The 72089-nt window shown below is 41.3% G+C and overlaps 2 protein-coding genes across 2 annotated transcripts; one reads left to right on the plus strand and one right to left on the minus strand.

Annotated features, from left to right (window-relative positions):
* Nucleotides 1–701: 701 nt before the first annotated feature.
* Ado (2-aminoethanethiol dioxygenase) lies at nt 702–5069 on the plus strand. Its single transcript, XM_026393724.2, has one exon. It carries the CDS (start codon nt 723–725, stop codon nt 1923–1925), a length of 1203 nt encoding a protein of 400 aa, XP_026249509.1. The 5' UTR covers nt 702–722; the 3' UTR covers nt 1926–5069.
* Nucleotides 5070–9147: 4078 nt separating this feature from the next.
* Nucleotides 9148–14577, minus strand: Egr2 (early growth response 2). Its single transcript, XM_077799183.1, has 3 exons — nt 14479–14577; nt 11787–11895; nt 9148–10400 (listed from the first exon to the last, which is right to left on the minus strand). Exons 1-3 carry the CDS (start codon nt 14575–14577, stop codon nt 9148–9150), a joined length of 1461 nt encoding a protein of 486 aa, XP_077655309.1.
* Between the last annotated feature and the right edge of the window lie 57512 nt (nt 14578–72089).

Consider the following 72089-nt stretch of genomic DNA (forward strand, 5'->3'; position numbering starts at 1 on the left):
CCTAGGATGCCTCAAATCACTTAGTGAATCCATCTCTCGGTGACGGCAGGGCATCTGCATTTAAAAAAAGGCTCTTTCCCTAAACAGGTGCTTCTCAGGCAAACCAAGGTGTGATAACCAGTGGTATACAGAATTCATGGCTGCGGACAAATGACCTCTCAAATTTTCTCAGCAAGAAACTATCGTGCTCTGTAACCAGAAGAGCAGCGTCATCAGGCTCTGATGCAAACAACAGCTGGGCCCGGCTGTGCTGAGTAACTGTGGTGGTCACCAGGGACAGACTCGACCCCCTGACCTCCTAAGAAACTTAGAAAATTTACCAATGCACCGACCCGCAATGCCCGTGATGGATGCACAGTGCCGCCTAGGCGATTCTGAGGAGCTAAGGTTGACTCAACAGCCTCCTTTTCGGGGGCCAGAGCAAAGCAAGGCGACTTTGGATAGCTGGCCAGGCCCGAGCGACGCCAGAAGGTTAACGACCCTCTTGCCGTGTTCCTTCCAGTGGCCAAGAGCCTCCACTACTGCCCTGGCCAGCTGCCGGAAGTGAGTCACCCAGCCTGCTGCGGATGCCGGGAGTTGTAGTTAAGGGTCTACTTCTTTTGCATCCCAATCAACTTTTTTCAAACAGGAAAACACCTTAAAACCATGAAAAAGTCGCTTTATTCCCACCAGGTGTAATAGTCCTGCCCTTTTCCAGTCGACAAAACAAATGCGGAGCGTAGATGGAACGGCGGACTACAAATCCCGGCATGCTCTGCAGGACTCCCGGAGCACCGGGCCGCCTTTGTAGGTGCGGGCCGCGTGAATGGAGCGCCCGGCGTAAAGCAAAGCCTGGCCCCGTCGCGCGGCCGGTACCTGCTCCCGAGCGTGAGTGCTGGCTGTCCGCCCTGCGCGTGCGCGCTGGGAGGGAGTGCGAGGCGAGCGCGCTGGGCCGTTGCGGGCGCGTGACTGCTGAGGTTGGCGGCGGCCGGCGCGCCGCGCGCCCGACGGGCCGATCGTTGCGGGGCCTCCCGCCTCGCCTAGGGCTGCTAGCCACCGTGGCGGCCGCCGCGGACCGCAAAGGTCGGAGGAAAGGAGGGAGCCGGTCCCGGCACACGGAAGAACAGCCGAGCATGCCCCGAGACAACATGGCTTCCCTGATCCAACGGATCGCCCGCCAGGCGTGCCTCACCTTCCGGGGCAGCGGGGGTGGCCGCAGCGCTTCCGACCTTGGCTCGGCGTCTGGTCCAGAGGCGCCGATGCCTCCTGGCTTCCCTGAAAACCTGAGCAAGCTGAAGAGCCTGCTGACCCAGGTCCGCGCCGAGGACCTCAACATCGCCCCGCGTAAGGCCACGCTGCAACCGCTGTCGCCCAACCTACCGCCGGTCACCTACATGCATATATACGAGACAGACGGCTTCAGCCTTGGCGTGTTCCTGCTCAAGAGCGGCACGTCCATCCCGCTCCACGACCACCCTGGCATGCACGGTATGCTCAAGGTCCTCTACGGCACCGTGCGCATCAGCTGCATGGACAAGTTGGAGGCGGGCAGCGGGCAACGACCACGGGCCCTGCCGCCAGAGCAGCAGTTCGAGCCGCCGCTGCAGGCCCGAGAGCGGGAAGCTGCGCGGCCCGGAGTTTTGCGCTCTCGGGCTGAGTACACCGAAGCCAGCGGCCCCTGCGTCCTCACCCCTCACCGGGACAACCTGCACCAGATCGACGCGGTGGACGGACCCGCTGCCTTTCTGGACATCCTGGCCCCACCCTACGACCCGGACGATGGCCGTGACTGCCACTATTACCGGGTGCTGGAACCTGTCAGGCCCAAGGAGGCCTCTGGCTCGGCCAGTGACCTGCCCCGAGAGGTGTGGCTCCTGGAAACCCCGCAGGCTGATGACTTCTGGTGCGAGGGAGAGCCCTATCCAGGTCCCAAGGTCTTCCCATGAAGCAAACGGCGCCACGGAGCGTTGGGCAGAAGACATGCCGTACCCTTATCAGCCTGGCTGGCTGTGACCCACCACAAGGGCTCCCTCTCTCTGCCCACTATGCCGGGTGTTGGATGTACTGGAGTGAGCAACAGCCGGTTCCTCTGCAGCTTGGGAAGCAGGGGCGACTGGACCACAGCCACCCGGCACGGTTATGGGGGCGGGGTGGGCGGGAGGCTAGGTTTCCTTGTAGTCATTGCCACTGGGGCTTTGATCTGTGGGAGTGGGCTGGGGACTCTGAAGCGCTTCCATCCTAGAGCCATAATGAAAATATGCTTCCTCGGTAAACCATTCTGTACAGAATACACTAAATGATTTTCTTAATCCCACTCCTTTGGTAAATAGGATTTGGTTTTCACTGCTGCCCTTATGACCTTTTGATCCTTATAGTTTTAACTTATTGACTGAGCATGACCCAGTGGTTTGAATTGTTTGTAGTTCAAGGATTGGTACAAACCAAGTTCTAAGAGTTGAGCTACTTTGAAAGTGAGTTGTCTTGCCTAATTAATTCCCTGTAAAAACTAAATCGTCTTTTCAGAATTTGGGTATCACTGTCAAAACAACTATGCATGTCAAGGACAAGATGTATTCTCTTTCTTCCGCTTGCCCAGTAGCCACATCTGGTTTACTGGGGCAGCATCTACTAAGAAATTCACCTGCATATCTCAGAGAGCTGGTCACTTAGGGCTCATCTCCCCTCCCCCCCAAGAATCTCCAGATCTCTGTGAGTTGAGCAGATTTCTTGTTGCAGATTCACCTTAAATGCAAGGACCATGTTATCCTCAAGTGATGTTTTTTCTTGTCTCAATGAGTTGATAGTGTAATCCTGTTTTCTAACCAGAAGATTCAGAGAACCTGAATCAGTTATGCTTCCAAAAAACTGAATGTAAAACACCTCTAGACAATGTTAAAATCCATACCCCTGTTTATTTCCAGTATCTTCTTGTAAAAGTAGATAAATATTGTTTCACATTCTCCCAGGAACTCTACTGTTTCAGAGGGCTGAGGTTCTTGCTGGCAGTGTTGTCTCAGCCCTCATCCTCAAATAATAGAGTGCTGTGAATTTGTTTCATCTGATGTCGATTTCTGTAGGAAGAAGCAGAAACAAGAGGTGGAAGGCATAGATGATTTAGCCTGGAGAAATAATAAATAACTATATTACTAGCCATTTAGAGCATCAAAACTTGGGATGAAATATTTTCTGCTCCCAACTCTTGATAGGAACAGTTGTGCTATCTCTAGTTTTATTTTTGTCCTTTTTGTAGGCAGAGCAACTTTACCTTATGTACAAATGTATTAACACCATTTACTTAAGGCCATAGAGCACTATTTGCCTCTTTTTACTATTTATAGGATTCCTTTTTTCACATAACTTTTCATAAAAACAAACTATAGAAATAAACACATTAAAATTTGCCCAGCTGTCGTCTAAGTCCTCTTGATTGACTTGGCCATGTGGCAATAGAATTCTAATATCTGTAATAAAGGGATTTACTGCTATTGGTGAAAAATGTGTGTTGCCCCTATTGGGGAACAATATGTGCCTTTCCCTCTTGATGCATACTAGATTACAGAGACCCAGAGTAAAGAAGTATTTGTTCCCAATTTTTAAAATAGTATGAAAAAAAGCAAATTCTTAATGAGTGATTTTTTTTTTCCTTAAACAGAAAAGATGCAACACCACAAGCCACTGAAAACCTGTTGTAAAACCTGATACAGGTGTAATACCATGCACTTCCTCCAGGGCTGCTGAAATTACCTTATTGTAGATCTCCTGGTAATGTGGGTTAAAATGCCTTGAGGGCACTCTGAAGCCCCTCTTCAGGACTTTCAATTTGAAATAAATTCTAGGTATGATGATTTTCTTAGAAAACTTCACTAAATAAAATGTGTTCATAATTGTGTGATTATCAGTCACATACTCTTGTGAATTACATTGTAGCAAAAAGTTGATTAATATACAAGGATTGTTGATAGTAATGAATGTGTTACAATGCAATTTGGAGTACATTAACCTACAGAAACACATCCTGGAAATAGAACAGTAATAAAGAATTATGAAAGACTTAAGTACCAAAAAAAAAAAAAAAGTGTTAACATTCTCAATTATGAGCAATTTGTATGAAAAAAGTTTAAGGTGCTTTTCAAAGGAATAAATCATTCCAGGCCAAAATGGCAATATGATCTCTTTCTGGTGTAGTTCATTGAGAATAGAGAAACTTCTGGTTCACTAATAAATTCTGAGTAAATTAATGGTGAAAAAAATGTAACATTTTAATGAGCCACTACAGACAGAATATGCTCATTACAAAGTAAATGTGCAGAAAAATTCTTGCACCTCTATGCATAAACTGTTAGTCAAGACTGACTTGGTGTGCTGCTACTGTATTTCCATATAATTCTGCAACATAGATTGTTTTAGTAGCAATTGTGGTATAAAAATGATCTTCCCCCTAGGAAAAAATTAGTGAGCAAATAATATTAATTAACTTTTTTTCTGTTGAATAATAAATGCAATAATTACTACTTATGGATGAGAGTGTTCTAAATACTTCTGAAGATTTAAAATTCCCTAATTATGGCAGTGACTGGTTATATGAATGCAGAATATTACGTACCTACCTAGGATTTTGAGATTTTTTTTTTTACTATAATTTGATGGTTTGAATTTACACTTGCTGCTATTCATTAATGAAAATGATAGTAGTATGTTTTATCAACAGGAGTTTTCTGAGCTTATCAACAGTATCCCTTAACTGCTCTCAGAATGCACACTTTTTATTTGCTTTGTCTCTTTGTAGTTGCCTTAGTCTTGACATCTCAGGAGAACATTATCATCACTCCTCTATGATTCTGAATCCTGTGCTCTAGCTCTATCCAAGGAAAAAGCAATATATCTATAATTCAGACCTCTACCCATTGCTGTTGCCTGAGAGCAGTGCTACTCCTATAACTGTAGGTGTAAATTCAGAATGTAAGGTTACATATTGACATTGAGCACTGGAAATCATTTGCTAATGATGTGGAATCTTCAAATCCAAGCATATTTTTATTTCCAGATTAAAATCAGTGTATTTATAGAAAATAAAGGCATGTTTTAAATTTTTAGAGGCAAATCTTGATTATTACAAAATAGACAAGGAAAACATTAGATCAATGTTTTGATTACAATTAAAGATTCACTGTCTATAAGTTATGTTGTACTAAAAACTGGTGGTCTACAGATTTCAAAAGTCCAATTAATAGTAGAAACTTTAAAAATTAGTTAATTTCCTTGAGAATAATCTTTGAAACAGTATGGCTGAAAATACATCTGAAACAATGGCTGTTATAGCAAAATAGTATATTTCATACTATTTGGTATAACAGAAAAGAGCTTCTTTTGTATTTTACCCAAAGAAAATAAGCCAGTACCAAAAAACAAACAACAACAAAAACCAATTACTGGGCTGGGGATGTGGCTCAAGCGGTAGCGCGCTCGCCTGGCATGCGTGCGGCCCGGGTTCGATCCTCAGCACCACATACAAACAAAGATGTTGTGTCTGCCAAGAACTAAAAAATAAATATTAAAAATTCTCTCTCTCTCTCTCTCTCTCTCTCTCTCTCTCTCTCTCTCTCTCTCTCTCTCTCTCCTCTCTCACTCTCTCTTTAAAAAAGAAAAAAAAAAAAAACAATTACTTTCATCCTAAAAGGAAAGAATCTTAGGACTTTAGTATTTTCTTCTCTCGATTTTTCCCCCTGTGGAATTTGTATAGCTGCAGTTTAGACTGGCAACATTTTAGGTACTTGTGTTGATGGTGACCATTTCCTCCCCTCCAGAAAAAAAGGATAACTTATTTAACCATTAAATATTACTATAGCAGTTTTTTAAATAATATATGAAACCATTTGCCTTAATCTTAGTAACTGTTAGGCTGTTGAAATTAAATAACCTGGCTCATGAACACTTGAGAACTTTATTTAAGTTAAATGGATCTATTCGTGACATGAAGTGAAACATCTCAAAAGCATTACAAATCTTAAGGAGTTTCTCTCCAGAAGATATTGGTTTTTTAATAAAAACCAATAGAAACAGCTTAAACATCAATAATATTCCAGAAAGCTGATATGAAAGAGTAAAAGGAGCTGACTTATCTTTTCATGCCTAATTTCTTGAACAAAGTTAGTAAATGAGATGACTTCTTCGAAAAGTGCCCTGAATGTTTTAAGCAGTGGGCCAAACAAACCTAAGTAAAGATATTAGCCGAACATGTTGAAATCTAGGAATAAAAGCCAGAAGATTGACCTGAGTAAGCACTGAATTGTGGTGTTCTTATGGTATGTGTGTTACTACTACCTCACAAAGTCCAAGTCAAGGTGAAAGTGATTATGTGACCAATTTAGCTACCATCAAAATGTCTTCAGTCTTTAAATGTTTAGTCTATTGCTTTGTAAACAATAGTTATCTTGATAGAAGATGGTTTGCAATTAAAATTTGGCAAGATGATTAGCTATTGTACAAAACTTGGTTGTACCATGTTTTAATATAATGAAATCTTAATAGGAAATATTTTTTTAAAATGATTATCAAAATGTGGCAGTTTTTATATTATCAAAATTGGATAAACAAGGATGGTAATATATAGTTAGCTGGGAAATATACATTGAATGGGAAATCACCAGTCACTAGAAAAAAATCTGACACTCATATTTTGAAATCCCTATTTAGTAGTACTAGGAAGAGATTTTACTTCCTTGAAATAGGGATAGAAAAAGAAGATACAGAAGGAAAGGGTTAATTACCTTCATAAATTGAATTTCACATTCAAGTGCTGTTGAGGGCAAAAGGTGGTTTCCAGGAGTGGCTGTGGCTGTCTGCTACTCTGAAATATAGGCCATCAATTTTCAACCAAGTCTCAGAGAATCTAATGGTAGCAAAGGACAAGCAGATGAAGGGATTGTCAAATGCAGCAGAACAGTGGATACTCCCAACATATTACATTTGTGTACCAAACATGGGTGAACTTAAATGATATTGAGACCCACATTTTAGAGTAAAGATGATGACTTCTCAATCTGTTTGCTTTGTATGAAAGGTGGATAGAATAACAATTTTTTAGAGAATGTGTTTTAAAACCACTACAAAAGGCCTCCAGTAAAATGAACCCTGTAATATATTATTTTGTGAAAAATCATCCAGTATCATAGAAAACTATATTTGTTAATTTAGATTGACATTCTTTGAAAATTTTTAAGGCTAATGTTACCTGTCTCATCTAACAAGCCAGATATTTTGATGGTCACTTTTAAACCTGCTAAACCTATGGCAGATGAATGATCCTTCCAAATAAAGGCAAACAACTGGGAAATGAAGACTGGAGAGAAATGAGTCCTGGGGTAATTCCTTTGGCAACCTATTAGTGCTGTCATCAGCAGTGTCTGACAGCATTTTTGATCTGAAGAGGCGATAGTGCTTTCAAAAAGTTTTCTGTGGTCATGAGACTAATCCTGGAACCTGAAAGTCATTTCCAGCTTGACCACGCCACCACACTTTCCACAAAGCCACATCTAGTCTGAGTTCCAGGGCCTGGTCAGAGTTCTGAAAGCAATTGCAAATGTGTAGTCTCCGAGTGGGCACTTGTTTGTAAGTATTTATTTTCCGGAGCCCACTCAGGAGCAGAAAGAAGCTATAGGCTGTTAAAGAGGACGGAACAATGAGTCAAAACAACGCCTCCCCACTTTTACACTAATGCATGGGGGAAATCCCCACAACACTAGTGTTTGATTATGAATGGAGATTGCTTTGGAGTGAGAGGACTGGTGTCCATCATAGGCAAGCAAAGAAAACTTGCAGGTCTCGTCTTAATCTAAACACATTAACCCGCAGGTGCTTTGTGCTGTGTTTTAGTAGTTTCACAGATATTGAATGTTTAATTCCCACCCAGTAAATATTTCATAAATGATTCCTGCAGCAAAAATATTGTTGAAAAGTATTTATTTACACTATAGTCATAAACCATTCTTTATCTGAACTTCAGTTAGTGGTTTGGTGTTAGAATAGGTGATTTATTTTTCCACAACTATTAAGAGCTAATAACCAAACGAATGGGCTCCAGTAACATTATGTACATTCTTATCTGAAATCTGACTACAAACATAACACTTTTAAGTCACAAAACAGAGCATACAAAAATATACTTTCTAAAAAAAATTCCAAATATTAATAGGCAGAAATATACAGCCATACTTAACCCAGGGAGTGATTTTATTTTCTATAGTAAGGCAACCCATTTACATGCAGACCCTGTAACATTGTCTACATCACACAAGGCACCAAGGACACTTCCAACACAATTGCATGCATCCTAGTTTCAGAGAATATATGTACATCCCCCTTTAAATAAATTAACCTCTGACTCATTTCAAGAGATCATAAATGCTTTTTACATTTTTTTCCCGAAGGTTCAGAACTTGGAGAACAGTGCACATCAAAAATACACAAAATCTGAGTGGATATACACTGAAAATATAGTCTCTTCATTTCTCAACTCAAAAAGGAGCAGATATTGCTATGTCCCTCCCATCACATTGCACTTCTGTTCTCTGAGTTTATAATACATATTGCTTAAAGGGTTGAGACAACTAAATAAGCTTTGATTCACTGTTCTAGGGCCACAGAACGTGGCATGAAGGCCATGCTTTACTCATTGTACAGTGTCCCCCAAATCAGTCCCAAGCCATAAAGTGCACATCAGTTTTGCTTGTCTTTTTGCTGTCCCCACTTGAAGGGATCAGCATCTCCCAACCTACTGTAGAAAAAGTCTCATATCAACTCTGACATCCAAGGTCAAAAACCTGTAATGGATCAAAATAAAGGGAAGGGGGAACAAAACCTAGTCAAACAACCCTTTACAGCAGGGTCAGACCTCAGCCCTCTAGGCTAGGGACCCTCACCCAACCCTCTTCTGAGTTTCCCCATTGCCTTGGGGTGATAGTCAACTCACCTAAGAGAGACTAAAATAGGTAAATTTTAGGAAAGACTTGCTTCTAAGAGAAAAGAGGGGCAGGGCAGGATTCCACCAAGGCCCTCTGCTCAAGGAGGAGAGGGAGAAGCAGGGAAGAGTGGTAGTGTTTATCGTGCAGTTCAAATGGACAAAGAGCCTCCTGGGCCTTGAGCAACTACTGTGTCAGCCTGAGTCTCATCTTAAGGTGTCCGGGTTCGTGAGGAGCAAGGGGCAAGTGGCCCTCCACCAATACTGCTGTTGTTGCTGCTGCACAGGCTGCCCCCAGCCTGTGAGCCCCCAGGGCAGGAAGCTGAGGAGGGGGCTGCCACGGAGGAGGAGGGGGCACTGCTTTTCCGCTCCTTCTGTCTCAGATGGATCTTGGTGTGGCGCTTCCTTTCATCACTCCTGGCAAACTTGCGGCCACAGTAGTCACAGGCGAAGGGCTTCTCACCCGTGTGGGTGCGGATGTGTGTGGTGAGGTGGTCACTCCGGCTGAAGTTGCGCATACAAATCCGACACTGGAAGGGCTTATGTCCAGTATGGATACGGATATGCCGTGTCAGCTCATCAGAGCGGGAGAATCGTCGGTCACAGCCTTCTGCTGGGCATGGGTAGGGTCTCTCATGCACGGGTGTCTTGCTAGGTCTGTTGGGGTACTTGCGAGGCCTCAGAATGGGCCGCAGTGGCAGGTGGTGTGGGTTATAGGCGGCAGCAGCAGCTGCTGCTGAGCCACTACCAGGCAGCCGGGGTCCCTCATTACCTCCACTGGCCCCTGGTCCTGTGACCCCTGCACTGGGGCCGGCCAAAGTAAAGTTACGGATGGTAGAGAGTGGAGTGAGTGGAGGGGGTACCCGCAGGGAGTCCAGAGGACAGGGAAAGGGCTTGCGGTCTGGGCCAGCTGTACCATGTAGGTCTCTCTGGCACTGAGATGGAAAAAATCCAGGATAGTCTGGAATCATGGGGAAGAGACCTGGGTCCGTGGCTGGCTTGGGGGATGGGTAGGAAGGAGGTGGTGGGTAGGCCAGAGAGGAGGAGGTGGAGGTTGTGGATGCAGATAAGAACGCAGAAGGGTCTTGGTAGAGGTCTCCTGCACAGCCAGAATAAGGAGGAGGAGGCGGTGGTGGAGAGTAGAGGTGATCCAGCTCAGGCTGAGTCTGGGACATGGTGCATACACCCAGGGGTCCTGTGGCCAGTGGGTTGGGGGAAGCAGATGTGACGCTGGATGAGGCTGTGGTTGAAGCTGGGGAGGTGACCCCTTGCAGGATGCCTGCACTCACAATATTGATGATGCCTTCTGGATAGCAGCTGGCACCAGGGTACTGAGGGTCAATGGAGAACTTGCCCATGTAAGTGAAGGTCTGGTTTCTGGGCGTAGAGACAGGAGCAAAGCTGCTGGGATATGGGAGATCCAAGGACCTCTTCTCTCCAGTCATGTCAATGTTGATCATGCCATCTGGGAAGGGAAAAAGCAGAATGGAGGTGGAACAATGAGAATGCAGCCAAGAATCCCCTTCTCACCCTCTCTCTCATGGGTCCATTCCTAAGGGCCTGGATCTCAGCACTGTAGAGTTGTGGCAAAGCCCAACAGGTGGGGAAACAGACCTAGAGACACTACGAAGAGACTAGCTCTAATCTGGGACTCAAGAACTACCTCTAGGAAAGCAGGATGAGCTCCTTCCAACGCCCCCCTCCCAACCATCTGTAGCTCTAGTCTCTAATAAAAACACCCAATAATAGCAAACAACAACATTAACATTTTCCCATCTGCCTGGAACTTCTCTCCTTTTCCTTTGCCTAGGGGTCCTACAGCTGGGTTACTAGAACAGACACCAGCCAAGAACGGACCAATCCCAGCTAAAGCCAAGAAGGTGCCAGCGAGAGAGAGGAGCCTGAGAACCGCGCGGGGATGGGAGGGAGAATATTTGGTTGCTCCTTATCCCCAATGCCTTCTCTCCCTCCTTCTCCCGCTGCGCTTTCGCTGAAGGCTGCTGGAGGAAATGGGAGGCTAAGGAGGAAGGATCTTATACGTTTTCCCTCTCCTCCCGGTATCCTCAGGCTTGCCGGACACTCTTGCGTCCCCCGCCCCAGCCCAAAACCCAAGACCAGTGACCACGCTCCGTGGAAGGCGCGGGGGCCGAGGAAGACGACTTCCTACAGCATCGCCAAGGAAACCCGCGGTGCCGGTGCCCCCGCGGGCCTCCCTCCACAGTCCGGGGGCTGCTTGCCGCTGTTGCCCGCCCTCCTCTACCACCTCCTCCCAGCCTCCCCCGACCGGAGCGCCAGCCTTGCTAACCCCCTCCACTTCGCGGGCGGCGCACAGGTGGGGGTGCGCCTTGAAGGCTGCGCGAGGAGCGCGCTCCAACCAGAGAGTCCACTGCCCGGGAGGGAGCTGTAGACGCTCTTCTTTTGCACTTTGCAGCCCGACCGTTCAGATGCGCAATTCTTGCTGGGAGCCCCGAACTTTATCATCACTTTGTCCCTACCCCAGGAGGGGAAAGGCCGAATGCGGCGGGACGAAGGGCCTGCGCAAGCCCCGAAGCCCTGAAAGGCGTCTCTCGCATCCTCATCACTGAGTCCGCCAGGGGACCGGTGCGCCACGGCACACGCACGCGGGTTAGCTGACAACCTGGTACATTTGCCAGTGCTCCCATCCTCAATGTCCTGATCCCCTTCTCTTGGGCTCCTCCTGCATTCACTTTCAGTCTTCAAAGCCAGGGCAGTCAGAGCCGTCCACCCAGATCCCCAATCCTCTCCTCCGAGTCCCGAAACACCCACAGCTCTCCACCCACTACCTCCAAGCCCTGCGAGTTCTAGCCTGCGGCGAGAACACGCGGCTTACCTCCGACCACTCCGTTCATCTGGTCAAAGGGACCTCCCAGTTCGGCATTGGGGAAGATGGTCACCGACGTGGCGGCGAGGTCTTCCACCGGATAGATGTTGTCAGACAGCTGGTGCACAAAACCACTGAGAGTTACTGGGATTTTGTCTACGGCCTTGGCGGTCATCATTTGCTCCTCGCACAACCTGGAGACCCAACTCCCTCGCTACCTGGACTGTCACAGAAGCCGTTTTGGAGAGGAATTGGACTGAGCCTGAGTTGGTATCTCCTTTTGCCCTCCACACTTAGAAACAACCACCACCAATAACAACAAAAAAAAAAATCCAACAGAAATAAAACTAGCAAACAAGTTGCTGGCTTTTAAAGAAAGAAGAAAAAAATGGCTATTTGCCACTGACTCTCTCCTGTCTGTGTTCCGGCAGTTGGGAAGCCAGGAGTTGCTGGTGTAGTGTTATTATAACAGTCAGTGTGTCCCCTCGCCGAGCTATTAATCAATTGCTGCTCTCTCAGTTCGGCGGAAAGTGTTGCTGTAAGTATTTATGGGCAGGTTTCAAAGCCCGTGACGTCGCTGCCCATATATGGACTGAGGAACAGGGCTGGGCCAGGCGGCTTTTGCCGTCACATGGCTGATTTGCATACGGGCTCGGCCGCGCGGGCTCCGCTGGGCTCGCCACTACCGGTTCGCAGCCCGAGGAAACCCTCAGGGGTCCGAGGTGCACGGCCCGGCTGGAGCCTGGGTCCCGGGAGCAGGGCTCGGCAGGGATGAGGGCGCTCAGTGGACTCCGCTGCGGCCACGGCGGGAGCTGGAGCGATTAGGGACTGCAGCTCAGCCTCCCCGGCGGGGAGGAATTCCGGTTCTCCGAGACTTTCCAAAAAAGGCGAAGATCCGGTGCTGGCGGCTCCGCCTCCCCAGCCCTTGTTTGGGAGCCATTCCGGAAAATTAAACTTCGGAAAGAAACCGAGCATAGCCGAGACACTACAGTCAAACCCCTACTCACTTTCTTGGCAGCTCAAAACCGCAAGCAAAAGGAGGCAGCGAAGAAAAAAAAGAAAGAAAAAAAAAAAAGCTACATGCATTCACGGAAGCTGACTGCTTTTTTCTGAATTACTTGGTGGAAAGAAGTGGCTGGTGATAAGAGTGAATGCGGTATTGCTTTTTTGGAAAGTCTGTTCTATTTATACAGGAGCGAAAACGGAACAGGTTTGGGTTGTTTGTTTGTTTAAGTATTTTGGGCACCGTGAGGCTGAGGGGAGGGGGTAGACCCTAGGAAGAGCAGAATTACTGAGGGAGCTTCGAGAGAAATCCTCAGCCGGAGACACCCTCTTCCTCTGCCCGCGCTCTCCCCGCCCCCCTTCAGCTGCTGAGCGGATCGGGCTCCCTTCCCAGCGCGTCTGGGCGGTCGGCTGCGTGGGGGCGTCCAGATGGAGGCTTGGACACTCACCCTGCCCCGTCACATACACACACACACACACACACACACACACACACACACACACACACCACTTCCGCTACACACACTCCCTCCTCCGCTGCCCTCTTCACACACCCACTCATACACCTTATGCTACACACCTCCCTGTTGACACAGCGCGCCAGCGTGTCCGGCTAGCCAACAGGGTCTCGGGGCGGCACAACAGACGCCAAAGCTCTCCAGAGTGTATTTTCTGCAAAGACTGTCCTCACCTTTACCATCTCTCCCTGTCACCACAAACCCCCCTGAGCCCCGCGAACACACTCCCAGGGTGAGTGAGCCCTGTCCGCACCCAAGCCTTACTCCAGAACGCACACTAGGAGAAACATTCTCCCCCTGCCTCTCCAAGAACCACCTCGGTGTCCTCGGCACGGTCCTGAGTGAAGCAAACAGTGTCCCCAACGCGTCTCGAGCCGCCATCATCCCACACGTGTTTCTCTTTGCTAGTTAAAAAGAAAACTGACCCAAAGTAACCTTCTCTGGTTCCTAAAGCAATTTTCAAAAACTTCTCGGCGGTGTGTTCTAGTTCGCTGGACACACAGCTCCTACCTCCCAGCTTGCCCCAGCCTGCACCAGAAGCGCTCCGGGCCTGGCCAGGGCCCTCCGGGAGGCTGGTCCTAGATTTCCCCAAGCCCCGCAAGCCGGCGCCTGCCTAGCCTGTGGCAGTTTGTGCCTTCGCCCTTTCCTGCTCCAAAGTCGTGGAAGCCGAGGAAAAAGCGCAGGGGCTAGCTTCGCGAACCCGGCTCGTCCCTTTCCTGTTCCCGACCCTGAGCCGCCCCAGTCTGAAGGGGACCCAAGCGGGCAAGAGCCACGGCGCCACGCCGTGGAGGGAGCGTGGCGCTGCAGGCGCTCTCCAGGCGCTCACCTGCCACGGCCGCGGACGCAGCGCGCCAGCTCCCGCCTGGGCTCTAGCTCAAGACGGTCAGGGGCGCGGGACAGCCAGAAACAGCCTCTGGTCGTCTGTCCGAGCACCGCTTCTTTCACTGCCCGCCTCAACAGCTGGTCTCCAGGAACCCGCCACCTCTCTGACTTAAAACGCCCTGAGCTAATTTGGGAAAGTTTCTTGCTTACGCTGCGCGCTCTTTTCCAATTGGGGATGAAAAATAAAAGGGAAAAGAAAAGAAATCGCATCAAGGTTAGCACATCTGTAGGTACCCCAGCCCCAGGAAAAACGTGTAAAGTCGCGTTTCTAAGAAAAGAAAAGAAAGCTGCGCTCTTACCACGTGCGCCAGCCCGCTCCGCCTGCGCTCCGGCCGGTCCCGCGGCCCCCGCGCTGACCACCGGCAAGACGACGCCTCGAAGGGGAACCCGACTCGCATCTCCAGCCTGAGTCCGAAAGAAAGGGGGGTAGCCGAATTATGCAAATGTAGCTCCGGGCAGAGGGGCTCGGGTTACGGCCCCCGCCAGCGCCAGAGGTGAGGCACCACCGGTGGCAAGCGCCGGCCTGGCAACTGCTCTGGCTTCGCTCCTTTCGGTACACGTGGGCGGGCGCGCGGGCGGGCAAGCGAATTGCCGCGGCCTCTTCACAGCGGGAGCTGCTGACAACCCGGCGGGCTGCAGCAGTGCGCCGCCCCGAGGGGGAGCTCCCGGACGCCCAAGTGCCAGGCGAACTAGGCTCTGAGGGCAGGACGTCTGCTGCGGGTGACCAGGCGAGGGGGAACCGCGCGGTCTGCCGCTGCCACCTTTCGCGGAGGAGGAGGCCAGTGCGGTTAAAGAGGGGGGAGGAGGCCTCACCGAAGAGTGTTGAAAGCATGTTAGAGTAAATGGGAGTAACTGAGCCTCTGGAATTCTGAACTTTCCAAGGACTCACACATCAGGTAGGAGCGCCGGAGGTGGGGTGGGATCCCCCCGCAACCAAGAACTGCTGGTAGGTGGTTCAGTCTCCTGGAAGGGTGCCTGGGGCCAATCCTAGGAAGCCTTCCCTCATCCTCCGCTGAAAACTGGTCAGTAGATACTTCCTGTAACTTTTTTTCAAAGAGGGTCTCTTTAATATAGATAAAGCAGATAATGGAACAAAATCAAGAAGCACTCATTTCAAGCTAGTCATCCTGTGGATTATTTCAGAGAGCTAAAGTGACTTGCTTAAACTTATGCAGCTGGCGAGTGGTCGAGTTCAAACTTGCCACCGGGTCTTCTGAATCCAGGTACAGTGCATTGGTTGCTACATCATGCACCCAGGAAAACCCAATGCCAGAAAGTGAACAGTTCTTTAAGGGTTGGGAGCCTGGCTCAGCCCACTAGGGAAGAAACGGGTCACCTTCCACAATTTCATCTCCTTTCTTTGACATTTCTGAGGAAAAGGAAACTGAGGTCAGGACTTTCTTAGGAGAAGAGGTTGTAATGGACATGTTCCTGCAATGTAAAGGGAGAATTTGAGTTTGGGGATTCTCCAGATCTATGTTGTGGATGAAATGACCAGATTGGTGCAAAACCAGAATTAACAGTGCTGTCATAAAAAAAAGCCAACCCCACAGTATTCTTCCTGGAGGCAAGAAGAGGTGAAGCAAGATAGAGGGATAAATAAGAACTCCAAAGGTGATTACTGAGCAAGATATAGGGTGAAAAGGGAGAGGAGAGAAAGGAAGGAAATGTGAGAATTGAATACAAAGATGAACTATAGTTTCTCCTTTTAAGCATTTGAATATTTTTGTTTTGATTAAAAAATTACTTTTTAAAAAATAGTGTTGTCAAAATTACTCAAGTAAATAGTTGTATCAGGGTTATTAAGAGTAGCAAATTGCTGCCAGATTCCAATTTGGTCTGTATGGATTCCAGATTCAGGAAGCAAAATAAGAAGGAAGCAGGGAAGCCCTTTAGTAGGCTTGGTCCTGGGGTTGGGAATGAGATGGGAGATGAGCAGGGGAGGCAGCCTGCGGATCCTGGTGCACCCCCCAATGGATTTCACATTTCTCCCTCCCTCCAGTTTCAAATTACTTTTTTACAATGTGATGACAGGATCACAACCAGTCCCGAGGCCTGTTACAAATAACTCAGTGTTTGCATTTTGATTTAATAAGAAACGTGTTTGAGCATCATTATGGATTATTGTAATGACATTTTCATTTACTTTCATTCTAATATTGCTTCCAGAAGATGGGGCAAAAGGAGTGTCAGAATTTCCCTTAATGATGGAGATACACAAGGGTGTGGATTTCCAACTCAAATGGCATAGGACATGTGCACTTCAGTGAAAATCAGGTCATTTGCCAACTTTGCCATCCACACAAGCCTTTCTTACAGGTCCCCCCATGTGCTGAGAAAATTGGTAAAATGATTCCCTACACTCAGCATCTCAGTGCTACCCTAATGATCTCAGGGGCTATAAACCTAGCCTGGGTTATGCCAATCAAAATTGTGAAGGCTGGGAAAAACATAGCTTTGCACCAGACTAGAGTGCAATTGAATTATGTGTCATTCACATAAATAATGGGGACAAGAAGCAACAAAACCCTTCAGATCTTATTTTGTAGAAGCGGTAGCACTGGTCCAAGTGGCAGATGGTCAGGGTTCCTTTAGATATTTCTTGAGCATCTACCATATGTCTAGCACTACATCAAATCCTGTAGATATAGTGGTGCTTAAAACCAAGTCTGACTCCTGCCTCCATGAAGCTTGCATGTTACATCACACAAATATTACAATGACTACTTTTGATCTCCACAAAAGGAAAGGACAAAAGGACCAATTGAGTCTAGGAAGCTGAGGAAGGCTTCTTAAAACAGAAATCTGAAAGATGTGCAAGGATCCGTAGAAGATCTGTGGAAAGAGCATTCCAGAAAGAAAACACTGGGGTGGAAAGTCCCCAAGGTGGGAAAAAGCCCGGTACATTTGTGGGATAGAGAAAGTCCAGTGTAGCTGGAAACCTTCAGCTCACCTTCCATACCTAGTGTGTTGAGGCTACAGGTAGCCAGTACAGGGAGACTTCTTAGGAGTCCTTCTAGAGAGATTTTAGTCTCTATAAGTTTTCCATTCCTCTGCTATTTTTTTTTCTGGCTAGTGACAATGGCATAAATATTAAAGTTGAGGGTTTTATTTTTGCTACTCAGCTTCTGCAAATGAATAAGAATATGCCAACAAGGTTTCATCCAGGAGAATATATACAGAAGTCCTTATTGGCATCGGCATTGTGTCTCAGAGACAGTCTTAATGAAATACATTCTTTAGTTGTCTGTTTCTCAATAAAGAAATGACAAAGTGAATTTTGTCCCATTTAAAATGAATAAAGTGTGTAAGTACAATGTTTCTAGTAGAGACACATGTCAAATATACAGATCACTGTGCCATCACTGGCAAAATATATAAGGTGAGCCAATGCATCATTGGTCATAATTGTCTAAAACAAGTCCAGGTTAATAAGTGATTGTTTTCTGATCATAAAAACTCAAAGATAAACCTCCATTACAAACCAGCTGTTTATGCCTTTATATTTTTAATCTTTTCAACTCATACATTTGTTATCTATAATTGTATGAAAAATGAAGTTCACTTCAATGAGGGAACCAATGGATTTATGACAGATGTACAAGCCTGCTAGTTTTTATTATCAAATAAAATCAGACTTATAGAAGCTTTGTTTTTTTACATAGAAAAAGGATGAAGCAAACCAGTACATCCGTTGTCAGAGGAATTGTATATAGCACTTACACAAAAACACAAATATTTTTCTATTTCAACTGAATAATCTCAATAAGAATGGTTATCATTCCTTATAGTTAAAATGATGAGTTCTGGAGGCCTGGGTTCAAATTCCATGGTACTTGGTTCAAATCCTAACTCTGCCACTCCCTTCTCTGTGCCTCAGTTTTCTCATCTGTAAAGAAGAGAAATGACTACATAGTTGTTTTGAGGGTTAAATATAATGGCACATGAAACGTGTAGCAGGTTATCAGTACATAGTAAGTGTTCAATAATTGTTATTTATCAAATTATTACTATGAGTGAAAGCCTGCTTTACATTGTTCTAAGTTATTTTTTTATTCCTCATAACTAAATTGAAAAACAGAGCTGTCCCCCTCCCCCAAGTTTTATGGACAGAGAGCTAAGACTCACAATACATAGCTTGCCCAATTTTACATAGTAAGTTGTAGAACCAGAATATGGACTCTACTCTCTCAGTCATTAAACTCATGTTTCAGGTACACCATGTGATACATAACCCACAGCATATAAAAGCAGAGGAATGGCTCTTCTTCAATTATTGATTGACATATGAATTATTTGTGACAATTTTTTCCAAAAATTATGAGTTTCAGCAGGTATAATAATCATAGCATTACTTGGAAGTTTCAGGTTTGGGATGTGAGGAGAAAAGAGAACACATAAGGCAGAAGTTATTGGCATATAATTTAAAACAAGCTATATCTTTTTTTTTAAGAGAGAGTGAGAGAGAGAATTTTTTTTTAATATTTATTTTTTAGTTCTCGGCGGACACAACATCTTTGTTGGTATGTGGTGCTGAGGATCGAACCCTGGCCAAGCGCGCTACCGCTTGAGCCACATCCCCAGCCCCAAGCTATATCTTTGTGGATAATATAATTGAAAGTTGGAAAGCCAAGTTCCACATTAAAATAAACCTAATTTACACATTTTGCCCTAGAAAGCTCAAAATGCATAACAATAGTATTGTTCTTCCAGGGAAGTTTGGGAATGTGGAACAGTAATTTGAAATGTAAGAAGCGTGGGTCAGAGCGGGGTGACCTGTAAAATCTGGAGACCATGCACCCATAAGGGGCATTCTTTGCCTCAGTGTGGCTATGGAGGAGACCTGTCTTGTGTGTTCTTCTCACATATTTTCTATATTGTCACTTTTTTTAAACTCCATGAATTCTCTGACCTCAGAAGTGTGTTCCATTTATATTCCAGCCAGCTGAGTTCTGGACAGGAACCCAGTATACACCTGCCCAGCAGTAAGAACGGAAGAGGCCAAGCCTTCAGCAGATTATTCCCAATTAATTTTACCTGTCCCACTTCCGGCTATGTCCAACAGTGAAGGTGTATTTCACATGTATTTTTGCATTCTATGAAAGGGTTCTCAGATAGCCCCTTTGGCAGTGATTTAAATCATTTTATTCTGAGCTGGTCCCTCTGCATTCAGCAGAGCCAATGGTACTGCTGGGATGGCAGCCTGCAGAGAGGACCACTGAGCAGAGGGCTGCCTGGGAGCCACATTTAGGCTGCCTCCCTCTTGCCGTCCTTTCTCCCACCTAGTACTGGATGATGCAGGCAGCCTGGAGAAAGCAAAGGACAGAGGGCAAGGAGCCCTGATACCCCCTTCCTCTTACTCCTCTGCCATGACTGATGGTATTATTTGACATTGATGGTTGCTGCTGGGAGGAACAAACTGTGCTTACTGCAGTCACATCACTCAAGCCTTTGGTGGCAGCCTTGAGAGACAGGCTTTTCTTTCCCTGTATCTGATGATACTTCTGAACATATGCTGCAAAGATGTAGAGACATCACATCTCTTTGTGCCTGCCAGAACACTCACTACACACCAGCCAAAAAGTCCACAATGTTTAGAAAGAGAGTTTGAGTCTTCATTATTTTGAGTGAGAGAGATGATGAGGGCAAGGGAAAAGGATGGCGTGGAGGGAGAATGCAAGAATCTGGTGCTGGATGCAGAACTAGGTAGTGGGAAAAGTACTAGAGTAAGAATTGGGCTCCATGTTGGCCTCTCTTTTAATAATAAATTTTTTGAGCATTTAAGTGTACTAAGCACTTTGCTGATTGTGAAGCCTTGTCTCTTAAGCCACTAATCCTTCCATGAAGCATATATCATTATTCTTTCTACTTTAAAATGAGGAAACAGAACCACCAAAGCCCAAGTCCCTGAACTAATTAAGTGGAAGTGTCATGATGGGAACCCAAGCAGTCTGACTCCATCACTTGTGCTCCCAGTTGCTCCCCTCCCTAGCCTGTGTAACTAGACAAGCCACTTAACTTCTCTAGCCTCTTTCTTCATCTTTAAGATAGGGCTGGGCTTACCTGTCTTAACTGCCCTTGGCCAGAGCATTGTGGGGGATCAAAAAAAAGGGGGGGGCTAAAGAACACATTCTGGAAAGCAGGACACATGCTGCTAATCTAGTTGTCTCCTAGGAGGGTTGTTGGGTTGCAGGGGTGAATATAGATGGTGTAGGGAAGGAGCCTAAGGTTTTGATTCCAGGACAAGAACAAGGCTTCAACAATTGAGTTGACCTTGTTTGCTTGCTGACCAGTACTGAAGCCCTTTCGGAGTGGTCTCTTTCCCCATGCTCATATTGGAAGGTGTACAAATTTGCATAGTCCTTTTCATCTGGAGCTGGGGATCGGGGCAGCATCACCCAGAAGCCTGGGGCCTTTGGAACTAATCCTTGGCAGCTCTGCTTCTCCTGATGCTAATAACAGGCTAGACACATAGCCACGTTCCTTCTTGAATCCTAACAATTAACTAGAATGCATGTTTCTGCTCAAGGGCTGCTGTGCCTGAGAGACTGTTGTGGTTCCAGTGTGCTCACCACTGAGTCACAGAACAATTTCAATCAATGGCCTTGAAAGCACACAATCAGTGTCTCCCCAGAGACCTGGCAACTTTCAGGCTTTTTAAAATTAGAGAGTTTGTTTTTTTTTTTTTTTTAAATATGATTCTTCAGGCAACAGCCCATGAAAACTTCAAAAAGAGGAAAACTGGAACAGTTTGGATCTCCCCCCCCCACCCCCCTTTTTGTCTCTCTGGATTTCATGAAGAAGAGACACTGGAGACATGTTCAAAATGCCATTTTAGTTCCTTTTTCTGCTACTCAGCAGTCCTAAGGATGGAAGTTGCCATAACAGGGAACTTAGTTCCTGCCTTTTCCGGTTTCAGGCATTTTGTTACAAAGTAGTTTGTATAATGGCAAATCAAGTGAACTGCTACCAAAGAAATGGAAAATGATATTAGAAAGCCCAATATTTGTAAATATCAGGACAAAGCTCCGTGGCTCCAGTTGAACCTGAGTAGACTTGACCCCCTCTACCCATGCAAATCCTGATGGAAAGAAATAAGACACCTGTCCAATTCTCCTGGGGTCTTGAAGCTACTGCCGTAACAGGCTCAGCCTATAGGTTGCTGAGGTAGAGGCAACAGATAAGCAAAGTGGGTGAGCCAGAGAATGAGTGAGTACAGGAGGATGGGCTTTTATCAACTTCCGAACACCCAGACAGGCGCACGGTGTTCCTTAAACAGTCAGCAAATATTTACTAAGCACCTGCTATATGCAGGTAGCATGTTCAGTGCTTGGGAAACACCAGTGAATGAAATCCTGTATTCATGGAGCTCACAGCCAGAAATTCTTGTGAATTTATTCTGGGAACCAAGAAAGGGCACACTCAGCCTGTTGTGTCTTTCCCTGTCTTCAGCGGGAATCACATTGAAACCACCGGTGGGTGCAAATCCCTCCAAAGGCCGTGAAAAGAGGAAGGACAGACTTGCTTTAGCAACTCATCCTGCTGCTAATACTCTCACAAGGTGTTCTTCAGAAGTAGAATCCACCCCCTTTTATTATGCATTTTATTTTGTTTTCTCCTTAGGAAACCTGAAAGAACTTAGTCACAATGCTGTGAGTAAGAGCTAGTCATAGGCTGGAAGATAGCCCTCAGCCTTTTCTGTTTAACATGGACAAAATCTCAATTCCTGGATCCTGTCCCCCAGGATTTCTGCCTTTTGATCCTTTCACTATCCACCCCAGCTCTCTAATGGACTTCCAAATTCCCATGCTTCCCAGTGGCTGTAAAGCCTAACAGGACCCTTTAGGTGATACTCTCCCCTTTCCAGGTCCCTTTGGTTCACATGACCTCCCTTGAGATTTGCAATGTAACCTTGTGATGTTGGCAAGGCCACACTCAACCTTTCCCACTCTCCAGAAAAGCCAAGTGAGCCTCAGAGAGGCCAGATGACTTACCTAAGGTCATACAGCTGGAGAGGAGGCAGAGGCGCATTCTGGGCCAGGTCTCTGGGTGCTGAACTTGAGCTCTCTTTCTGTTAGTGGGAGCCTCAAGTGCTGGTTGGGAAGGCCTGAGCATGTGAATGCTTATGCAATGCCTGAGCCACTTGGATGGCTGGTGGCCAGTTATCATTTAGGTCATGTGTTTTCTTCTCCAGGAGTGTGCTGACCCTGTTCTACATCCTGTGTTATGTTACCACCGGCACTTCCCCTCCCCATAAGAGCTGGTAGCTTAAGTACAGCAGCTGAAGCTACCAGCCAGCCAGATCCTAGAATTCTAGGTCATTGAAGGTGATTTGGGGTCCCATTAGCCCCAAGTCCATCCCCTGTAACCTTCACTTGCCCCATTTCTATGAGGTTGGCACTGACTCACTGATTGCCACCCTCTGCGTTATCAGTCTGTGGTGCAATCAGAAGAGATTCTCATCTGTGTGGGGTGGCTTAAGTGTGGTTGGGTCTCAACTGGGGTGACCAGCCTGACCAGGGGGAGGAGACAAATTCATCAGCTTCATCAACAGAAGGTCTTAATGGTTTTGTTTTTACCACCCTTAGTTACCTTATGTCATGGCGTGCTCAAAGAGGATCACAATATTATTTTTGATTGAAATCATTTGTGTTTGTAGCTAAAAATCTGACCATACCATAACTTGTTTGTCGAATGGGAAATGCCACTGCCTTTTTCATTCTTGCCCAGAGGGTTGAAGAAGAGTCATTCATAAATGGAAGGAGCTGGTTTGCTGTCACAGGAACTAGCTGGTATCTGTGCTGGACCATCTCTGACTCTATCAGAATCCTAGTCTCCATAATCTCCATTAGAACAATAACAACAAAGAAAATGCCCTTGTAAGAACTCATTTTGATGATGAAAGTGATTATCCATTACTTTTCCCTCAATACTTCTTACCATGACCTAAAAGTCTTTACACGAACTGGCCTTGTCCTATCCCTCCAATCACATTTCTTTCCTCTTTTCCTGCTGCTCACCATGCTAGGACTGGAATATTCTAAGTAAGGCAGCATCTCAAGTCCTGATCAAGGCAAATATGTTAGGCCCTTGGAAGAGACCACCCCCTTTCTGCAGAGGAGTCAGGCTATGCTTTTCCCTAGGAAGTATTTATGTGATCCTGATACTATTTGATTTTGATAAAATCTTTTTTATTTGATTCCCATTCGTTGTCTTGCTCATGCCCAAGCTTCGCAATGGATGAAGCAAATCAATTTTAAATACATGCATGAGTTATGCTTAGAAGCAAGACTTAACTGAGTCTGCAACCACTGTGACCTCTTTTTACATTTATCAGTAAAGGTGATTTATCCTTTTTTCAATCTTCAGGTAAGTCCCAGGAGTCTGTTAATTCTTTCAAATGGATATTCTGCTTAAAGTGACAGAAAATAATGGAAAGGAGATAGTTAATAAGAAGCAAAGCCATTGGTTTTTCTACCTAATTAGAGTGCAGAACCTCAAAGTAACTTGTATTATTCCATCTAAGGCAGTTAGGGCTACATGTTGGTTTTGAATGAATACTGCTAAATTTCAGTAAGTAAATACCATTATTATCAACATTTGGCTTTGAACATGCTAATGGCACTCCTGTGGGCTTACTTTCACTTCAACGATGTGTTTTAATTTGAGCTATAGAAAAGAAACAACAATTTATATAATTTTTAGAAAGTCAAGAATAAGTTGATCAAGAATAGCTTGCTTAATTAGAACGTGTTTACTTAAAACACACACATACCAATCGATAAATGATGTAAAGAGAAAACAGGCTTGCAAAGAAAGGAGTCAAATTTTTATTGTCATGGCCAAAAGGTTTCCAAATTGTCAGGTATAAACTGTCACTGACAGTTATACGAATGTCATCTGTTAGAATTGGTGGGCTAGTGCTGGCAAAATAATTGAGAAAGTACTTTGAGCCCTATAGGATACTAGGATCTCTCAGAGGTTTTAGGGAATGAAAGATGAATTAGATTCCCCTGTCTCTCAGAACATGAATTCTGCGACAGAGGCAAATGCACAAATAAGATCGCATGGAAGACGTGGATATCTTCCAAGGTATTATCTGACACATTCCCAGTGACATTATAGGCCTGTGGAAGGGAAACAGGTGTGTGGTGGATGTAGTGGATAAAGCAAGGCAAAGCACATGAAGGTCATGTCTTCCATTGCTCAGTACACCTCTCTACCTGACACAGTGGAATGACTATGGGAGATGATCAATATACATTGACCAGTCCATCAATTGATTGATTGACACTTAATAAAAGACACAGGGAATGTATTCCAAATGTGTTATGGCAACCAGTTGGTAGAGTTAATGAATCCTGGGGACTTACTTGAAGACTGACCAAGAGATTGGCTACTGTTGTTGCAGATCCAAAAATCATACATTCTATATGTATTTCTCATCTTTAGTTTTCTGGGCAAAGATTACTGAATCCAATCAAGGGAAGAGATCATGTGCATTTGTACAGTCTCCTCAATGAAGGAGGCTGCATCTAGCAGCAGCTTAACTTTATTTTTCCATCAGATTGTTTGGAGCATCACTCCACAGACATCTTACCCAACAGTGACTACATGGCTCTGTGAGGGGAGCAAGTGGCCCTCAATTGTGCCAGCTTGGTTTGACCTAATAAATGGACAAAAAATAAAAGTTCAGCCTTGAAAAGTTCACAGGCTGGCAGTAAAGAGGAGCCCCCATGATGTGGCAGGCCCCTGAAGGGTTTCCTCAGGCACCTGGAGTCCTGGTCACTTGTCTCTCCACAATTGTTCCCCCCATTGAATGACCAGCTTCAGTCTGCAGATTCTGTGCAGATAGCTCCCCTAGGGTCCCAGCCCTGCAGAAATGAGCCATGGAAGAACAAACAACCTGACCACTTTGGTTTGCACCTATCTTTCACCTCCACAAGGCTCCTGAATGCAGCTGCAGCTGCTGACTATAGGGAGCTGGGGCAGCGCGGTGGGGATTCCTTTTCATAGCAGGGCAGCCCTTTGCTTTAAGCTAAAGGACCAGAAAAATAGGGAACCTGGGAGATGCAGGGACATAGCATCCCACTCTGCCCTGCCTCTTGTGCGGACTCTGTCTCAATTAGCTCATGGCAGATATAGATAGCAATAGAAATCTGATGACAGGGGTAATATCTGTTTCTGCCCCTGGCTCTCAGAAATCTCCATTTGAAGTAAATTTTCAGAATGAAAATTGATTATTTAAACATAAATGAATATTAAAAAAAAGAAAGAATGGACTTTTGTTGGTTCTGTCTCAGTGGTTTTAATTAATTTTCAGAGGTCTGCAGCAATAACTGTTACCTATGATGCTCTTCTAGATAAAATGTGATGGGCACAGATAGAATTAACTGTTAATTGGCATAATTACCTAGTTAATATTTTAAGATTTATTAACTGCATTTGCCTTATTGTGCTTTGCAGCTCAATATGAAGCTTTAACAAAAAAACTTTCTCTTCATCTCCCACAGAGTTATTTTTTCACTTTAGGTTTGCTAGTTATTAGTCAGAGATGATAATAATAATTTTTCTTAAAGTGCAGGCTGCAGCTGAGAATTTCCAAAGTGCAGTGAGTCACATCTGGAGTAGTCATTTATCCCCAAACCTCAGAGTCAGATGTTGTGCCAGGAAAGGGTCCAGGATTTCCCGTCCTTGATACCAAGCATCAGTGTCATGACCTCCTTACCACTTGGGATGGATGTCTTTGGCCAGTCAGCCTGAGCTGTGACAGTCCTCACAAGTGGACCCATGAGAAGGTCTCTAATCTTCATGTCCCTCAAACCAGTAGCTTTCCTGTTCACCCTGCATCAGCACCCCTAGAAACATGAGCTCCCAAACCTATGTGTCTCATTGCCAAACAATGACAATGATTCATTAGTTGCACAGGACAATCTGTACAGGTTACTCTGCAGAAAGGAAACCAGTGTAAGGACCTGGAGGAGATCGAGCTTCTAGTCCTGCCTGTGTTCTGCCCAAAACACTCAAACCATGGAACCTCAGTGTGGCTCAGTGCTAGGTCTCTCAAACTTCAGTCATTTTAATTTTATTTGTATTAGTGTTTTCTTTGCACCTTTCTTTAATTATTTTAATTATTTCTTTAATTATTTTAATAAATAAAAAAATAAGAGAAAAACTTATATTACTACTGTGAAATGAAAACCTTATCATTTGATGCAACTGAAAGGAAAGCATAATAATAAAACATATTTTGGAGTTTTCAATACAGTACAGTGCCTGCTGAAGTTCAGCTCCTGGAAATAAAAAGGATTAAATATGGAAAACAGGAACTGGCTTATTACTTATAATCACAGGAAGGTTCTTCACTACCACTTTATATAATAATTATGAGGGATAAAAAAAACCAGTTTCTGACCTGTAGTGTGAGCTTATGGTTTACAGAAATGTACAAAGATAGACCCAGCCTTAAGACTAGGACCTTGACAAAGCCACCAGCTGACTCGTTGATCTCATCTGTGTGTGAAATAACAACAGAAAGGGTGAAAAGACAACTGATTGCAAATCTTGAAATGAAAAATATACTCGTTAAAATAAGTTTTGAAACATAATAAAATAATAATCTTGGTTTGAGATAGAGATAATATTATTTAATGGGAATATAACAATGAGGAATTCACCAGAACACAGCAAAGGCAAAAATATGAAGAGGAAGTAGAAAAGGAGGGAAGAAAGAACAAAAGCAAAAAAGGAATCTCATTTATGAGGCATGATGGATAAGTTGAGATTCAACTAACTTTTGTGAGTTCCAGAAGAAAAGAGTAGAGAGAATGATGGAGAAGCATTATATAAAGATATATTTTCAAAGTTTAGCAAGACAACCTTAACCAGAAGTGCACTGCAGAGCACCCCCAGCATCCAGATCTTGGTTTTCAATACCATTCCCCATCGGGAAGAACCAGGGCTCCTTCGAGAAATAGCTGATTCTATGGGGCTGGGGTTGTGGCTCAGTGGTAGAGCACTCACCTCACACATGCGAGACCCTGGGTTTGATCCTCAGCACCACATAAAAATAAATAAATTAATTAAAGGTATTGTGTCCAACTATAACTAAAAAATAAATATTAAAAAAAAAGAACTAGCTGTTTCTAGGATTGGGGCCGGAAGTACACAGATGACCCTGGAGTATTTTGTAGTCCCAGAAAGTAAGAAAATATATATTTTTTAAAACGTAATGATGGAGGTATGTCAAAAGGATGTAGAAGCCAACTAAAAAAGCTCCTGAGGGCAAAAGCTAGAACATATAAACAAGAAAATAAAATAGTATTAGATTATAAGTCGAAGTATAAAAATATCTATAATTCATATAAATAAATGATTGACTAGATACAGAAGCAGGGGAGAATAGACATATCTTCTGTGCAGAAATTTCATATAATTAATGTAGGCACATTGCCCTTGTGTGGCACTAACTGTGGAGAGCACATAGTGACTTTCTTCTAAAGAGTTCCATATGGATAGAGAAGGAAAAAACTAGGAGTAATTTCATAGTACAGAACCCTGGCAAACATTACCTCAAGTCATTTAATCATGGTTAATGTCAACAGTGATAGTATATACCCCTGATGTAATGAGAATGGAACTTCACCTGGTTGATTGTCCTCCACGAAACACATTACCTTGCTCTAGTCATGAGAAAAACATCAGAAAATCCTTACTGAGGTATAGTCTATAAAACATCTGACCAGTAGTCTTCAAAACTGTTGATGTCATCTCAAATCAAAGAGATTGATTTCTGTCACAATCAAAAGAAACCTAAGGAGACCTGATGACTAACTGGCATATGGTGTCCCAGATGGGATCTCAGAAGAGAATGAATGACAGTAGGGGAAAAATTGAAAAAATCTGGCTAAAGTTTGGACTTCAGTTAATAATTATGTATTCATATCGGTTCATTATCTGGGACAAATGTACCCTACTAATATAAGATGTTAAAAATAGAGACACCGGGATATGAGATAAATAGAATTCTCTCTGAACTATTTTGCAATAATTTTGTGAATCTAGATGTGTTCTAAAATTAAAAGTTTATTTTTCAAAAAGTGCCCGTAAAGTGACCGAGCAGGTTAAGTAAACTCACTGTAACAAAACTAGAGAACATCAAGGATAACAAGAACATCCTAAAATCTGTGGGAGTGAAAAAAAATGCAGAAACAAATTATCTAAAACTGTGAGTTATAGTTGACCTTATGTCAATCAGCAATAATAGAAACCAGACAACTGTGGAGATAAATCTGAAAAATGCTGATGGAAAATCAAATAACTTACAATTTTACACATAAATAAATTATTACTACAGAAGACAAAATTAGCCATTCTCAATGTACTATTTACCATCCACATGTCTTAATTAAAAGATGTATGTCAAGGAAAATAATTTACAGAATCACCAAGACTTATTGTAAAGCTGCATTATGTTTAACCATGATATTGGTGCAAGGATAGGCAAATAAACTAATGGATCAGATTAGGACTTCCGTATATTCATGTAGTATAGTCACCTGAATTACAACAGAGGTTCCATTGCAATATTATGGGAAAATGACAATAGTCAGTCAGTGGTGCTGTAGCAATTAGCTAGCTACACTTCAAAATAGAATCTTTTGTGTGTGTGTGTGTGTGTGGTGCTGGGGATTGAACCCAGGGCCTTTGTGCATGCAAGGCAAGCACTCTACCAACTAAGCTATATTCCCAGGCCCAGAAGCTTAATTATACCTTGCACCATATACAAAAATCAATTCAAATTTGATCTTGAAAGGCAAAACAAAGGTAATGTGAGCAAATGTTTTTATAATCTCAAGGTGGGTGCAGAATCTATACAGCACCTAAAACCACATAGCACACTAGAAAACATTGATGATTTAGACTCCATTGAAAAAGTACAAAAGATACTTTTAAAGCATAGGTTTGTCAAAATGTATATTTAGAGAATGAAAAATGAGGCCACAGAAGGGAAGAAGACATTTGTCATACATATATCCAACAAAAGACTTCTATCTAAAAATACATATTTTTAAAATACCTACAAATCAATATTTAGAGAGCAGGAAATATGATTCAAAATAGGCGAATACTTGATCAGATACTTCACAAAATAATTGTGTTTCTAGCCAATAAAAATTTTAAAAAATAGTATCAGAAATCATAGATAGTAATTAAAATCACAATAAGATACCACTATACAGCCACCAGAAAAACTACCATTTTTCAGAAAAAAATTTAATGAAACAGGAAATGTTCATGAAAATATCTAAAAATTCCCATTTTTAGAGACTGAAGATACCAGCTATTAGTGAAAATATTATTTACTCTAGGTTTGAGGTTAAAGTTGTAAAACCACTTTGGAATACTACTTGGTGATTATTTTCTAAAGTAGAAGGTGTGACTACCTCTCTCTTTCCTTTCTTGTGGTGCTGGGGATTGAACAGGGCCTTGTGCATGCAAGGCAAGCACTCTACCCTCCCCCTCCACGTGTGTGTGTATGTGTGTGTGTGTGTGTGTGTGTGTGTATAACATATATTTTTGAATATATATATATATAAATATAAGAAGATCTGGACTAGGATGAACACAACAGAATTTTTCTCTAGCCACAAAACTAGAAGCAATCGAAATCCCATCAAAAGAAGACTAAATAAATAAATTATAGTGCAAGCAATTAATAAATAGCAATAAAAAGACAATTGCAACAAAGCAAATAAATCTCACAGTCATAATGACCAGTGAAAGAAGACAGACACATACGAGTGTATGCATGGTTCCAATTATATAAGTTTCAAAAACAACCTTAACTCATTTATGGTGAATCCTGATGTGAATCCTGATTCGACCACATAGTAAATGACCCTCCATGCCTGTTTCCTTATTTACAAAACATGGACAATAATGTTGCCCATTTGTTAGGATTGTATGTAGAATAAAAAATTAAGTGGGATGATTTGTGCAACAGAGGTAACAGCACAGTGTGTGGCCCACATGATTATCTAGATGTGAGCTCGTATTACTATTGCTGTTATTATTACTGTCATGGTTAACCCTGAGGGAAAGGAAAAAACTGACCTCGAATTTTCACTTGTCATACTCTGTTTAACTCTCAGTTCTAATAGCACTGTCTCTAGGAGGGGATTATAGTTGCCATTGATTCTTAGGTTGTAACTAGAAGTTCATCAGGTAAAGGAGAAAAGAAGTACAATTCAGAACGCCATGTATCAGATTGATAGCAACAGACATTTCAGCATGACCAAGAAACTACAAGTTGTTTGGTGTGACTGATGGGCTGAGTGAATGCCAGAGAGCCTGGAAGGGGAGTTGAGAGAAGACTCACTCCATCTTAAAGGATTTGAATTTTAACCTTAGACCAATGGACTTCAGTCTCTCTCCTCCACTGCCGCCGCCGCCTCCTCCTCCTCCTCCTCCTCCTCCTCCTCCTCCTCCTCCTCCTCCTCCTCCTCCTCCTCCTCCTCCTCCTCCTCCTCCGTGTGGTGCTGGGGATTGAACCAGGGCCTTATGCATGCAAGGCAAGCACTCTACCAACTGAGCTATATCCCCAGGCCTCTTTTAATCTCTTTTTAACTAAGCACTCTTTTTTTTTAAATTTTTTAATGTTGATGGACCTTTATTTTATTCATTTATTTATATGTGGTGCTGAGAATTGAACCCAGTGCCTCACACATGTGAGGCAAGTACTCTACCACTGAGCCACAACCCCAGCCCCAACTAAGCACTCTTAACACTTACATATTCATAAGTTTCTGTCATTAATACAGTATATTATTTATTTACAAAGACATCCCAGGCATAAAATAGACTTCAGAAAGCATTCTTATTTATGATATTCAGGTGAATCCATTTGTCAAATAGTCTTTGCATGGAAACACAAGATAATTATTACATAAGATAAAAGGTTATAAACAATAATGGATATATTTAGGAATCAGTATTTGGGTACTCTTTTCAAATTTTAAACAACAAGTATCCAAAAGTAGTTTTAAGATGTTAAATTAATTTGAATACATTTATCTATCAAATAGTCACGATTAACACAAGTTGAAATACTTAATGATGCCCAGGTGTTTTCAACATCAAACCATCTATGTGACTTAGAGGTTCCTATCAAAGTTATAATAAATATTTATCCTAAAGACATCTGTTTCCCCCACAAATTGAATAAAATCTTCAGTTGCCTAAAGAAGTCAGTAAAATATTAGCAATAATAATATAATGATGTTAAATATAACAAATAATATATAATTATAATTAAAATAATAATATATAATAATATAAATGTTTATTCAGCAATTGTGCCAAGCATCATTATAAGTAGCCTGAATATATTAATTCATTCAGTTTCCCCAACTTTCCTGTGAATTGCTATCTTTGCCCTTACCTCACCAATAGGATTCTCAGGCATAGAATGTAAAGTTTCCAAGGAAGTACTACTATTAAGAGGAGCATCAGTATATGAACCCTGGCAGCGTAGTACTAAAACCTGAGCTCCTAACTACTCTTATTACAAGGATGCTTATCCAACAATGTTTTAAAATAGAGAAATTTTAGAAACAATTTAAAACCCATAAATAAAGATACATCTCCATTTTGGATTAGTACATACCCACTCATAGCAAGTTTTTCAGAAAAATTTAATGATACAGGAAATGTTCATGAAAATATCAAACAAAAAGCTAAATATGATGTGACATTTATTGAGTGATTACTATGTTTCAGGCTTGATTGTAAATGGCTTATAATGAGTTATCTTAATTAATTAGCATACTAACTTTGAAATGGTACTATTTTCAAACCTGTTGTATAGTTAAGAAAAAAACTTTCTGAAGTTAATTTTTTCAATATTGCAGAGCCTCTTATTCAAATGCAAGTAGTCCAGAAACATGCTCTTAAACATGCAGCTTCCCTTTTACTTGCATATAAAATTGAATGTAAATTATGTGCATCTGTTAATTCATTTATTCTAACAATATTTAGTGAGCATTTAATATGCTCCAGATATATAATCCGGATACAGAAGTGAACAAGCTGATTAAGTTCTCTTAGTCTACTCTGCTGGGAAACAAAGGCATCAAACTACTCATTACAATAAAGTTTAATGATCATGAAGACAAGGGAAGTTCTTCAGTGCCTAGGAATTCAGTATTCTAATTAATTTCTGATATGACAAATGCCTTCTAAATCTTGTTATGTTTGTGTATTTGACTTCACAAGATAGTTTCAATGGCCAGTGAACATTCAGCACATCCACCTTGTGAGAGACGCAATCTCCAGTTGTTTCTTATCCGGTGACTGTCATAACTTGCTACCTATGCCACAGATTGGACCGGAACCTTCCAAGGTAGCTATCTTATGCAATGATTGTCATGCTTCTGGTATTCTGAGTGACAGCAAGCAAGAAAGAAGAGGCTAAGGACTCAACAAGGGATGCTTCAGAAAACATAATAATAATAAAGGAAATGCACCAAATTGCTACTTCCAGATAACTGGAAGGAGTTGGGGGATATTGTTTTCTTTCTATTCCTTTGTATTTTCCGTTTTTCTACAGTGAATCATGTTTTGTATATAATTACAGAAAATTGTGGGAAAAAAATAAAATAATCACCTACAGAGATTTAGGATATTTCTGACTGCTGGAACCAAAATGTTGTGTCCATTTGTTTGTTTGTTAATTATGGTAAAATACACATAACATAAATTTCACCATTGCAATAGTTTTTAAATGTACAAGTCAGTGATATTAAGTACATTCACATTGTTGCACAATCATTACCACCAGCCATCTCCAGAACTCTTTCAATCTTGCAAAACTGAAACTGTATAAGCATTAAACAATAGCTCCCCATCCCCACCCCCAACCCCTGGCAACCTCTGTTCTACTTTACACCTCTATGAATGTGAGTAATCTAGGTATTTCATGTTAGTAGAATGATACAGTTCTTTTGCGACTTGCTTATTACACTGAGCACAAGGTCTTCAAGTTCCATCCATTGACTTAGTCCACTTGGGCTGTTCTAACAGAATGCTGTAAACTGGATGGCCTAGAAACAAGAATTTATTTCCCACTGGTAACTGGAAGTTAGAGATCAGGGTGTCAGCAGATTTGGTGCTGGTGAGGGGCCTTTTCCCCTCATAAATGGTTTATGAATGGCCATCTTTGAGCTCTGTCTTCATATGTAGGAAAAGGAGCAAGAGAGCTCTATAGGTAGGGTCATTTTCATAAGGCACTAATCTCATCCATCAGAGCTCCATACTTATGACCTCAGCACCAGCCAGAGACCCCATTTCCTAACATCACCACACTGCGAGTTAGGATTTCAACATAGGAATTGAGGGAGAGGACACATTCAGATATTGTGTTATAGCATGGGTCAGAATTTTCTTCCTTCTAGGGGAGGGGTGGGGCTATGGGGACCGGAAGGACCATAGAATAAGACAGACATTATTACCTATGTACACGTATGATTTCACTATTAGTGTGTCTCTCACCATGCACAGCCAGAGGAATGAGAAGTTATGCTCCATTTGTATACAATGTGTCAAAATGCATTCTACTGTCATGAATAATTGACTAGAATAAATTAAATTAAAAAAAATTCCAAAAAGAATTTTCTTCCTTCTTAAGACTTAATAATATTCTCTTATATATATATATATAGGTGTGTGTGTGTGTGTGTGTGTGTGTGTGTGTATGTATACATACATACATACATTCTGTATCCATTCATCTGTTGATGGACACATGAATTGCTCCTGCCTTTCAACCATTGCAAATAATCTTCCTATGAACATACATGTACAATTTTCTCTTTGGGTCTCCACTTTCAGTTCTTTTGAGTATATTCCCAGAAGTGTGATTCTTGGCTCATATTGTAATTCTATACTCTTTTTCCATAGCAGCCATACCATTTTGCATTCCTACCCAAAGTGGTACAATTGTTTTAATTTCTCTACAGCTCACCAGCATTATTTTTTAATTTTTCTGATAATGCTCATCCTAATGAGAATGAACAGTATCTCCTGGTGTCTTTGATTTGCGCTTTCCAAATGATTAGTGATTTTGAGCACATGTTCATGTACTTAACCGGCAATTTGTTTCTCTGCCTTGGAGAAATGTCTATTCAAGTCTTTTGCCCATTTGTTTATTTTACTGCTGTTGAGTTGTAGGAGTTCTTTATATATTCTGGATATTAATCCCTTATCAGAAGTATTACTTCCAAGTATTTCCCCCTATTCAACAACTTGTAGATTATTTTATTGATTATGTGACATCCCATTTTAAATTAGATATTTCCATGAAGTGTTATTTTTTTTCCAGACCCAATGTTTATGCTGAGAAAGCCCTAATACACATAACCAGCTTTCAGAGGTCTAAATCTAATGCTTGTGGCTTTTGGTATGAGAGACTACAGTAGCCGGAGAATGTTATTGACTAAATTGTATTGTCATATTGTGTGCATGTATGAATATGTAGCAATGAATCCCACTATTATGTATTATTTAATACACCAATTAAAATATGGAGAAAAGAAGGGGCTGGGGCTGGGGCTCAGTGGTAGAGCACTTGCCTTGCATGTGTTAGGCACTGGGTTCGAGCCTCAGCATAAAAATAAATAAACAAATAAAGGTATTGTGTCCATTTACAACTAATCTCTCTCTCTCTCTCTCTCTCTCTCTCTCTCTCTCTCTCTCTCTCTCTCTCTCTCTCTCTCTCTCTCTTTCTCTCTCTCTCTCTCCACAACAGCAGGTGTGGAAGATCTGGAAGATCTCAGACCAGTCCTTGGCATGTCTTTTCCTGGACCCCACGACTGAACAACTTGCCAAGCCCTCCAACATTTCCTTCTCCAGAGAGGTTACACCCAGCATTCCTTTCCATTGTTCTGCTGCCACCCTCATCCACACTTCTATGACTCTACTTGTGACAGATTGCCAAAGTGCTTGCTGCAGTTCAGACTGCCATTGGGAAAATCACCAGCTGCAAACCAAATATTCCAGGTTCAAAGAAATTTGAGAGATGCTGGGTTGATAAAAATTGAACACATTTTTATTTCAGGACTTCTCAGAGCCTATACTATGCTGGAGAGGGATGTAAATCTCCACGAATCTAATATAAGGGTTTTCTAGTGTCATTTAGCTGCTGAATACACTTGAGGAGGTTGGTGGGGGGAAGTACTTTTAACTCTAAATAGGATCTACAAGAATCTAACATAGAGCAATAAATGGTCTCTCTGCCTCCAGTATTATTGTCTCACAAGGTGCCTACTAGAGATGCCTCCTATTAACTGACAAAGGAATCAAAGGCTACTTGAGTTCTGGGTCTAACTTACCCTTCTAAACTTTTTATTATTTCTCTATAAAACCCTACACAGACCAAATGAATTACCCAGAAAAGATACAGCCTTTCTGCAAAATTTCCATTTTGCCATCCCTGGTCAGACCCTACCATCCACTGGATCCACCTCCTGAATGCTCCTCTCTCCAAGCAGAGTCAACTTCTCTCTCTTCCAGACTCCCAAGCACCCTGTATTGTGCCATGGCATCATTATCCAGGCCATGCATTATTTCTTATAATGGGATTTTTTTTTTTTTTAGAGAGAGTGAGAGAGAGGAGAGAGAGAGAGAGAGAGAGAGAGAGAGAGAGAGAGAGAGAGAGAGAGAGAATATTGAATATTTATTTTTTAGTTCTCGGCGGACACAACATCTTTGTTGGTATGTGGTGCTGAGGATCGAACCCGGGCCGCACGCATGCCAGGCGAGCGCGCTACCGCTTGAGCCACATCCCCAGCCCCGGATTTTTTTTTAAGAAAAGGGTGACTATGCTTTCTCCATCTTTGAGTTCTTTGTCTTTCCTAATATTTGCTTGAGGTTTATTTCCTGTTTTCTATAAAACATTTAAAAATCATACAAGTAATAAATGAATACTTGCTCAAAAAAATCCAAACCACAAAAGTATATAAGAAGAAAAAAAATAATTTTCTATTCTTACTCTCCTCTTTCTACTCTTATAGCAGGAACTTTCATTAATAGTTGGTTGTGCATCTTTAAACCCTTATTTACATTTATGAATTATGTATATTATGTGTGTTGATATGCCTATACAACACATGCATACATATATGTATAAAAATATAAATACATTTTTAGTTTAACTTTGTTAGAACACAAATGAGATTCCGATACACCTAATTTGTTATGAATTTTGTTTCCCTTTTTATAATTTATGAATTTATAATTTGTTTTATAATTTTTATAATTTATAATTTGTTATGAATTTTGTTTCCCTTTTTATAATTGAAGATCATTCTGTGTCATTACATTTAGACCTAATTCATTATTTTAATAGTTTCATGATATTCCATGTATGGAGGCATATACCATATGTAACTAATCCCCTTGGAAGCTTACTTTGCTTATTATTTTTCATAATTAAAATTAGAGCTGCAATAAATATCCTTGTACATATACCTCTCTGCTCATTACATGGGTGATCTGATGATCTGATATTTAAAGTGAGGGCAAAATGCTGAGCAAGTGCTTATAACATATAAAATTTCGATGCTGACAAACTGTTCACTAGAAAGCAGGTACTAATAATAAGTGAGTGTTGAATGAATAAGTTTCAAATTATTTATCCTCAAAATTATTTATTCTCTAAAGAGTTTGCTGTTTAGCAACAATAATAACAAGTTTTATAAATTCTTATCAGTTGAATGCAGGTTGGGTAATAGTTTGTGTGAAAGCAATCTAAGGGTCTTAGGTGACTACAAGTTTAACACAAGGCAAGATCAAGCAGCATCTTAGCAGCAAACACAACTCTTTGGTTACATGGAAGGATAATTTCCAGATCATAAGAAACAATAATCAATTCTGTTCAACACACATATAGTCCACAAACTCATACAAATCACATTACACATTTTTCTGAGGGCAATGGTCCTAAGGAGGTTACTTAACAATCTGGGGGTTACTCAGAATAATAAAAATTCTAATGCCTTGTCACATGAGGCAGAGTAGAAAATGAGAGTAGAGAAGAGAATACATAGGGAGCCCATGAGAGCCACCTGTAAGCAACTTGAAAGGCTGACATTGGGAAAAGGAAGCAGACATGCTCTTTGAACCAGCACTAATGAGTGGACTTGTCAAGCAGAGAGATTTCAACCCAGGGTGAGCGGACCACTTTCTAAACCACTTAGGTCATTCCACAATGAAATGAGCTGTCTCATGAGGTAATGAGGTTCCCAGTCCTAAAGAGGTTGCAGAAGAGGTGTATGGGTTTTTAAGGCTCTTACAAAGCCGACTGTGAAGGTTAAGACTTCTCTAAGTGTCCCCTAAGCATGGACAGAAACCAGCTTCCTAAGGGCAAAGGAATGCCTTCCACCTCTGAGCAATTATTCCAGTACCTCAGTCTGTAAACATTTCTCTCCTCCTAACATCCTGATTTCCTGGTGGGAAAGACAGACAGGATGACAGAATCCAAAGACAAAGGAAGCTCTGAGAAACTGAAGGGAACTTTACAAAGAAGAAGAAAAAGGAAAAAAAAAAACAAAAATAAGCTCTGTCTTTGCCTCCTTCTATCATTTCTCGACCTCTTCCCAGCCTTTATGACCACCCACACATCTCCCTACCACACTTTCTGAGAACTTTCCTACCCAAAATGAAAGTGTCTGGTAATTGACCCTAAGCTCCTGGTGAGAAATAGAATCATTCTCAGAGCTAATGCCAATCAATTGGTGATGCCTGCCTAAAGCCCTGAATTGAGGGGGGTTGTGATGATGAAAGAGCATGGCAATTGATTAGCACTGCCTGTCCTGAGCTCAGTGGTAGGGCATAGTGGAGCACATGCCACAGATCTGATGAGCTTCCGCCAAGGTGCACTAAGATATTATTCTTGCAAATCCCCAGAAAGGAATGGAAAAGAAAATATTTTTACCAAAGCTCTATGGGAAGAGAGTAATGCTTGACCCAAAGAAGAGTCTTAATAGTGGAGATGTAAAGCATTATGGCATTTTAGAAGAGGATGCTGAGGGCAAAGAACACTATCACAGAGGTGACCTCCCTTCCCATTCCCTGTCCAGCAATTTTGGGGTCAGAAGAGAAGGTGGGATGTCAACATCCACTGCACCAATTATTTCTCAGTAGGGTCCATTGATAGGAGCAAATGGAATTTTGCCTAGAGATGACCATACTCATCTCTCCCTATCAACCTCTATGCCAAGACTTGAACTAGGAACTGACTGGAGAAATGATTCTCCAAACTATACACTTTCCTCCTGTCCTTGGATTCATGACTGCTTGTCCCTGATCCTGTGAGGGTTCCTGAGCCTCTTTCAAGTGTCACTGTGGCTCCTGGGCCAGACTCGGGCCCTCCATCCCTTCACCAGGTAACTCTGCCCACTCCCTGAGGCTCCCACCCACCTCTCAGAGGCCGGTTCCAAGTACTATGGTGATGTCAGCGGCTTCTGGCTCCCAGCCTGCAGCCCACGCTTTCCTCCACAACAAAAATGCCTCAGTTCTTCTGCCCCCATGGCTTTCAAGTTGTGTGTCCCCGGCCTGCCACAAAAGCCTCTGTTCTCCTTTCGGTGTCTCTTTAGCACAGACTCAAGACTGCCCCAGGGCAAAGGGTTGGGGTGGGTTAGGGTGGGTGGGGGCCTCTCACATACCCTTTCACTCTTCGTGGAGGAAACTGAGACCCAGAGAGGAAGAGAGACTTGCTCAAGGAGACAGAGCTGATGGTGGAGGTGAGGCTGGACCACACCCGTGTCCAGTCTTACCCCCATGAGTTTCTAAGTGGCTGCTCAGCCTGGCTCTGCTTAATTTGATTATGACTTTATGTCCTTTTAAAAACAAAGCTATCTCACCTTTTCCTTCCCCTCGTTTTCTCCTTCTTGCCCTTCTGTCTGGCTTTCCCCCCATCTTTTCTCTGTCCCCCCGCCATCTCCATATCTCTTTTTCTGTCCAACCTCTGCTTTCTCCTTTCCCAATGCCTCTCTCTCTCTCTCTCTCTCTCTCTCTCTCTCTCTCTCTCTCTCTCTCTCTCTCTCTCCCTCTGACAAAGGATGAAGAAGAGCTGCTTTCTCTCACAAACTTGGAGCTCTCCATAGGCTGCAGAGGAGGGCTACAGGAGCAGCAGAAGAGACTGGATTGATTCCCTTGGAATTAACTAACTGGTTCACGTTCCATTCTCTGACCCCCACCACCTAGGAAGGCTATTTATGTTCTTTCACAGATGTTTTGTTTTCCTTTATTTTCCCCCAGACTAGATATAAAACCAGTCATATTAAATAAAGTGGAGGTGCTTTGCTGCTAATCAAAGTGTTCCCCCCCCATTGAGCATTTTGGGGAGGACAGAGACGGGGAACAGAGAGGAAGGGTGGAAGCCACCTGGAAAAGGAGCACTCTCCAAAATGCCGACGTTATCTGATGAAGCAGGTCAGTGTGTTCTGCTTCAAACGCTGTTCACAGTGAGACAGGAGTAGGAGTGCAGGTTTTGCAACCAGATACCTGTATAATGTGTAATAAATAAGGAACACAGATGAGATGGCCTTTTATTATTTTTCTAATCTATGCTGTCAGGTTTCACTTATGAAATGGGGGAGAGACAAGGCAGAGATGAGTTTCTTTAGGGGTCCTTAGCATGTGGACTCTGGTGGGCTCACAATTTAGACTATGCTGGACCCCTGGGGTGTGGACAGATAATCTGCCCCAAACCCACAAGTACTGATATCATAGAAAGAATATCACATGAGGAATGAGGAAATGGGATTTCTCCTCCCAGCACAGCCTCACACATTCTGTGTATTCCTGAATAAGCCATTTATTCTCCAGTGATCACATTTTCTCATATCTGGATGAAGGAGTCAAACTAGATGAGTGGTTCTCAAATCATATCCCATGCCCTCCAAGGGCTAACTACCAACAGGGTTTAGGGCATCTTTACACAGAAAAATAATGCCTGTTACTTTTAATTATTTAACATGTTGAAGTTCCAGATAAAATTTAGTTTGCACAACCCCTGGGTTGGGGTTGTGGCTCAGCAGTAGAGTGCTCGTCTAGCTCATGCAAGGCCTGGGTTTTATCCTTGGCACCACATAAAAATAAATAAATAAAATAAAGATATTGTGTCCAACTAGAACTAAAAAAATAAATATTTTTTAAAAAGAATCCACTTAAGTATGATAACCATTAAAATACATGATTGTTATCCTTATACTGGGACTATAGGGAGGGGCCCTAAATCTGGTATATAATATTGTCCTTTGAAAATAAAAAGGCAAATAGCCTAAAATGTTCTTATAATCATCTCAAACATAGCATTTACTCTGACCAGACCAAACATAACCACAGAAAAGATTGGTTGGTCAGATGAAAGATTCATCTCATATGGAAGCACTAAAAAAAGATGCTGGATGCTGGTGGTTACCAACAAAACATGGTCCAGGGTGCCTGAGAGTCCAGTCCTAATGAGTGTGTGTGTGTGTGTGTGTGTGTGTGCATGTGCTTTCTTAGGGATGTCCCAAACAGCACAATATCCCTTTTACCTATTTCTGTGCCCATGGCAGACATCACTAATCAACCATTGCTTCCCCACCACACCTCAATGTGATCTCAAAACTCTCAACACTCCAGACAGACCTTAACAATCAATAAGCGATCTCATGAATGAAACCTGTCTTCATCCATACATTTAAATATTTGAATCATACAAGTAACTCCTTTTGTTTAGATCTATGACTCACCAAGAAACCTTCTGATTATAACATACTTTCCCATGGATGTTACAGAAACCAGTTGGATGTTGCAGAAGACAAGAGGATAGAGTCCTTTCAATAGTTACAGTTTTCAAACTACAATGGTCTCATGAATTCAGCAATTGAAAATCCTGATAACTAAAGGTCTGAAGACCAAACCCCGGACTCTGGCAAGATCACAGCATAATCCTCCTAAGTAGACAGCTATTTGGACTTCCAGCTTTCCCTAGATAATTTGCCATCGATTTTGTAACTTTCAAATTTCTGTAATGACTCATAAAGTAACTCCAAGCAGAAGATTCTATGACTTAAGAGATATTTCCCACTCTCAGAGAAGTTAAGGTAGAAGAATAGCACAGTGTCTATGTCCAGCTAGCCCTATGGGAAAAAGGTCAGAGGATGGAAGTCTAGAACCAAGTCCTCCTCTCTCCTGCTGCATGTGTCAATCAAACCATGCTCAAACTCCAAACCAAACTTCCACACTGGCAATCACAAGGGCATCTAACCATGGAATATTTCTTTCATTGCCTGTTTTCTGTGACTATCTTAAGGTCATAAATAGAAGATTCTTACCAAGTGAGAAAACATGTATCTTTCCATCAGTGTTCCCACTTGGTGGTGTTGAGTCAGGTAGAGCATCACATGAAGACCAAGGTTGATTCAATCCCCCCATTCAAATAAATTTCACAGCCACAGTTTTCTCCTAAGAGGCTTCAATTGACTATTATACAATGCCATTCTTTCTCTTGGAAAACTAATTCAGACCTAAGTCCTGCCTATAGCAAGTTTCATAATTTATATTAAAAGTCAGTTCTAAAGCAAAAAACCTTCCCTTATGAAAATGCCTAAGTACTTTTAAGATATAAGTTTTGTTCCTGAATAATGAAACTATCCTGTTATAGGCTGAATTTGTTGAAGTCCTCATCTATAATACCTCAGAATGTGATTGTATTTGTAAATACAGGTTATTAGAAAAAATGGGACTGCTAGGGGGGACCCTAATCCAGTGTAACAGATATTCTTATAAGAAGAGAAAATTTGGACACATGGAGAGATACCAGGGATATGTGCACATGAAGGAAAGACCATGTAAGTACACAGCCAGAAGGTGGCCATGTGTAAGCCAAGGAGAGACACCCAGGAGAAACCATGCCTGCCAACACCTAGATCTTGGACTTCTAACCTCCAGAATTGTGAGAAAATAAATTCCTGTTGCTTAAATCATCCAGTCTGTGGCTTTGTCCCAGCTAAGTAATACACCTTCTGCTTCCCTTTTTTTAGTCTGGGTTATACCAAACTCACAAAAATCATTAGATCTCCACGTCCCCAGGTATTCCTGTAGAATGTGTTTATTTACTATTGTACAGAACTCTCTGACTTGATCTCACTCTTTGAATTTAGAAGCAAGCCCTTGAATTTTCTATTCTCTACAAGTAACAATAAATGTTGGCAAGGATGTGGGGGAAAAAGTTCACTCATATATTGCTGGTGGGACTGCAAATTTGTACAACCATTCTGAAAAGCAGTATGGAGATTCCTCAGAAAACTTGGAATGGAACCACCATTTGACCAGTTATCCCACTTCTTGGTTTATACCCAAAGGACTTAAAATCAGTGTACTACAATGATGCAGCCACATCAATGTTTATAGCCGTTCAATTCACAATAGCTAAGCTATGGAACCAATCTAGATTCCCCTCAACAGAAGAATGGATTAAGAAAAGGGGTAGGAATAGGAAAGACGGTAGAATGAATTGAATATAACTTTCCTATGTTCATATATGAATGTATGACTAGTGTAAATCCCCATCATGTACAACCACAAGACTGGGAGCTTAATTAGAATAAGCTTTACACCATGTATGTACAATATGTCAAAGTATACTCTATTGTTATATATATCTAAAAAGAACACATAACATTTTTAAAAATTTCTATTCTCACATACCACCATTTTCTATCTCTTCTATAACTACACATCCTTCTTGGAGGATGATGGATTGAGAATGCAGCACTTCATAGAAATGATAAAGTTTACCTTTTCATCTTTCCGTGAATGGACAAACTGAACTCAAAACCAATGTAGAAGTTAATTTGAATTCTTACACCGATTTCTTACTTATCTCAAGGAAAAAAAGTACACAACTGATATATATCATAAATTATTTTGAGATCAAGAATCTAAATTTTTTTTCTTGAAAACTCTAGAAAAGGACAGAAATCACATGTCCCCCGTCTTTGTATTCTCAACTCTCATACTCTGTCAATAGCATAGAGCTTTGTATACAGAAGGTAGCTTTTAATGCCAATTGTGATTTGTGGATGAAGGAGAACAACTACTGGGTCTGGAAGAAGCGGGGTGTCTCTTACAGTATGGGTATCATGGCTACTTCGATGAAGCTGCATGGTAGCAAACTCAGAGTGACATTCCCAAAGTAGAATCCAAATGCTTTCTTTGAATGTGCTATCTTATGATTCTTTTTAGAGAAATATCCTATTATCAGGTTTTGCCTGATCAAATTTACTCATGCAGCCTCAGTTTGTATATAACATTGTCTATTCTCAACATGGAGGTCCAAGTAATCCGTTTAAAACATTTGCAAAACAGTATCACATCTCTATGCAAAACTCTGCAATGGCTTCCCAAGTTATTCAGAGTAAAGGCAGCCACCCACCCTCCCCTACCAATATCCTTCCTTCTATCTTCTATTTCTTACTCATGGCTCACTCTGTTCCAACCTCACTGGACTCATTATTTCTCAAAAAAGTCTGGCACATTCCCATGTTAGGATGTTTACACTTGCTATTTTAAGAACACTCTTCTCCTTAATGTCTCCTTGGATAACTCCCTAACCTCCCTTGAGTCTTCCCTAAGACATCATCATCTCAGAGTGCACATCCTGGGCACCCATGGCCACCTCCAGCCCCTCCCCCTATCAATATCCATTTACCTTGACATACTTCACCTATTTTCCCACAGTACTTGCTGTTTTCTAGCTTATTAGATACTTTACTTACCATGTGCCTTTTTTACTCCGCCTTCTTTCCAGGTAGAATGCAAGCCTCATGAAGACAAAGTTCTTTGTTTCCCTCTCTGATGCATCCCAAGCCCCATCATACTTCTCAGTACATAGTAAGTGCTTAGTAACTACTTTTTGAATAAATGAATTGTGTTTTGTATGAACTACATTTTTGTATTTTTCCAGGATGAGATTAAAAGGACTAAAGCTCAAGTCATGAAAAATATAGTAAAATCTCTTAAGGCCTTATTCTGATCCTGTGTTGAAATCTACATGAGATCGCTAACTTCTAGGTTTGGCATCCCTAAGATGGAAGTTCAAGATTCTATCAGAAGACTTTATGGTAAACAGTCCCATAGTGGACAGACCATGAAAATGCACCTCATGATATCTGTGGTACCCCAAATTATCACACCAAAGCCACCAACCACTGCAGTCACATGTTAGCCAAATCAGGACATTTCCAGCTTCAACCAAGTAGGTTGGTTGGTATCATTTTTACAAATACAGATTGACAGCATTCTCCAAATAATATCCTTTAGGGGATAGTGTGTGAGGTGGCCTTAACCACCAAGAGCAAGAAAACCAGAACTCTTGGAGACTTTTGAGACCCTGGGAGATCTCATGAACGAAAAACTTGTCAACACCTAGGACAGGACACTTTCCAAGTACCAGGCCAGCCTTAGACAGACTTTTGGAAGTGATAATATCCTAATTTTCCTGGATGTACACTTCTTGGATAGTCTCATGGCATCTAATTCTCAAGCCAGATTGCTCTTCCAAGGCAAGGCTGAGACTCCTATTCCAAGGAAGAAGCAATTCAGGATGCAGCAATTCTTTTATTCCTTTATAGAAATTGCTTCTCTCAGAGCAAAACAACCCATGAGTGTCTGATGAAGTACAGATCTTTGTATTTTACCCCCTTCCCCAGTCTCTGCATCTCCTAGCGAACAATTCTGCCTACCCAAAGTCAGGTTCCTGTAGAGGAGTTAGATATGGGGGAGGCACAGAAAACAAAACATGAAGTAGTGCTTTGCTATAGTTTGCTTTCTGCTTATTCACTGTCAAAGATGCTCACACATTTTCTACGAAGTATGTCATTCGCCCTCAGAATACGCATAAGGAGAGATCATTGCATGCACTTGGCAAACAGAAAATTCCTCCCTCCCTCCTTGCCTTCTCAGTCCCTTCCTCCCTTCCTGCTTCTTAAAGAGACCTCATTCATTTGGTTGCTATTCTAGGCAGAGATATGCAAAAACCAGGTCCCTGATCTCCAGAGTTTTCCCCTCTGGCAGATAGGAGTTACCCTAACAGATGCCAGGAAAAAGAAGGGTGCATGCAGAGCACCTGAGAAGCCCAGAGGAGGACACAAAACCTGCCCAAGGAGGGAGCCCTGGCAAATGCTTCCCAGAGGCAATGTTAATTGAGCTACGCTTTAAAGTTAGGAGGCAAAGATTGCCAAGCAGAAAAGATTTAAGTAGTTTATGCAGAAAGAGGTTGTTGAAAGGGAGTTTTCCATAGGCTGAGCCCATAGAGCATCAAAACAACTGGTTCATAAGGAGGAAAGTCAGCCAAAATGATTATTGGACCTTGAGCAGACCAAAAAGGAAAAGCGTTGGACTGATTTTTTTCACACATGTCGACAGGTGGAGTCAAGTTGAATGGAAAAGTGATCTGGAAAATGGAGCCAAACTCAGAATGATTCTCTTGGCCCTCCCAACAGTACAATCAGTGGGATGTGCCTCCTCTGGGCTTCCGTTTCCTATATGACTTGTCTCCAGGGAGATGACAGCTGGAGGATAAACTTCAGAAACTTGGGGTCTTTGCACCTGACACTATTTGCAAGCATTCAGGGGGTCCAGATGCTAGGACCTCACTGCTTTCCCTGGGAAACAGATTTTGAGAGCCAGGAGGGAGGGGCCTGCATGTGAGCATTGTTTCACCTCCCTGACAGAGAGCTCGGGAGGAAGATGCTGCTGTTCAGTCTGGTTCTGAGAGGACCACAGAATCAGAAGCAGAAGTGACCTCAAATGTCATTCTCACCAGGGTTTTCATTTTACTCTGAGCAACCTGAAGTCCCAGAGACTTGAACAAGGTCCCACCAAGTCAGTGACAGAGTTGAGACTATTTGAGTTGAGGTTATTTTTAGTTCTGAGACAGAGCTCTATTCAGGGAACTTCCCCCTCTACCTTCTACCTCCTCCTGGCTTTATTGTGTCTCCATTTTCATGGAGAAGAAGCAGCAAGTGGGCGTGAATGAAGATGAAACACCAGTAAGTAAAGACGGTATTCCAGAGGAGTTAAGATATAAGGTAAAAACACTGTCTGGTCAGATTTATTTTTAGAAATATCTCAGTCAGACACCAGACTGGAGATGGGCAGGTCCCCTCTGAGTCCCACATAACCAGTGTTCCCATCCAGAATTGGAAAGATGGGCCGCTGCTTTAAGTGAATTCAGACAAATAAAGCATTTGGCTTATGTTTAGGGACTGTGCTGAATGAAAAATACATATCTCTTCAAATCACACCAGGGTGGGCTGACTCAGCTATAGCAGCACTAGAAGCTGCAACCCCAGTTCCTCTAACCACACCGGAACCACATCACCCTCCTGCCCCTCTAGATGGTTCCACTTTTGCCCCAGTCAAATTTCACCTTTGCAAGATTTCCTGCAGAACCTCCCCAGAGTCAGCCTTTCCCCTCTCTGTGGCTCATTACTCACAGTTTTAGATTCTGTTTTAGTGTTTTCTTCATCAAAGTATTTAAAAAATATTTCCATATAATCAGAACACTTGTGATGATATAGGTTTATTTCCTTTTCCGTCAAATATTGTTCTTTATTTTTTTTTCCAGCTTCATTGTGGTATCATTGACACAAAATTATATAAAAATTTAAGGTGTGCAATGGGATGTTTTCATATATATTGTGAAATGACTACCACAATCAAGCTAATGACCATATCTGTTACCTCACATAATTACCCTGGTGTGTGTGTGTGTGTGTGTGTGTGTGTGTTGAGAGCACTTTGAACAAATCTACTCTCTTAGGAAATTTCAGGCATATAATACAGTATTATTAATTATAGTCACCAGGCTGTACATTAGATCTCCAGTACTTAGTCAGGGTCATTTGTACTTCCAAAACAGCATATGAAATGGGAAATGTAAAAGAAAGATCACTGGTCATGAGTAGAAGACTTGTTTGTAGTAAATGTGTATGGTTGGGGTCCAGGTAAGAAACAAGTGGCATATTCAGTGGACACTATCAGTGGAAAAGGAGCTGTGAAACCAAGGCATGGGCAGGGTTATAGGAAGCCAGTAATGTTTGATGAAGCCCCATGGAACCAGCAACAGCTGGAAGTGTTATCATCCCTAGGTCTGAGGAGACAAGGGGATGAGATGATTATTCAGATCAGAGAAGCCAACTGACCAGAGTTGTGGCCCTGGGTTGAATAACACAAACCCTGCCACATCATAGCCCAGTATGGAGGTTGGTAAGGAAATAAACGCCAATCCTTGTCTTGCTCACTTTGTCCAAACTGCTTTCCTTGCCTCACACTCAAAATGTGAAAGAATTTGATCCATGTAGTCCACAGAGCAGGGGAGAAAAGGAGGGATGGTAAATCTTACTTATTTATTCTACCAGGTATTGAACCCAGGTGTACTTAACCACTGAACTACATCCCCAGCTCTTTTTGTGTTTTATTTTGAGGCAGGGTCTCACTAAGTTGCTTAGGGCCTTACTAATTTGCTGAGGTTGGCTTTGAATTTGCAATTCTTCTGCCTCAGCCTCCCAAGCTGCTGGGATGACAGGTGCACCACCTTGCCCAGAAGAATGGTGAATCTTGAGGGGCAAATGAAGATTATCCAGCAAAAAAAACAATCCAATTCATCACTCAGACAAGTCCTCTTTGCTCTCTGCTCCTCAGGATTTCTACTAGTAAAAGTGAGGGGGTGGATCACTAGACAGTCTCTGTGCTGTCTTCCTAACACGCATGCCATGACTCAAGATAAGGTAAGGCACACTGAGACTTCCAAAGGCAGATATTCTTAATAGACTAGGATGTAGCTGCTGCTATTAAAATATTTCTTGAAATAGGGTGTGTGGAATTAGAAGCTCGTGCCTTATAACAATTTAATGCTTAACATATTTCTAAGAAAAATAAGTTAATGACTATTCATCACATCTTAATTTTAAAAACTCTCTTTTATAGCTGTGTTTATACAATATCCTAATATATGTTCTAAAAAATTATTCAGTTTTCTTTTCTGGTGAGACCTGTTTGGTCCCTTGGTCTCTAAATGATTTAATCACCTTATCTGACCTCTGTGGGGCTTCTTATAATCATTTGTAATGTGAAAAAAGACATGATTTGACTGGGAATGCATTCTATTGTGAGAGTCAAGAGGCAACCCTTTCCAAATCAAAAAGGGTTAACACCTGAAGATGTTGGAACTTTAAGAAAGAGCTAAAGAATCCTTGCCCATTCAACAGTCCTTCATGGTGGCCAGGTTCTCAAAATGGGGACTGACCATTATTGGCTGTCATGTTTTGCTATAGTTTCAATAAATGTCCCTCAAAGGCTTATATATTAAAGACTTGATCCCCAACCTGTGTCTATTGTGAGGTGTTAGAAACTTTAGGAGGCAGGGCTTATTGGGAGGAAGTTAGATCATTGGAAAATTAGGTTGAAGAGGATTGTGGGACCCTGGTCTGTTTCTCTCTTTCACTTCTTGGCTCACATGAGGTAAGCAGCTTCCTCTGGTATGTGCTATCACAAGGATGTACTGCCTCATCACAGGCCCAAAAGCAACAAGGATGACCATGGACTGAAACCTTCAAACTGTGAGCCAAAATAAACCTTTCTCTTTATGAGTTGATTATCTCAGGTATTTGTTACAGTAATGGAAAGCTGACTAACATAGGGTTTATTTCTTTCTTCCAGTCAATCTGTACAGAGCTTGTTCCAGGCATTAGGAAACAGCAGAAAGAAAGACAAGTATTTATTTTTAAAGGAAGAGGAATGCTAATCTGGAATTATATATAGTCAGCCCTCTATATCCAGGGGTTCTTCATCCATTGATTCCACCAACAACAGATTGAGAACACTGAGAGAAAAAAATATTGTACATGTACTGAACATGTATAAGCTTTTTTCTTAATTTTTCTTTAATTATTTTCTAAACAATACAATATAGCAATTACTTTCATTGCAGTTACATTGTATTGGGTATTGTAAGTAATCTAGAAATGATCTAAAGTACACGAGAGAGCCAGGTTTGGTAGTGCACACCTCTAATCCTTGGGAAGCTAACTCAAGTTCATGGCCGCCTCAGAACTTAGTGAGACACTGTCTCAAAATGAAAAATAAAAAGAGCTGGGGATGTGACTCAGTGGTTAAGCACCCCTGGGTTTAATACTGGGTACCACAAAAAAATATGCAGGAGGGTATATGTAGTTTACCTGCAAAAACCATAGCCTAATTTTCTGTGAGCATCCAAGGATTTTGGTATCTGCTGGGGATCCTGAGGCCAGTCCTCCTTGGAAACCAAAGGACAACTGGTCATACAAAACACACAAATATGTAAGAAATATTCATATAAGTATAATAATAAGTGCAATGAAGAACGAGATAGGATGATGAGCCAGAATAACTAGAGGACAGGGGAGGAGGACATATAAGCCAGGATGCACAGGCTTGGGAAGAGATTGCCTCTTGATGGAAATTTTTTTTTCAAATATTTTATTCCTTTTATTCTATAAAATATAGAAAAGTCCTAAAACTTCCAACATTTTAGAAGATGGTGAGAGGATGGATCAAATTGGTGACATTCATTTTAAAGGACTGAGACAGTTAAGACAAGAACTACGAAAAAATGAAGCATTCCAAGTTGAATAAGTTAATAGGATGACTTGTAAATGTCTGTGTAAAACATTGCAAGAATTTATTGTTGGGCCCACAGATACCCAGGGGTATGGATTGGAGACAGGGAAGCAAAGGAGCCAGACCCCCTCTTACAGGAAAGAAAGATAATTTTAGGATATTGAGGGAGAAAGAAAGAGTGTGTGTGGGGGGGAAGCTGCACTTCTGTGAGCATCAAGGTGGGTTCTCGTCCAAGTTATCGACGTCTGAAGCTACACACATACAGTAGTGTACCGCAAAGCCACTTTTCAGTAAGCAACAGATTTCGTAAACTACAGTGATTCTGTAAGGTTCTATGACCAAGGGGTGTCATGACCATCTTAGTTCATGTAGGCACACTCTGTGGTGCTCCAGCAATGACAAGATCACCTAATGAAGCATTTCTCTGAACATATCCCCCTGTGAGGCAACAAATGACTGTGCTTTTGTAATGATCATCAGGCAAAACTGATTCCTGGAATATGGGATGATAATTACAGGGCCTACCTCTGCTCTAGCATGTAGTTCGGACATATTTAAGGTGTGCTTAAAATTATTTAAACGGCTTTATTTTAGTGTCAAAATGACTGAAAAGATTGGAAAGAAAGAAAACATCTGATGAGAGTTGTAAAGGAAATATTCATATAAAATAAGGTGTCGATCCACAGGTGGCATTTTGCTTGTATGTGATACCAAGCGAGATAAAACAGCAAGTCCAAATCGACTGTCTTTTTACATTTTCAATCGAAGGAAATAGCCATTATCTGTTAGATCTGGAGCTTCCATGATTCAATGATGAAATAGCTCATAATTGCACTCAGAAAAGAAGTGGTAATTCCATATAACACCACAGAACACAATCATGGCTTCAGATCTTTAGAGTGTTTCACTGGGCTGGGTTCCGTGGTGTTTGAACTTAAATTTCCATCAGCACAAACCAAAGGTACAAGTGAAAAAGAAAACAAAACTTTTTCTGAAACCTGCTCCAGAACCTCAAAATATTTAAGAGAAATTGGGTAAAACCTTAATGCCTTAGCACTATGACAGCTTCGGCTAACCACAGAAACAAAGAGTTGCTCTATTTTTAGTAAGATATTTTAATGAAATTCCTGGAGCTACATAAAAGTTCTTGAACTTGATGTCCTGCCAGGTGTGACAAGTGACCAATTCAGTGATTATACTTTCTCTGCTCTGAGTGCAGCATGCTGGTTGATAAGATGATTAGCATGTCAGCTGGTAATATTAATGTTAACTTAGGAGATGAGAAATTCTACCAATTCTAAGGCTTTTCTAGAAATTGATGACTAATTTCATCAAAGCGTTGATGAGAATTGATCCTAATAATATGCTTCATATTGATGCTATAAATGACACATCTGTTGATTTTCCAGTTTTTGAGGAAAGTCGTTCTTGTAAAAATGTTTTTCTAGGTATACAGTATGAATAGTCACTGTAAAGGTATGGTGACTTAATCAAAATGCAATTCAGATAGCATTTCATTCCAAGACGTCTAAGACTGATGTGTGCTTGGGAGACAAGACTAAAAGCATTTCAAATCATTCATGATTCTAAAAAGAATTTAAACATCGAGGATTCTCATTTGAAACATTAATTTTCATTTTAAATCATCCACTTCATTTTAAAACATCCACTGTTTTACATGACACTCTTTCTAAAAGAAGTTACGAACTTTTCTAATGGTGTGCAAAAGTCACAAATAATTCTAGATTTTCACTTTCATTTCAAAGCAAGAAAACTGTGAAAGAGCATCACTACCAGTGGTTTCACTCTGGCTTAGATTTATATCTAAACAGACAAGTTATATATAAAACTGCCTAAATCATCAAATTTTGGGTGAAGCAAGCCTACCAAGTCCTATCATTTGTAGTAGATTCTTTTAGAAGGAAAATTGTAAATAAAATCACACTGAGGAAACTTTAATCTCTTTCAAAGTGCTGTTCCTTCTTATGGCACAATGATCTTTCTTTTATTTTTTTCTTTCTCCTCCTCCTCCTCCTCCTTCTTCTTTTTAAACAAACACAGTGTCCTTTAGTTGTAATTTAACTAGAACTTACTAGCCTAATGGGCAAGATGAACATACCTACTGATGAGAAAATGAATATGCTGAAAGATTTTTGTCCTATTATGTTAGGCTTCTAGTCTTATTTTAAAAGTGCAAATTTATCCTCTGCAGGTACAGAAGGTCACATTTTGGCAAATAGTAATTTTAGAGACCATGAAACACCTTTGAGTTCAGTGACGGTTGAAGCTTTAGACTCTCCATTGTCATTCACATCAAGTACCCAGAATCTCAGAAAGAGATGTTTGGGAAAAAATTGGGCAAAATAAATAATTGTTGAACCAGCTGAGTTCTTAAAAAAAGCAGGAAAATAAGTTGCTGTCAGCATCACTATTGGATAAATGATAATACTGAGGAAGCAGATATTATATTAAATCATGTATATATAACTTTCTAGAATGAGCCATTGGAAAAAGTTCTCTTTATCTTTTATTAACACAGTAGTCAAGTTTCTTTTCTTTTTTTATTAATGAACTATTTTTAGAACAATGTTAGATTTATAGAAAACTGAGCAGGTAATATAGAGAGCTCTCTTCGCTGTCTTATTAGTTCTGGGGTTAGGATGGTATGTTTATTACAATTGATGAGCCAATGCCAATGCATCATGAATAACTAAAATCCTTTTTTTTTTTTTTGGTACCAAGGATTGAACCCCTGAGCCAAATCCCCAGCCCTTGTTTTATTTCTTATTTGGAGACAGGGTGTTGCTAAGTTGCTTAGAGCCTCTCTAAGTTGCTGAGGCTGCTCTCGAACTTGTAATCCTCCTGCCTCAGCCTCCCATGCTCCTGGGATTACAGGCGTGCCTCACTGCACCTGGCTAAATCTATATTATAGATTATAATTCCCTCCTTGTAAAGTTCTATGGGGTTTGTCAACCAGAAACTGTGGCTGCCTGGCCTCTCTTTCCCACTGCCCCTTGGACTTCCAGCTCCTGTCCATCACTGAGAAAAACTCTGACACCTCTCCCACTCTGCCCCAGTGAATGCCTTCATCTTTATCTTGGGCCTTTCTCTACCTGTTGCCTTTATGGTCCATTTTCCAGGCAGATTCCAACTACCTGGCTTTTACCTAGTGGAGATGAAAAAGACCGTTTCCTTTGTTCAAGGAATTCACAGTGGGCTTAACAGGAGGGACTGCAGAGAAGCAGCCTCTAACCTTTGGACACATGACATTGTCCCTTGTGTTGGATTAGATTTTAATTTGGTTGTTAACAATTAAAACTTATAGCATAAAGAAATCTTTCTTGCCAGCTTCACTTGAACAATCAGAAACAACCCTCACTCAAACTGTTAAAAATCAGCTGGAGATGGGTGCCAGTTGCCTTCCTTTTGGATAGGGCATTTGCTCCTTGCTTGAACACAGTCCCCACCCTCCCCTACTGTATTACACTCAGGCCACTTATTGTACTTACATTATCTACCTGAACTCTTGGATGGTTACTTTTGTAGCACTTTGAGTGGTGTCTGCTTTTGTGTTCCCAGTGGCCAAAGTCTAAAATAAAACCCCACATCAAGCCCCAACCCTCACTACTCATTGATGGAAGAAGTAAATGTCAAATGTGGCTGCTAGTGCCTTTGTATGCCAAGAAAACACCAAAGCCACATGTTTATTCCTTGTAATATATCTTATTTGGAAAAAAAAAATCCTGCTACTTGAATAAAACGTTGTCTAAGAAAAGGAGTTCCTGATCATCAAGCCAAATTTATGGTCTGGATGCATTTCCTGGAAGCTCTCCCAAGCCCAGAGGTGATTAAGATGTACCACCATGCTTGAACTTAGAGGACCTTGGCCCCCAAAAGTGATTCTCTGTTCCAAGGCTTCCCAATCAATGACCTTATAAGTTCTAGTTTGTACCTTGAGAGGGTCTTCCTTATTGGAGGTTCTTACAAGCTCTTGGAGTAAGGGGCCATGTTTTTTTGTTTTTGTTGTTGTTATTGTTTTGTTTTTACCTCTCAGACTTACTGAATTACAGGAAAAAGCAGCAGAGATTCTTCCCTAGGGTTTCCCTCCTTATCTCTGCAGCTCATACCCATCAACAAGGAAGCATATGCTTCATGTCTGGCTGAAGCCAAGCCCAGAAGAACATTCCACTCCTTTCCTATTCTTCTTCTATTAACAATAATCCCAGCATCAAAACGATGATTCCAACCATTGAGTTTTTTGTCCCTTGCACCTGGTAATTGGGACAAGCTGAAGCTCAAAATTGGACTTGTAAGCAGATACTCATTTGCACTGCACAGAATTTAGGCCTTATTGAGGGTGAAGGGGGAGGGCCACCTAAGCAAAAGGGAACACCTCAGAAGCACTTGTAAGATAGAACTCCAACTGAGCATGCTTCAGGAGCAGACTTTTGTCCAGGTGCCTTTGTTTATTACCTCTGTATTTCCAGTGCCTAAGACGGGGCCTAGTATTTTGTTCAGAAAGGATTTGTCAAAGGAATGAATGAATGAAACTTCCCAGTCATGCCCTTGTCTTCTGTAACCTCATTGTTTTGCCTGCCCCTTCACTATTGGTTCATGGTCTTTCCCCTACACTCTGTCCTTGGTGTTTTCCATTTGGGCTCCTGGGTCTGACTCAAAACTGACCTCCTGACATCTTGAATTTGACATTAACTCTTCCCTTTGCTGTAATGGTTTATGAATACCTCTGTTTCCAATTTTTTTTGTGTGTGTGTGCTCTATATTTCTCTAGGCAAATGAAAAGAGCTTAGAGAGGCCAAGTCCTTTAGCTTCTGGTTCCAACTCTGACATTGGGCATGTCATGTAATCTCCCTGGGCTTCACATAAAAATGGGTTGGGTGACTAAGTGTGTGCCATGGGTGTGTGACATCTCTCCTTTTTGCCAGTTGAGAATGTTAAAAGTTCCGGGGAATCTTGCAGTGAAGCAAACCTGTATGGTGTTGTTTAAATGTAACATTTCCCAACATTCTTTTGATGAGAGGGTCTCCCTCCCCCAAACCCCTACAAAAAAATCCATTGGCATCATATAGAATTAGGAGTCTAGGCAACAGACACACTTTGGGAATTGCTAGAGTAGTGGCTGTGAAATCTGCCCAGAATTAACATTCTCAGATTAAATTTGTTTTCATTAGAGACAGGGCAAGGACACCTCATGACTAGGCAAACAGTATAAAATTAAGAGAGTGGCGGATCTGAGAGAATTCTTTAAAAGGAAACTACTAGTGTCCCCCTTTGCCAACTTCTTTCATTGATTCTATTTTATGGGTCTGTCATTTATCAGCAATTAGAGACCAAGTGGAGTCAAAGCCTGCACCTTCCTTGTGGGGGGGCGGTGTCCAAAATGGATTGGGGGTGGGGGATGGGGAGCCAGCTGCAGCTTTTTATCTTTTGGTGACAACAAGTAGTTGTATTCCTTCTTGGGCAGTCACCGGGTTCATGAATAGTGCCACAGTCTTTTAAAGCCAGGACTGCTCTTTTGATCTACAAGTTCGTATGACTCCACCATGGGCCAGGCCTTCTGCCCCATTCCACCCCTCCCCCTTCCTGTGTTGGTCTCTGCCCTTGCAAGGGTTTAGGCTCCCAGCCAGAAAGCAAGCAGTGAGTCGCCCGATTCAGAGAAATAAAGGAAGATACCCCCCTCCCCAATTTGATGGTAATAGCTGTGGGGGAGATATAATAAACCTCTTCATTAAGCAAATGCGGCTTTTAGATAAGTGAGGAATTATATCTCTAAAGCTAGTCTTCAAAACTTGTGACAGTTCCACATGGTCAGGAGGCTGTCATGCTGCCATGGAGATGGAATTTAAGTATAGCATTTGAGGGACTTCAGCCTGCGTGGTGGTTTTCTTCCTCCCAGCCCCACCTTGCAGTTTGGTGTTAAAAAAGAAAGAAAAAAAAAAGGAGGGGAAGTTGCAAACTAAAGGCAACTTGTGATGTAAGCAGTTAAAGAACATGGATACTTTTTTGGAGTAATTTTATTTAAAAAAAAATTTTTTTTTTAAATCTCTATATGTTGAGTAATACCAATGTGAGTCAGCCTGGGGAAGGCTGCTAGGAAGACCCGGCCCCCCACCCCCAACCACCAGTCACAATGATACAAGCCGGGGGAGGCTCATCACTGGTGTCCCACTCTCAACAAATAGAACAAGAGCTACGGTGTTTTCTGACCAGAAATCTCTTTCTTCCTTCCTGTGCTCAGATATTCACTTGGCTCTTTGCAGAGCAAGCCTCACTGGAAAATAAAAGATGGCTGAATATATCTTCTTCTAAATTCCCATTTTGGGGCTACTCTGTAGGAAGAGTGTCCAAAATTATCTCCAAAGATCCTAGCCAAGATTCAGTCACCAAAGATGGGCCATCCTTCTCACTGGGCTTTCCATTACGTCCCTGTCCCCTGCTGCATGCCCTCCTGCTGCAGCCCTGCTAGGCTCCTTATTGCTCTTCAGACATTCCAGGCACGTGTTCAATTCAGGGCTTTTACGTGTGCTGTTTCTTCCAACTAGAACATTCTTTCTGGGTTTACCCATGGCTCCCCCCCTCCCCTCCGTCAAAAAATTGACTCAAATGTCATTTTCTTAGAGAAGTGGTACTAACTAAACACCTGCTCCCTCACCCAACAATTTCTGGTCTCCTTCCTTGTTTTATCTTTTTCCAGTAGCACTTACCACTGTCCAACATATAACTTCTTGTTTATTTTACTCATGGTTGGCTTCTACCATGAGAATGCCAGCCCATGACAGTAGAGATTTTATCTTTTTTTATTTGCTGCTATAATATCAGCAGGAAAGTGTGCCTAGAATTATATCTGGTTGTCGAAGTTATTTAGTGACTATTTGTTGAAGAATAAAGAATGGATGCATTGCCTGGCTCCTTGCTATCTCGAAGACATCAGGGACCTGAGACAAGGTGAGTTTTGACTATGGTCTTGGTGAATGAATGGCTGAAGGAGAAGAATCTGAAACCAGCACAGAATTGGGCACAGAATTGATAAATATAGCAGTAAAAATGTTGCAAACACTAATTTCTGGAGCCACGGCAATAATACTTTATGGTATTGAAGTACACTCCCAAGTCCCCCTTCCTAACATCTGTGAATCTCTTCTTAAGGCCAGAAAATGAAGACCATATCTGATGTTAACCTTTAGCACCCTTATTCTTCAAGGCACAGCCAGGGATGAATGGTTCCATGAAAAACATACCCTGTTTTATTTAAATGCAGGCATAGATGAAGGAGGCTCACCAACACTCCCCCCACCCCCAAATAGCAATTCATTCTTGGTTGGTGCCATTTCCACTCTCCTCCAACTTCCACATAAAGTCATCTTGCAGTTCTCTCTCTGGCCCTTTATATCCAAACAGATGCCAGTCTGTGGCAATATTATTTCCAAAATGTCTCTTGCATTCTTTGCCTCTCTTCTATTATCACCACAGCCCTAATCAGGCCCTCCTTAGCTCTTAGCCAGCTATTGCAATAGTTGCCCAGCTGGTTTCCTATCTCTAGTTTCTTCTTCCTCCAACCCATGCTCTGAATAGCTACCACAATAATATTCCCAAAGAATAAATAGGATGTCACTCTCACTAATCTTACAAAATGCCAATGGTTCCCCATTACCCTTGAAATGGGTCATTTAATCTTATTTTCAGGCTTTGCAGCTACTAGGTCCCCCAGTGTCTTGTCTACTAATGCACCCAAGCCCTTCTTATTTCCCATATAAAATGTGATTTTTACTCTTCACATCCTGGCTTTCCCCTTCCAGGCTCTGTCTGTCCCTTTCTAACATATGTATTCTAACATATTTATTCCTTTCTGTGCCTCTAGGAATCCTAAATCTCTCCAGAGATCTCCAAGCCTATTGTGATTGATTGTTTGATTTAGTCAGCAAAGACTGGGAAAGTTCAAGGATCTCTCTTCTCCATAACTCCTATGTCTGAAATGAACTTGTTTCTGTGCACCTCCTTTGAATTTAACATGCGTTCCCTAGATGAGCGCTATTGTTCCCATATCCATCATCATTTCTGTACACTATATGATCCTCGTGTAGACTTTGTGTCTCTATTTTATTCCCAGAGCACATGAAATGACAGCTTACTCACAGCAGGTGTCCACACACATTCAGGGACAAGGATAGCCATGCATCCCACTAGTCTGCTAAGGGTCACTACAACCCTCCAGGGTCACTTCATTGACTGTAACTAGTGAACGATCAGTCAGAAATATTTCCTTTCCCACTCCCCACAGTCAGGAGAGCTCACCATCCTCAAGGTGATCAGCTGTTACTCAAAGCTGAGTGAGCTAGAAGCCAGGGTAGAAAATAAATGACACAACATCCTCCAAGTGGAATTTTAAAGAGGAAACCGTCAGACAGACTTGATTTACCAGTCAAGGCTGTTGTCCCAGGCGCATGCACACCATTCACCTCCCCAGTGCCCTGTGGCACACACCTGGATATCCCAGTGTGGGCAGGCAATTTGGTGGCATGTAGAACAAATCTGGATTTAGAGGGGTGGGGTGAGAGAAGATGGAAGGAAGGAAATAAAGAAAGAAAGAAGGAAAGAAAGAAAGATTTACTTCCTTCAATTGATCGGTGCTTTCCTCTTTTTTTTTTTTTTTTCACTTTGTGCCATTCTTTGCAACCATGGTTGTGAGATCACACAGACTGAGGTAGGCTTTATTTCTCTCTCTCTCTCTCTCTCTCTCTCTCTCTCTCTCTATATATATATATATATATATATATATATATATATATCTCACATACACTCACACATATATATTTAAATAAGTAGATTCATCCACCTATTGCCTGAATCAGTACACGTTGGTAGGTAGATCACTTTTGGAAATGCCAATTATATTTTGTTCTCAGAATTGTGGCATAATAAAGTATACGGAATCTAATAATTTAGGTTTTCCAGAAGGAACTCCTTTACACACTCACCAATGCTGCCTTCCTATGGAAGAATGTCTGTGCTGTGTGCCTTAATTATTCTTTGCACCAATTGTTTAATTGCTGGAATATAATTCGCATCTGAGGAAAAGGAAGGGTTATTTTATCGTCATCCAAGATATCAAATGAGGTGGATTTTGAATTTAAGAAGGTATTTGGCTATTTTGACAGTCAGTGAGGAAGAGTTCCTCTAACCCTAACTTGTCTCTCTTCCTCATCCCTCCACCCCCAATGTCTTCCCTAAAATTAGGTAGTCTACACTAGGAAATAACTCATAAGATCCTCCAGAAGAGAAACAGACAAAGTGAACAAGCAGATCATTCATGAAAGAAGAAATACCGGGGCTGGGGTTGTGGCTCCGTGGTAGAGTGTTCGCCTAGCACGTGCACCACATATAAGTAAATAAAATAAAGGTATTGTGTCCAACTACAACTAAAAAATAAATATTTTTTTTAAAAAGAAATACCATTAGCTAGTAAGGATATATATAAATATGCAATTAAATGAAGGCAGATAAAAATTAGACATAATTTATCATTTTAATTCATTTAAATAAGAGCAATTTGTTAAAATAATACCTAATGTGAGTCCAGAGGGCTAAAATTGTACCCTTGTACTTTGCATGTGGCTGTAAGGTGCACTGTGGCTATGAACTGGTCAAAACATCCAAAGCACAATTGTGCAAATTGAATTAAAGGCTCAAAAATGTAATGAGTCCTTACATCCAGTGGAAATTCTTTTTCTAGAAATCTAACCCATGGAAATAAGTAACTTCAGGTGTAGAAAAATTTGCTTACATGAAAATGTTTATTGCTTCCATTATTTATATTAGGGAAAACCTGAGAAAAATCAAAATACCAAAAATAGAGATAACAAGTGAGGAAAATTTTACTCTATATCCATTCAGTGGGTGATCACATATTCATTAAAATTAGGCTTATGGAAACATTTTATGACTTGGCAAAATGCTTTGCATACAATAGGATATAAAACTTTATAGATACTGATGACAAATATATAAAAATATATGCATGTAAAAAGAAACCCAAGGACATATCCTGTTCCTGGCAAGGCAATGTGGTGTTATGTCAACTCTGGTATCAGATCATCTGCATTTGCAATTCAGCTGTGCCACTTCTTAGCTTTGTGACCTTGGATGAGTTGCTTAATTTCTCAAAGCCTTCATTTTTCTCATCTGTAAAATGTAACAGCTCTCTTTCCATGTTGTTTTCAGCATTGAGTGAAATAGTTTATGTAAAACATTCAGCAGAGTGCTGGCACATAGTGATGTTGAATAAACAGTTTCTCATCCTGCCAGTGTTTATCCATCTTTGACTGTGTGCCAGTTACCTGACATGCAGGTAAATTGTTGAAATTTTCCTTTGTTTTCTGTAAGACATCTATATGATCTTTATAAGGAAAGACATTCCACTTTGCCTGCTTTGGTTGTCCACTTTATCAATTTCTCCTTTAGGCTAGACTAAGAGTCTATGAATTGCTTTCCCTGGTTTTCCCCTCTTACCCATTCCAACATAAAGTTTGGATCATATCACAACCTTGCTTCAGTACTTTCACCGGGTCCCATGACTTACAAAATGAAGCCCAGTGTCTTTATTCAGAAGTTTCAAAATCTAGCTTTGACTGACCCTTGAAGTGTTATTAATGTCATTTTCTAACTCTGCATTCTCTGTTTCAAGCATTCTACTTTCCCATCTCAAATATGGACAGAACAGTTACTTTCAAAACCCTGGCTTTCATACAGCACAGCACACTGCTATTCCCAAATTCTACCCTACACTAAAAAAGTGATTCTCGGACCTCACCTCCAAAGAGACAGAGTCAAAAGTCTGGAGCAGAGCTTAGGAATCTGCTTCCTTAATAAGCATCCCATATGATTCTAGGTGAGTTTCAAAGATACCATCAAAAAATAAGCCATTCTCTTCTCTGTCCAGTGGGTCTGACCTCCTGCATGCTGGACACCTCTGTACTCTTCAGTCAGCAGAAAGACTGGCTATATTTTCCTGACTTCCTCAGGAATAGGTGATCTCCAGGCTCCATGCTTCTGTGGTTTTTATCCAATGTTCTACTAAGGCAGTCATTTCTTTGGCTTACTTTCCTTCTTTCCTTCCACAGATGTGTCCCCCACTGGACCGTCAGCTCCTGGGTTTCAGGGACTACCTCTCAATTACCCTTATAAGCCTCTGCCTGGTATGATAACCAACATACAGTAGACACAGATACCTGTGGGGTGTATTCACCTACACGGGACGTTCATTGGCATCAATCCTGGATGATTCCATCAGCCATGCTGAGCTCTGGTTCATTTGTAATTAGTAAGACTGACCTGACGGATGCTGATTAGTGGCTCTGCTCATTTACCTCCCAAACCACGCAAAGCCAGCACATTTTCTCACAGGGACAATTTAGCATAATCTGCAACCACATAGTTAAGTATGCTCTGGGAGAGAGAAGGAACCTGAGCAAGACACCCCCAGGTTGAACGTGGACAGCATGTGCACTTCAATATGGAGGAGGTTAAATGACCTTGAGCAATCACACTACAGATGGGTAAACAGCGCCCAGACCCAGCTGGGTGGTTATACTGTGGCTACATTCCCGCAGACTCACCCTGTGCTTTCCTGTTTAAATGCTGGAAAAATCCAGTGGTTACTCACTTGTGCTTGGAAGTCAGCGTGCCTTGGTAAAAATCACAACTCCAACACCTGTGTCACATTAGATATGTTTTATGACCTCTCTATTCCTCAGTTTCCTCATCTATGAAATGGGGATAATAATAGTACATGAGGGGTTGGGGATGTGGCTCGGGCGGTGGCGCACTGGCCTGGCATGTGTGCGGCCCGGGTTCAATCCTCAGCACCATATACAAACAAAGATGTTGTGTCCGCCGAAAACTTAAAAATAAATATAAAAAAAAATTCTCTCTCTCTCTCTCTCTCTCTCTCTCTCAAAAAAAAAAAAAAAGTAAAAAAGGTCTGACCTTGTTGCTCCTCCATAAACCTCTCACATCTCACCCTTGATCTTTAAAAAAGAAAATAATAATAATAGTACATGAAAAGTAAATGAACCAAAATATATACAATCTTTAGGATAATATTTGGGTGCATAGTCACTGCCCATAGCTATTATAACTAGATTCCTGAAGTATTATATGGAGCCAATGCACACTCAAATTTGAGGCTTTTCCTATATTTTGTAGTAATCTTTGTCCTTGCTTTGTTCCTGTCCACTTGACTTTGAAAAAAGGCTGATGAGAACTGTCCCCACCTATTAAGATTGATAGTAATAGTTTACACAAAAAGACACCTCCTATCTTCAATATCATTGAGAAAACTAAGGCTACTCCTCATGTTGAGAGCTTATTACAGGCCAAGTGTGAAACCTGGCACTTTACATGAATTGCTTCTTTTAATACTCACTTACATTCACTGTTATTCTGATCTTACAGAGGAAAAACTAGACATTGACATTGCTAGTAATGTGCAAAGCCCATTGACCCTGAGCTCTGAGTTGACTCAAAGCTCTGGAGCTTTCCATCTTACCATAACTACTTCCTCATTGCTCCTAATTATGCCTCTTATCAACAGAATTCTGAGTGGTGTCTCATAGCCTACAGATTAGCAATCAATATTTATTTAAGGTCAATTTCCAGTTCTAGCTCTGTAGCCCCCAAAGCTTGTAAGAACAAAGTCCTATGGCCTCTGGTTGAAGTCCTAACCCCCAGTCACTCAAAACATTATTTGACAAGAGGGACATTGCCGATGCAATTAGTCAGTTCAGATGAGGTCAGGCTGGAGTAAGGTTGGCCCTAATTCAACGGGATTGGTATCTTATAAAAAGATGAGAAGAGGCACTGGGAAGACACATGGGGGTGGATTGGGGAATGTCACATGGGGCATTAAACTGCTGCAGCTACGAACCACGGGAAACCAAGCATGCCAATAAATACCAGAGAACAGGAAGGATGCTCCCCACAGGTTTCAAAGGAGCATGTCCCTAAAGACACCTGGATTTTTAATTTCAGGTCCCCAGAAAAATATAAGATGAAAAGAAAACTTTTTTTTTCCAGAAACCCACTTTGTGGTACTTTGTTGCACCAGTCCTGCACAAAAAGATGCATAACCCTGCCTTGTAGACTTTTGAGATAGATCAAGTAAGTGGAAAATCCCTGGAGCTGGGAAGGGCCAACTAAAACAGATAATGTCCTTTTGTGGGTTTTTCCCACTTCAGCTCTCCTGTCATTGTGACTGTATGACCCCAGTCGTGATAATGATAACATGACAGACCCTGCTGGCTCCCTCCCACAGCCACCCTTCCCACTTCTCCTACCAAACTAGACTCCCTGTATTGCTCAGGTATTGGCCTCTGCATCCTTTGCATTTGGACAGATGCTCCTCTGATTGGACTCATCAAACCCAGTTAGCTTCTTACAGCCCTTCTTGTTAGAAAGACTATTTCAAAGTTCAGGAATCTTTTAGGCTTTATCATCCACATGCTAAGCCCAAACAGGAATTCTGCATCCTGCCATAATCTGCTGAAAGGAAGAAGCAAGTGATTCATCCACCAACTCAAAAAAAAAAAAAATTGTGGGTTTGGTGGCTTGTGCTGGCATCATTCCCAACACTAACATCCAAACGACAGCATTACTGGTGAGTCCATGATGTGTGGTAGTTTTTCTCTGTGCTTCTCTTCTCCTTCCCGGTCCTCGCCCTGAGTTCACAGTAGTGGATGAGCACATTTTCAAACGTTTCTTCTTATTCAAGTTGGACTTAGTAACTTTATGTCTTAACATCTTTTCTAACCTGCTGTATGATTCTATCCATGTGAAGTTCAAGAATAGGCAGACCAGCATCATGTGGTTGGAAATGAAGAGAAAGACTCCCTTTGGTGGGTGGCTGGGGGAGATAAGGAGAGGGTGTGAGGGAACTGCAGTAATATTGTCTTTCTTGAGGTTGCTGCTGGTCACACAGATGTGTTTATTTTATAACATTCGGGATTTGTGCACTTTTCAGTATACGTTAGATTTCAATGATTTTTTTTTTCAGCACTGAGAATTAAACCCAGGATCTCATACCAAATTATCACTCTACTGTTGAGCCACAACTTTCATCAGTGAATTTTTTTTTTTTTAAGATCATATTGTGGCTCTCACTAATTCTAATGCCCTTATTTCACAACACAGTTTCCACTTGAATTCATCCTAAAACATTGCTTCTTGGAAAGCTGGACTTAATAAAGGATCCAAATCAGTAACATCAGAATGGTAACCTAGACCCCAACTACTAGCCATTGCCTGTCTGCCTCCCTGCCCTTCACACTGTGGCTCTGCTCTCTACTAGTAAATTGTGACTTCCTAATGCACTTTTTAAAAAACTTTATTTTATCTATCTATCTATCTATCTATCTATCTATTTATTTATATGAGGTGCAGAGGATTGAACCTAGCACCTCCGCACATGCTAGGTGAGCACTTTACCACTGAGCCACAACCCCAGTCCCCCTAATACATTTTAAAAAAAACAACTATTTCTTTCTAATTGTTTTTCTAAATGTTCTTACAAAAAAGGCCTTCCTATTTCACATGAGAAGACTTAAGTCCTGTCTTACGGTGAGCTGGTCCCTTTGAATATTCAATCTCTAGCTTACATGATGTCCCCAGACCCCCAAATCACACCTAATTACCTTGAGTTGAATTTATTAAACTGATAATTTGCGTGAGCAAAGGCATCGCTGTCAAAGCCAAGCAGTAAGCAAATGACCAACTGTTTTCCCATCTGCTCACATCCTGCATTGGCCTTTGTAAGTATTTACCTGCAATACGTCTAAAGTGGTCGTGAATAAACAAAAGGCACTTTCCAGGGGAACTGCTCATTTCACATTACATCACATGACATTTCCATCTCGGTTCCAGAAGAAACAAACAAAAACCTTAAGAAATGCATCTGCACACAAACTCCACCTATTCTGGTGTCCTTTTTCTCACCTTTGGCAACCAGGACATGTAAAGATATTGGCAGGATAAAGTGCAAAAATTATCAAAAAAATTAATTCCTTTTGTAATTCTTGGTCAAAGATCAAAACAGACCAAAGTTTTCTCCGTTTTCCCATGCAGAGACTACTTGCAGGAAGAAAGCTTCATTCATTGTACTCTTTTTCTATAAACTAAACTATGTGGTTGGTCTAAAAGGATATTGTTCAGAACATTTAAACTTTATCAGTGGAGACAAAAATGTTCAGGTACCATTCCAAGTCAAAGGAGTCAGTGAGAAGTGTGGATGTAGAGGTGCAGGGGTCCAGACCAGATCGCTGGAGGAGAAGCATTTAATCTTAAAGAATGAATGGGATTTTAAAGGTGAAGGTGGGAGCCGGGCACAGTGATGCATTCCTATAATTCCAGCAGCTCAGGAGGATGAGGCAGGAGAATCATGATTTCAAAGCCAGCCTCAGCAACTTAATAAGGTTCTAAGCACTCAGTGAGACCCTGTCTCTAAATAAAATACAAAAAATAGCTGGGGATGTGGCTCAGTGGTCAAGTGCCCCTGAGTTCAATTCCTGGTACCAAAAAGTAAAAAATAAAGAAAAATATGTGAAGCTGTACAGAAAGAAAGAAAGTTCTTTCCAGAAAACAAAAGGCCCAGAATATACAAAACAATCCTTAGTGACAAAGATGAAGCAGGAGGCATCACAATACCAGACTTTAAATTAGACTACAGAGCCACAGTAACAAAAATAGCATGGTACTGGCATCAAAACAGGCATGTAGACCAATGGTAAAGAATAGAAGAAACAGAGACGACCCACATAAATGCAGTTATCTCATAGCAGATAAAGGTGCTATAAACATACATTGGAGAAAAGACAGCCTCTTGAACAAGTGATGCAGGGAAAACCAGAAATCCATCTAGGTAGTAAAATGAAATTAAACCCCTGTCACTCTGCACAAAACTCAACTCAACGTGGATCAAGGACCTAGGCACTAGACCAGAGACCCTGAGCCTACTAGAAGAAAAAGTAGGCCCAAATCTCCATCGTGTCAGCTTAGGAACCAACTTCCTCAACAAGACTCCTAAAGTGCAAGAAGTAAAATCAAGAATCAATAAATGGGATGGATTCAAACTAAAAAGCTTCTTCACAGCAAAGGAAACAATCAAGAGCATGAATAGAGAGAAATTTTTTGCCACCTGCACCTCAGATAGAGCATTAATCTCCAGGATATGTAAAGAATTCAAAAAACTCAACACAAAATAATAATAATAATAATAATAATAATAATAATAATAATAATAACTCAATCAATAAATGGGCAAAGGAACTGAACAGACACTTTGCAGAAGAAGAAATACAGTCAATACAGTCAATCAACAAATATATGACAAATGTTCACTACTGTCATGTGTAACTAAATAGAACAAACAAAAAAAATTTAAAGTCCCTACCAATAAAAGATGCTACTTTAGTAAATGCAGAAGAATAAAGGAGAGCATATCAGGGAAATATTGGAATATAGCAATCAATGGGGCCAGAACATTGGGTGGAAGACAGTACAAGAGTTAACACAGTCCTTGGAAACAAAGCAGAAGCCAGATATTGAAACATTTGAGTTGAGGGTTTAAAAAGCCCTCTGATTCCTGATTCTCCAGCTTTTTTGAGGTCATCATATTTGGCAGCTTCCTCCAGGTGGCAGATCAGATCTGGAACTGACATTGAAGGTGGACACATGGAAGACCATGCCAGTGAGCTTCCCATTCAGTTCAGGGATGGCCTCCAATCCTGGTCCTGGTAGTGTCTGCAAGGATAATGTTTTGAAAGGACCCATAGCTATCATGCCACAATTTCCCAGAGGGGCCATCCACATATTTCTGGGTGCATGGACTATAGTCAAGAGTCCCTCCACGATGCCAAAAGTTGTCATGGATGACCTTGGCCAGAGCAGGCTAAGCAGTTGGTGGTGAAGGAGGTATTGCTGGTCATGTTGAGGGAGTTGTCATCCTTCTCACAGTTCACACCCATCACCAACATGGGGCACTGGAGAAGGGCAGAAGTGATGACCTTGTGGGCTCAATCATTCAAGTAAGCCCCAGTGTTCACTAGGGTAGTGAAGATGCTGGTGGATCCACAACATTTTTAGCACAAGCATCTCCCCATTTGATGTTGGCAGGATCCCACTACTGGAAGACAGAGATGGGCTTTTCACTGACAGTAAGCTTTCCATTCTCAGTATTGACTATGCATTGAACTTGCCATAGGTGAAGTCATACTGGAACATGCAGTTGAGGCCAATGAAGTTGATATAGATAAACAAAAATATTGATTTTTCTAGAGCTGAAAACCACCCTGATGGTGAGGCACCCAATATGGCCTTTTTTAAAAAAATGCTTTTATATAGTTAATAGTTTGATTCATTATATATTATATATAATAATGGGTTCATTTTGACACAATCATCCATGCATAGAATTTAATTTTCTACATTTCAGTTCCTGATGCTTCTTCTTTCCCTCCCCTTCTCCCTCCCTCTATCTCCCTTCTTCTACTTTACCAGTCTTCCTTACATTTTATTTATTTATTTGTTTGTTTATTTATTTAAATTGGCTCTTTATAGATACACAAAAAGTAGAACTCACTGTGGTATATTTAGACATGTACATAGCATAATTTTGTAAAATTCAGTCTGTATTTCTTCCCTTTCCCATCTTTCTTCCCTCCTCCTCAATCTCCTTCTTCTGCTCCACTGATCTTCCATCTATCTTTATGAGGTCTGAGCACCCCTCACTTTTCCCCCTTGATTTTGCTCTTGCTTCCACAAATGAGAGAAAACATTTGACTCTTGACTTTCTGAGTTTGCCTTATTTCACTTAGCATGATGTTCTCCATTTTCATTCATTTACCAGCAAATTCACAATGTTATTCTTTTTATGGCTCAGTAAAACTCTGCTGTGTATATACACCACATTTTCTTCATCCATGCATCTGTTGATGGGCACCTGAACTGATTCCATAACTTGGCTATTGTGAGCTGTGCTGCCATAAACATTGATGTGGTTCCATCACTATAATATGATGATTTTAGTTTTTTGGGATAAATACCCAAGAGTGTTATAGTTGGGTCATATGGTAGTTCTATTCGTAGTCTTTTGAGAAATCTCCATACTGCTTCCCAGAGTAATTGTACTAATTTCCAGTCTCTTTTTTTTCTATGATAAATCAGCTAAATTTATTGGAACACTTTGTCTACTATGGTTAAGCACATCATTAAATATGAAAAATTACAGACACTATAAATTAGGATACTGATATTTTAATTTCTACTTAGCAACTTTTCAAAGTTCCAAGTTTAAAACAGGAACTCAGGTATAACTATAGATACCCAGACCAGGTATCTTGAGTTAAGTATTGCAGTCAAAATTCAAGTGTAGAATAGGCAACCACCCAGGATGCAGCTCTCACAGTGAGGAACATTAGTTGGGCTTTCTGTGTGGGTGGGTCATGATTTAAGACCTACAGTATTATAAATGTTTTCTCTTCACTGGATTCTACTTTCATTGAAAGCAGAAAGAATGTCTTTTATCTCTGAAGTTATGGTGTCCAGGCCTTAGCTATCCAATAGGTAGACAAGCAAGTGTGTAGGGAACAAGAAAAGCATAATGGCCCAGAATGAAGAGAAAAAGATTCTGAAGAGTTTAATATTGAACATTTACAAAAATTATCAAACTAGCTATTGTGAAGTCATGGAAAAACAATTCAGATAATTTTGTTACACATTTTTCATTTGTTGTTTTTATATTTAATGACCTATGGAGAGTCCATAATGGGAGAGGGAGTATAAACAATAATCTTTTCAATGCTTAGGGCCTATAAAGGTGTTAATTCAGCAACAATGCATGCATGTACCCTTTTCCTCACATATTCCCCAACACTATTATTATTTGTATTCTTGAAGACTGCTCTTAATAATGGGATTCACTTCCATCTTTGTGTCTTGGGGATGTGTCTGGCACTACTTGAGAAGATGGGACTGTCTGACAAATCAGGAAGAGGAGGAAAACTATGTTTTTAAAGTCTAGTTTATTAAGATATAATTTACTTAGAGTAAAATTCAGCATTATAAAACACACAACTCAGTGAGTTCTAACAAATATTTACAGCCATTTAATCTTAAAACCGTAATTTGGAAAATGAACTTGAGAGCAGCTCTGCTAACCACACATGGAAAAAGTAGGTTTGCCATTTGATTGTTTCTCAAAAAAAAAAAAGATTAAACATGATCATATTGTCTAGTAATTCCATTTCCAGATATAAATCCAAAAGAACTAAAAGCAGAGACTCAAACAGATGCTTGTGCACCAATGTTGGTAGCAGGATTATTCTTAATGGCAAAAAAAGAGAAAACAGATCCTCCCACACCCAACTGCAAGTGACCCAGGCTCACAGTAGTAGGCCCGGGTCCATCCTGCCAGCTCCAGCACAGGACTGCCTCTTCCATCCAGCAGACCACCATGGGAGCTCAGGCCTGGCCCAGATCTGTCCACATTGACAGAGGTGGGACCCAGGCCCAGGGTAGGTACAAGTCTGCCACCCAACCCCACCTTGGAGCCCAAGCCTAACCCACTTCCATCTTGGGACACTGCAGATGTAGCCATAGCCTTCCTCACGCAGTAGTGCCTACCTTTTTGAAGCAACTGCATCTTAGGGCAGGCATCCCAAAGAGAGTGTGAGGCCCACCCTTTCAACCCCATCTCTGTGAGACATTGCATTCATCTTGGGGCACCTCCACTATTATCTCAAGCAACCTCGGCTATTGCTGCCACCACCTTTTTAGTTGCAGTAGCAAACACTGAGGGACACCAGCAGGGTCTGGAAGCCTAACATCAAGGTGAGGTATAGACAATCTGCACGGGTGCTATAAGAATATAAAGTAGAACTGTAATATCTCAGATCCACACTGCAAGAAAGGTAAACACATAGACAACCTGAAAAAACAAGGGAGGAAAGTGTCCCCAAACAAACCAGGATAATACAATAATAGAACCCATGGACAAAATCACAACAGATCTACACCAAGGCACATTATAATGAAAATGCCTAGCATACAGAATAAGGATTGAATCTTAAAAGCCACAAGAGAGAGGATTCAGATCACAATTCATATCTCAGCAGATTTTTCAACCCAGATCCTCAAAGCCCAGAGATGGTGGAACAACATATACCAAGCTCTGAAATAAAATGGATGCCAACCAAGAATCTTATATCCAGCAAAATTTAGCTTTAGATTTGATGATGAAATAAAAACCTTCCATGAAAACAAAAGTTTAAAGAATTTACAACTAGTAAGCCTGCACTACGGAATATCCTCAGCAAAATATTCCAAGAAGAGGAAATGAAAAACAAGGATGAAAATCAGCAGAGGGAGGGATTACACTAAAGAAAATCTAATCAGAGGAGAAACTAAGTCACGCTAAATACCTAAAATAAACAAAAATGGCTGGGAATACAAATCATGTCTCAATAATAACCCTGAAGGTTAATGGCCTAAACTCACTGATCAAAGACATAGACCAGCAGATTGGATTAAAAAAAAGACCCCAAAATATGCTGCCTCCAAGAAACTCATATCATAGGAAAAAACTTCCACAGACTAAAGGTGAAAGGTTGAGAAAAATCATACCACTCACATGGACTGTGGAAGCAAGCAGAGGTTTCCATTCTCATACCAAATAAAGTAGATTTCAAGCCAAAGTTAATCAAAAGGGATAAAGAGGGACACTACATACTGCTCAAGGGAACCATACACCAACAAGACATAACAATTATATGTGTCCCAAACAATGGAGCAACTACATTCATCAAACAAACTCTTCTCAAGTTTCAGAGTCAAATAGATCTATAACACAATAATTATGGTTGACTTTAACATACCTTTTTTATCACTAAATAGATTTTCCAAACAAAAGCTGAACAAAGAAACTATAGAACTCAATAATACAATCAATATCTTAGACTTAACTGATTTACATAGAATATTTCACCCTTCAATGAGCAAATACACTTTCTTCGCAGCAGCAAATGGGTCCTTCCTAAAATAAACCATGTCAAATATAAAAAAGTAGAGATACTACCCTACATTCTATCAGATCATAATGGAATGAAATTAGAAATCAATGACAAAATAAGAAATAACATCCACTCCAATACCTGGACACTAAATAATATGCTATGAATAAACAACAGAAGACATCAAGGAGATAAAAAAAATTTAGAGGTGAATGAGAACACAGATACAACATATCAAAATCTCTGGGACACTATGAAGGCATTTCTAAGAGGAAAATTCATTGCATGGAGTTCATTTCTTAAAAGAAGAAAAAGTCAACAAATAAATGACTTAATATTACGTCTCAAAGCCCTAGAAAAAGAAAAACAAATCAATACCAAAAGCAGAGAAGACAGGAAATAATTAAAATCCTAACTGAAATAAATAAAATTTAAACAAAAGCAACAATTGAAAAAATTGACAAAACAAAAAGTTGGTTCTTTGAAAAATAAATAAAATTGGCAGACTCTTAGCCATGCTAACGAAGAGGAGAGAGAAAATTCAAATTACTAACCTACATGATGGAAAAAGAAATATCACTTCAGACACTACAGAAATACAGAAGATAATTAGAAATTATTTTGAAAACTTGTTCTCCAATAAAATAGAAAATATTGAAAGCATCAACAAATTTCTAGAGTCATATGATTTGCCCAAATTGAATCACAATGATATACACAATTTAAAAAGATCATTTTCAAGCACTGAAATAGTCTACCAACCAAGAAAAGCCCAGGACAGGATGGATACACAGCTGGGTTCTACAAGACCTTTAAAGAAGAACTAATACCAATACTCTTCAATTTATTTCAGGAAATAAAAAAAGAGGGAGCACTTCCAAACTCATTCTATGAGGCCAATATCACCCTGATTCTAAAACCAGGCAAAGACACATAAAAAAAAAAGAAAACTTCAGACCAATATCTCTAATGAACATAGATGCAAAATTTCTCAATAAAATTCTGGCAAATTGAATACAAAAACATATCAAAAATATAGTACACCATGATCAAGTGGGGTTCATTCCAGGGATGCAAGGTTGGTTCAACATATGGAAATCCATAAATGTAATTCATCACATCAATAG

This window comes from Urocitellus parryii, chromosome 5 (genome assembly GCF_045843805.1).
Source record: "Urocitellus parryii isolate mUroPar1 chromosome 5, mUroPar1.hap1, whole genome shotgun sequence".
NCBI lineage: Eukaryota > Metazoa > Chordata > Mammalia > Rodentia > Sciuridae > Urocitellus > Urocitellus parryii.

What these genes read in the sequence shown, in the direction of transcription:
- Ado (XM_026393724.2), top strand. Translation starts at nt 723, where the DNA reads ATGGAACGGCGGACTACAAATCCCGGCATGCTCTGCAGGACTCCCGGA.
- Egr2 (XM_077799183.1), bottom strand. Translation starts at nt 14,577, where the DNA reads ATGCGAGTCGGGTTCCCCTTCGAGGCGTCGTCTTGCCGGTGGTCAGCG. An exon ending in GGAGCGGGCTGGCGCACGTG is followed by an intron (nt 11,896 to 14,478) that starts GTAAGAGCGCAG and finishes TTTGTGCACCAG; the next exon opens with CTGTCTGACAACATCTATCC. An exon ending in GATGAACGGAGTGGTCGGAG is followed by an intron (nt 10,401 to 11,786) that starts GTAAGCCGCGTG and finishes TTCCCTTCCCAG; the next exon opens with ATGGCATGATCAACATTGAC.